The 72,089-nt window shown below is 36.9% G+C and overlaps 1 protein-coding gene across 2 annotated transcripts; it reads left to right on the top strand.

Annotated features, from left to right (window-relative positions):
- Positions 1-28,675: 28,675 nt before the first annotated feature.
- Positions 28,676-70,673, top strand: nedd9 (neural precursor cell expressed, developmentally down-regulated 9). Of its 2 annotated transcripts, none has more exons than XM_088929011.1 (7): positions 28,676-28,780; positions 52,287-52,730; positions 63,542-63,640; positions 64,281-64,385; positions 65,705-66,853; positions 67,765-67,854; positions 68,589-70,673. In XM_088929011.1, exons 1-7 carry the CDS (start codon positions 28,721-28,723, stop codon positions 69,096-69,098), a joined length of 2,457 nt encoding a protein of 818 aa, XP_088785137.1. In that variant the 5' UTR covers positions 28,676-28,720; the 3' UTR covers positions 69,099-70,673. The 2 variants fall into 2 exon arrangements, with proteins under 2 accessions (XP_088785137.1, XP_088785138.1); XM_088929012.1 differs by lacking the exon at positions 28,676-28,780 and adding an exon at positions 32,958-33,130.
- Positions 70,674-72,089: the final 1,416 nt, after the last annotated feature.

The raw sequence follows: 72,089 nt of genomic DNA, 5'->3' as shown, positions 1-72,089 counted from the left end.
TAGATCCTTAGCTTTTTTTGGGCAATGAAATCTCAGTGTCTCTTTGTCATTGTTTTGGCTATTTATTTTAAGTTCTGGTCAAGGAAGGGAGAAAAAATCTGAGTATTACATTTGCAGCTGGTACTTTAGGGTGTTCTCCTGCTAGTTTGAGGTGATGTAATCTGGTAATTTTGCATTTGTAGACAATGAGTGACATGACAAAGACACAGGAGGAAATTAGGACTACAAGATGGAATCTAAATCTTTTAAATACTGTACCACCCAGTAATTCCTTTGACAATGTTAACCTTAGCTGATTCACAGTATTTCCACTAGGGCTACATAAAAAATAAAAACATCTTGGGTGTTTATAGTTACTGATCAGAAAAGCTCATCTTTCTTAGAAAGACATTAAAGCACATTTCAGTAGAACATTACTGACATTCTTTTGTTCACTGTTAATATACTGTACTTAAAATCGAACATTTTAAACCATCATCACTTTTTGGATGGTGCGGTCGAGACAGAAGAGAAAAACAGAATTTAAAATACAGTCTTGTTTTGTTCTGAACTTGAAGTTAGAGCAATTCTGAACATTTGCAATAAATAAACTAAAAATATACTGTATTAATACTGCCAAAATATCAGTTTACAACTGATACTGCTAATAGAAGAGTGTGATTTTCACCTACTAGCTATTTCATGTTTTCACCTTTAAATTAACAAAATAAGACCAAAAAAGAAATTGAATTTATATATAAAGGCACATCTTCTATATAAATGTACCAATTGTATATACAGTACAGTATGTGTTCATACAAATACAGTACTGTATGTTGCTTTACTATCTGTAAGAACATGTGATCTACAGTATGTATAAATTATGGTGTTATCATGATTCTGACTAGCATCTAAATTTATTATAGATTTTGAAGATCTTATGATTTTGAGGTTATGATATCTTTGGAAGCATTTCCATTTTAAACCTTAGTTCAATTTTGGGTTTCCTCATTAGTGGCAGGGAATCATTTAGTTCACCCTGGGTGTCAAACTAAAACACACATTCTGCCTCCTAAGTTAAATTAATTGTTTATTCAGAGTAGCTCCTTGCTAGGGGTACTGTAATTACTTCTGCTTAAATAAAGCAAACATTTGCCCTGCAATTCAATGTGGAAGGTTTGTTGTTGACTTAGAGGTGTGAAAGTGTGTGAACATGTTAAGGCTCATGTTCATGTTTGGTTCATCAGCTCAATGTGGTCTCAGCATATCACACAAGGTGATGAAGAAGAACCTCTAAGAACAATTCTAACACATACAGTACAGAATAGCAAATACTGAAGTGATCTGAGGGAAAATTAATATTTTATATAGAACACTGTATAAGCAGGAATTGTGAGAATCTGTCTGTGATTTCCAGAAGTATTATTAAGTTCAGTTCAGATTGTTCGTCATATGCAATGAAATACTTATTTGCATGTGTGCTCCAATACAAAAACATTAAAATAATCACCAAAAAACATAAACACAGAACAGCAGCAACAACAACTTAAATAACATACAAAAAAAAACATCAGTGTGAGTCAGTGGTAGAGGTAGAGTTCAGTAATCAGCTTGTGGGAAGAAACTGTCTCTGAATCTGGAAGATTGTGCCTTTATGCTCCTATAATGCTTACCAGAGGGAGTATGTATCATCTATCATCTAGAAACTATCATCAGTAACAACAGTATCAACAGTAACTATCATCTATTAGTCTCACAGCTATACAATATCGAACTACTGTATAACAAAGAAAGCAGGCAATCTGCTCAATGAGTTTACAAAATACTATACAATTTCTCAAAAAAATGTGGCACCTCTTATCGTAGCTTTTTCAGCTCTTGTAGACCTATTTGTGTGTTTATCAATTACAGAAATCATTGTAAAGAGTTTCCAAGAATTCAAATAGATACCAAGAAACCACATTTTGCTGACATTTTACTGCAAACTTTGATCAAAATTTTAATTTTCCATTAAGAATAGATTTATATCTAGATTTGCATAACAAACGTATGTTGGCTATAAAAATTTAGCCTTGGTGCTGGACCACTAGTCTCGGTGTTGCATGGTACTGTATATAATGAGTAAAGTCTTGAAAACATTAAGTGCAAATTTAAGCAAATTATTAATTCCAAAACCCCAAGACATAAGTTTATCTCCACTAATTAACTGGTCAGAGGGACAATTCAAAAGTCAGCTCATCAACTTATGACAGGAGGATATTCAGTGTCATACAATTTTCAGTATTCTTACTTAAGGAGCATATCATGTTTCTTGAAAATGTCTCCTACTTTTTGGGGAAAGGTAAAATTTGTGATTGTGTCTTTTTGTCCATTTATTGTCTAACTGCTTTATCCAGTACAGCATTGTGGGATGGTCTATCCTGGCAAGAAATGGGTACAAGATGGGGTACACCAGAACATCCAGAGGAAACCTATGCGAGCACAGGGAGCATACAAACTACATGCAAATAGCACAACAGGTCCAGAATTGAACCTAGGCCCCCAGTGCTGTAAGACTACAATATGCTACTGTGCCTCCCCATTGTGTCTTTAAAATATACAGATATTCTGAATCTAAACAGTCATTGTTATCTTAAATAAAGGACACCATTTCCATTGTTCTTGTTGAAACTTTACAAACACGTTAAATTAGTTTGTATGTTGTAAGAGACAAGAGAAGATAATTATCTTTGTTTTCAAAAGTCTAAGAACACCAGGACACTGTTTATTTCTCAGCCTGAAGCTAAATTTTTAAACATTGTGAAATTTATACATGCAATTAAGCCCACCAAGAATTTCTGAGATGTTGAAATGGCTAAACTCTTCAGCTGATTAAACACTTCCCATTTAAAACCTAAAATCCTTTGACACCCGTGATTAGAAATACACAAAACAGCATTGAAAGTGACCCTACAAATCATCAAGGACATCTTGTCACATGGATTGACATTGATCCCGAGAAAAAAACACAAACAGTGGATTTTAATTATAGCTAGCATTTAAATTCAAATGGAGGTGAGGCAGTAAGCACAGTTTCATGACGTTCCTTAAATTATTAAATCTTTTTAGTGAACTTTGCCTTCTTTTGTCTTCTGCTGGATTGACTGCTGCCAATGATGAACTAGTGATACCCTAGTGTTGGTTTTATTTGTATTACACCATAGTTCATTGGTATATTCACAGACTCTCTTACACACCTTCCTGTGTGTTACTGAGAGGATTCAGACACAGTAGGTAGTCTGAGAAATCACTTTAAGTAAAATAGTCTCTTCTAGTCAGGCATGCAGGCAGACCCTGAAGGACGTGTTATCTCCTACTGTGCTACAATTTGTTACTCATGGCCAATATCCTCTTTAAACAATCTCCCCAGAAGCTGAGTGAATAAAGTACCTAGGTGGGCTCTTCTGACTGTTTTGATGGATTAACTGTGAGCTCAGACAACTTCTGTTTCTTGTTATATGGGCTTCCTTTCCTTACTGTTACTGCCGTGGGTCACTATAGAGGTATGTGTATTTTGTACAGTTCTTGCACTGACAATAAATTAGATACTGCAGTCACTTTTAATTTGTAGAAGTGATTTGCGATATTGCCCTAAAATAACATTTTTTACACAAGTGCCAAATGCACCTTAATAAGAGCATGTTACTGTACTTCTCAAATTGCTTTTTGTTTAAGAATAGAAGGACCATTGATATAAAAAAAACAGGAAGCAAAAACAAAAAAATGAGCTTAAACATGCTGACTCAGTGATCTATGAAGAAACGATTCTCATTAGTTCAAGAAAAGCAAAAGAGGCAACTCTGACCTGTTTAAGTAATTTATATCTGGTATTTTTTACCAGTGTGATAGAAGTAGGTCTGGCGTTTAAAGATCTGGGGTATAGAATGTTTTACAACAGAATTCGGCGGACTATTCAAGAGTAACAAGGGAACTATCTCTGTGAGGGACAGGTCATGTCTTAGAAGGCCAAGAGCCAACATATCAGTCCAGAAGTACACATACATCTGAAGCATCTGTGTAATCATTTGTGTAATCATTTCCAGTCAGCAGTGGCAACAGAAAGCCCAGGAAGAAATAACTAGTGCATCAGCAGAATAGCTCCAGCATGCTTCATAGAAATCATCTCCGTATTCTGAGGACTCTCTCTCTCTCATGTGACAGCTGAGAAAAAAATATCTCCATCTTCTGTTGGCCAGAGAACTTGTGGCAGCAGAGATAAAGGTGTATTTTTTTTTCACAAATGAAGGTCATTGTGCCATGACAGACATGATGGAAGACAACGAGTGTAGAGACATCATGGTGAGAGCTTTATTGACAGGTTCATAGTTTAAGCTAACCTTTGGGGGGTGGGATGAAAGTGTACTGTAATGTTGTGTGTAGAAATATCATTAAGTCACTTTAAAAATGTTTTGGGTGCTTTTGGTACAGATTAAAAGAAATCTTACTGATTAGTAGTAAGTCCTAAGCAAACAACTTTTTCTGTCAAGCCATTCCAGAAATGTTGATTTTCCAGCATGACAATGCAAGACCACATAGTGGTAGGATTACAGTGGCATGACTCTGTTTTACCATAGCCAGCTTTTTTCTCCTGACGTGATTCCAATAGAAAATCTGTGGGACTACTGTAGCTCCCTAATGCTGTCTATATGACACAAGAGTGACCAGACAAGATTCACCAGCTGGAGCTCAGAGAGATGATACCCCATTATAGCTTTGTAATGTTTTCATAGTATGCCATGTTTCATACTGAAAACCTAACTTATAATTTTTTGTTTTGCATTTGTGTATTTGTATGTGTGTATTTTGTATTATCTGCAGTACCTCTGCTGAAAATGTTTGATTGAATCCATTCAATTTGATTGTTATACAGTGTTTTTTGGGGGTATACTGTATCTATTCTGAAGGAAAATATTTTTTGCAAGATGGACTTCACGTTGCAATATATAATACATTCTTTACACACATACGGTAACTTTTAGATAAAAATGTTTTTTCTTTCCTTTCACAGAACATTTCAGAAACATTGTTGGTCACATGAGAGTTATTATAGTGAATTCCACGGGTTTCACTACAGGAGATTAAAATTATGAGTAATGAGTAATTAGTGCTCTTATGAGTAAGTAAAAGTTGTATGTTATACAGTATGGTGAAGGAAAGTGATTGGAAAAGAAATCTAAAGCTTACAAATGGAGACCCCACTCCTTGTAAGGATCTCAGATAAGGGATGCAACTTCTTAAGCTAACTGCTACTATGCAATCACTAACATTTGTATCCAAATGGATGGAATTAGAAATTCCCAGTCTTACTTCATGGCTATCTGAAACTTCCAACTGGACAGAAATCTGGTGGGAAACCTATTGCAGACTCTCACAACCAAACCCTTTCCAAAAGGTTTTTGTTTGAAAGGAACTCTAATTCAGCAACAGGATTTCCTTTTACCCAGCCCTTGTGTTGAACTGTTAGTCTCTGTAAAACACTTGTGAAATCAAGAATGGACCAACAGTGCTTCATAAATCTCTTCAAGGAAAATAAGTCCCAAATATCAATATATCAATTAAAAATAATGTCAGCTACATGCTATGTTAAATGTACTAACATACATACAGTTATAAGCAATATCACCAATGCCTAAATGTTTAAAAGAAACACATCTGAGCATTTGATTTGCTATTACCATATTGTTACTATCAAATTATATAAAGACGTCATGTGATATTAATACGCTATGTCTGCATACCGACATTTTTGTATGCATTTGTCATTTCCTGTCAATGTGAATTAAAAAGGAGCATGTTCCCAATTAAGTATTGTGGCAGCTGGTGCCAGTGTCACAACTCTTGGGTCCTATATTAAATTCTGGACTGGAGATTAGAAACATTCTCACTGAGTCTGCATGGGTTTTCTCCAGACCCATCAGTTCTCTCCCACTTCCCAAAGACATGATTTTGGGGTTAATTGGTATTTCTAAATTGTGTGTGTCAGCCACTGTGGTGACTTTGTCAATGCCTCTCTAGTTTTATAATACGTGAATCAGATCACCTCATAGTCTTCTCTGTTCAGGGATTAAAAGGTTCATCGGTGTAGGACATTCCCACATCAGAATGTACAGAATCTCTTCTCTAGATTGATTCCAGAGCAGCTACATTCAGCAATGTCCATAGAAGAGAATCATCTTTGAGTACAAAAGACAGTTAGTATTGTAATCCACACTATCAGTGATGAGGTACAGGTATATAAAGAAAGCAAAAAAAAAACTTTTTAACTGAATTAAAAGTTTTTAAATAGTCAAATCAATATCTATAGCAACTAAGTAAAGTTTTTTTTGGCATTTTGGCATTTATGATGTAAAACCTTTTTTAAATCACTGTTGATGATTTTTGTTAGAAAACCTTTAAGTTTACAAATGAGTATTTACAGCTGTGCATTAACATATTTCTAAAAGAGCTGCAAAGAGAGCACTCTCACAATAAAGGAAAACAGGTTACATGATGCAGACATTGAGGACTAAGTGCTGGCAATGGGAACACCACCAAATGAAGCTATACTAAGCAATAAATTACTGGTAAAGTACATGGGAGTGACAGGATGAGTATAACTGGTAAACAGGTCCCAAGGGCTTGAGTGGGAAATTAAGTGGAGCTGAAATAGTTGTTTGCTCAGATTGTTCAAAGGCTGCATTCTACAGTGAGGTGTAAATTTCACAGAACGTTTTCAGTTACATGTCTAAGCTCAGATTTCGAAGGAGTGGGGAGATGTCCAGTTCGAAGCTACACAGACACAATCCTAAGTTGTTGTTTTTTATTGCACAGCTATGCACAAAGATAGTAAAGATAAAATATTAATTTAAAAACAAATGTTACCAGTATTTCCTTCCATTCTTAGACACTCGTGCAGTCACTTTTTTTTAGCTGGTTTAACAAATAAGATTATTTAGCCATTTCATTCCATATTCAAATGCCAAAGTGCATAAAAACAAGGCATTTATTAAAAATGTCATTGATGCTACTTTAAAAAATAGTTTTGTCCATATCTTCATTTATACAGACTGAAATCTAAATCTGGAAATTCATACTCATTAAAGTACACAATCAGAGCATCACTTCCGTATTGTGTTTAGGATCTGAGAATGAAGAGTCATTTCTTGAGGAACTTTGTGGATAGGTTTTGACCTCTTGGGATTTCCGCTGCTGAAAACTAAATGTTTGCCATGCTAGATGGATTCCATTGTTAAAAAGGCCTGAACTGGGATCACAACTTCCAGTTTTACAGGATCTGGTGTAAATCCACAACAAAGAGTTTGGTTTTGTTGCTTAATAATAGTTCCTTTAAGAAAACATCTGCATTAGATTTTATTATTTGGGTTATTCAATACATACATTCGACCATGTTAGAATATACTGTACCTTATGTTTAACTTAGAGATTTGAGTGATTTTAAGTACTTGGACCCTTTAAATAAATTTCAGATTGTAAAAATTATTGAATTTAGTTGCGTATCCCTTTCAGGAAATAAATGCATGAAGTCTATTTCACTCACCAAACTCGTTGTGCAACCATTTGGGATGTTTTGCTGCAGTCAAGAGTTGCCTACTCTTGGAGTGTTCCAATATTAACTTGTGCATGTAATATGTGCAGTATCACCTTTTGGATTGAAATCTGGCAATTGATGTGACAGTCTAAAGTTTTCCATGTTTTTCCCTGATGAAAACCTTGGTTGGGCAGGATGTACTGTATGTTTTGGGCCATTGTTAAGCTGCATACTGTAAGTGCTGCTTCAGTTTTTTACTTGACAGAAATGTGTTCCATACATTTAGTCATCTTTTAAAGAAGTATTATACTCTTAGTTTGCATGTCTTTATACAGGTGTTGGCATGAAGAATTTTTCTACTAGGATTTTCACATTTAGATATGCTGAGAAAGCCATGTAAAATCAAGATTTAAATGTTAACATAGTTCTGAACATTATTTTTAAATGTTTTAACATTGTGATGGTTTGTAAAGGTTAAAGTCTGGCTAACAATTTGACTAAACTCAATAAATGGTATTTTTCATGCAGTGATACTTTAAACTGTTAATTACAGTGATAGCAAATTGTGCAGGTATTAACAGCTTTCACCTGAGCCTTGAATGAATGGTCTTAACGTTGATGCAGCTGTGATCAATTTCAACTGATAACTCTTTCTTTTACTAGGATACCATGTCTCGCATCTGACTGTTTTTTTTTCATATGCATTAAGAAGAAATTCAGCAACATTTAGACAACTGAACTTTTTATGGCCTTGGGTTGTATGAATGGTAATTAGACCATACATCATTAAACAGTAAAAAAAAAAACATTTTGAGTGAAACAATTTTGTATTAAGAGCTGCTTTTGCAGGGAACAGAAGGCTTTCAAGCATACCTGTCACAAAATGAAAATGATATCTTTCTCTTTTTTCTCTGTCTCTGTTCTCGGCAATGACAGTGGCTTTGAAAGCTGAGGTAGCTTGTATTGTGTGTAAGTAACCATTATGTTTTGATCTGACTCATGAAGTACACTCAACTCTTTTGAAATCTATGTTAGACTGTGTCAGACTTGGTTCACTCTATGGGAAACTGTGTCACTTAAAAGGACACAGGATAGGGGGTGCAGCATTTTTAAAATTTCCTAAAATAACTCCAACTGTGAGTAAAAAAAATCAACTGAAATTCATTTTGAAAAGGTAATTCATTCAAAGCTTTCATTATCCTTATGTATTTAAGAGTACACAGAACCAACTGGGAGAAGAGATCTACCAGACAACCACATAGTTATCATTCTAGCAGAAAGTGTTGAAGTTTTTATAGAATTCTGTAAACATCATAAATGTTAGTTGAGAAGGTGAAAGTCCTACTGTGTGTCTGATGGAGGTTTAATAATGAACGTTTTCAGAACAAAGCCTTTTCTTGTATATTTTTGTTAAATGTAATTGCCAAATGAGCACACCCATGATGAGTAAACACATATTAATACAACACTTATTAAATTCATCAATTATCTGACTCAATTTGAAACCTGAACCTATCCTTTCATCCTGTCATACTGACACCTTGGGAAACTGCAGCTCTTGTCTAATGTGGAACTGTGGGGAAATGACCTCCAGCACATTGAGAAAGTATTGAGAAGAATGTCTCTTTTCAAAGCTGGGAACTGAAGAAAACATTAAAATAAGACTGAGGTATTGTTATCAAACTGTATGAGTTGATGAATGTGACTCAGTACAGTACATGAATCTAGCTACCATCACTTGCTGTTACTGACAACTCAGTTGGGATATACTGTACATGCAGTTTTTACCAGGTTGCCACAAGACCTATCCTATAGTTTCCTGTTCCATCATTAGTTTCCTAATTAGCTCCTTTTTGAAGCTCAGCCTGTAATTGCATGGTATCCTGCATCGTAATCCCACCTATTCATCTGTAGGTTCGCTATAGTGTTTCTCAGGCTGGGTAACACAGCTGTGTAGAGTACAATGAGGAACAAATGCTCCACCACACCACCGCCACAGAAAAGCCTTGAATAAACATACAGAATAATAAGCACCTGGTTAAGTGCACATTGTAAGCTTTGCGAGCCAACAGGAAAGTCCTTGGCTGTCGACAAAAGCACCATTTGTTAACCAGAAAGCCAGGCAAGTCTGAAGTACCCATTGTATTGAACAACACGTAGGTTGGCTTCCTGGTATTTTAACATTCATTGTCTCTAAGAGGCTCTACCCATGGCAAATTACAAGGAGATTCAGAAACCCCAGTCTCTATTCTCTTCCCTCTCAACAAAGTGATGTCTTTAGTTCAAAATCCTAAAAATATTACCCCCACAAAAGAATTCAATTTTCAAAGTTTGCTCTTTAAAGCTTATGCCTAAACAATAAGCACTCACTATTGGGTACAGAAGTGTTAAAAATAAGCATAAAAATTGAATTAACAAGAAGTCAGTTGGCTATTGTCTTCTTAAGCAAACAGAATCACATATATTTTGTCTAAATATGTTTTCTGTCTTGCTGAACATCTTTTCCCTGTTCTTCTGTGCAGTGTACTGTATACAGCCTCTAACCTGTCACAGACAGAAAACCAAACTTAAATTGTAGTGTTAAAGCCATCTAAGTGAATAAAGGAACCAGATGAATATGTCATATGCCAGCATATGTCTAACCCAGTCTTATTTTGTAAACAAATTGATATTCACATCTTTTTTAAATTGGTATCTGCTGGTAATGAACAAATATAACCAAAGTAAAAGCCACTGTATAACCCAGGCTTGTCAAATTGTCCTTGTAACTAATAGAAATAATCCTTACACTTATATAGTGCTTTTCTGGACACTCCACTCAAAGTTCTTTACAGCGAAAGGGAACTCCCCTCCATAACCACCAATGTGCAGCACCCAATGGGATGATGTAACAGCAGCCAAAGTGCATCAGTATGCTCACTGTAATGAAGTAATGAAGCCAATTTAAATATGAGGATTAAGAGGTCATGACTGGTAAATCTGTCCAGGAAACCAGGGTTACACCCCTACTCCTTTTGAGAAATGCCCTGGCTATTTGTGTATGATATATATGTGCATCATGGCAAAATTAATAGTTTGATGCATCATCTCCTAACAGTTTGAAATGATCACATTGATATGTTTGGATATTTTCTGGTTATATTTTTTTAAGTGAGCCCCATATCACATGTCTTCAATTCAATATTGCTAATACTTTTACATGTGAATGCATTAAATGTTTATAGCCTGGCTGTCTTTTCCCTACTTTTTAACCTCATTTCTGTAGGTTTGTTACATAATCAGCATAAATAGGAGACATGTTTTTACAAAAATTAGGAAAAAATATCTACAGCTTTAACAACAAACACCCCTCTTGGCAGAATGTTCAGAAAGTGTCTGTTATCAGATTATTTCCTGTTTTGCGGTCTTTCTGGGTGAGCAGTTTGCTTTCTTTTTGTAGTGACAGTTAAGGAGTAGCAGAAATGGACACAACATTGAACCACTTGTTCCAACTCTTCGCTGGTCTCTGCTAGCTCACAGGTACACAGCAACCAGTCAGAACAGCAAAGGCCACATGAAATGTCTTTAATGGTTAATTGGGATCTGTGGAGAAAAACAATCTTCAAGGTTGTGAGGGTAATTGTTCACGGGATGCTAAAAGAGAAGGAAGTAAGTGCTTGTTAATGAAGATTCATTTGTCAGAAGTACAAAAGAATAAATATAAAGCCAGCCAGTCTGTTCTGTATTGCTGTCACACAGAACCAAACAGGACCGCTCTAGTATCAAATGAACTTGTCAAGGACTCTCAGTAGATCAACAGGGCATTTGATTATGCTATAAACATAAAGAACCATTAGGGATTTGCTATTATTGGGTAAACTGTAAGCAGGTAAAATCACATTTCTTTAACATAGCAGCATTCCCTGTCTGGAGAAACCCACTTGAGAGTCAGTCCAACCATGAAGTCTCTTGTTCACAGGAGTAACACTACAGGGCTGATTCCTTTTACATTGATCTCAAATGAAAGAATGAAAAGTGATAACTATGTCAACTATGTCAGAAATAACATACTAAGTAACAATAAAATAGTAACTACAAACATTTAGATGTTAGAATTCATACTGTAGGAGTGTGCAATGGTTTCATATTTACATTTTCACACTGAGTCTTACAGGCCTATGCTTCCTGACAATTCAGATTTTAAAAAGAGCAAAAAATATTCATGGTATGGCTAAAGCAAGCTTTATCATGATTTAAAAAAAACTTTGTTTAATAATGTTTCCCTATTCTTTCCAGGATAGAAACTTTAAAAACTTCCTACTAAGTATGCAGTTCTTTAAATGTAACCCCAGTTACTGTGATGTGTGTTTCCCTTTTAGACAAAATCATATCTTAAAAAGTTGAGTAGGCATTGCATACAGCAAACTACAAAATATCTTCCTATACATGGACCCCTACACACTGGAACACTCGTTCAGATCACAAACAACTTCATCTCCATGGCCTTGGGGATGCTACATGCTACATTATAAATGCTACATGGAAGGTTTATAGAATATAGGTGAGGATTTTGTGTTTTGGTCTTAAGTTAATTTGCAGACAATTTTGTTATACATGTACTGTATGTCCTCAACAGTTCACTCAGAAAAAATAGGGATTTCTCTTATTTCACAGGAAAAAAACTCTAACCTGAAGACAAACTGGAGATCCAGGAAAAATAAATGAGAGGAATAGGAAGATATAGATCTAACATTGTTCAAAAAAGTGTGATAAACATAATAGTCACAACAACATACCTTTCTGTAGCCTTTTGGTGGATAATGCAAACAATTACTGAAATATTTCTTTCAAATCACAGTAGAATGCCAGCTATTTCCAGCAAAGAGAAAGCCAAGACTCAGCAGACATTCTTGAAAGAAGCTCTGCCAAATGAAACAGATTCACAAAAGTAGCCTTTAAAACTGAATTATTGCATAGTCCATATGTTAAGAGGAAATATACAGAAGCCTTTGACAAGACATGTCTTAACACATTTTTATTCGATTTGTCTGATCACTGAGGGGATTATGAAGAAATACAAAATAAGTACAATAAGAACAGAACTTTAAGACGTAGGAAAGTATCAAATTGATATTAATCCTAAGGAGCCAATGGTGAATCACTGATTGTGACGTTCTGGATGAGCTTCTACAACACTTTATACTGCCTACACGTGTATAAGTTACCATGCGCTGCTATGATTATGTTTCTGGAGAATGAGAGTTCGAAATTGTTAAATGAGAAGTTTTGTTTCTTCTCACCTAAACTGTAAATGGTGTATTACTAACACTCAAAGTTGTTCTAATAGTAGAAAATATTATTGGGTGCGTTGATGAATTTTTGATTGTGTTTACGCACTACCTTTGCACAGTGCTCTATACATTTACATAATAATGTGTTTGCGGCAGTGTATACTGAAAAAATCCATTGCAGAGGTAATAAAGACTGTAGGTGAGAGGTAAAAGGAAAGGAAAAAAATATTTACTGGGCATGGGTATTAGATTTCATTGTCCTTATTCACTGCTGGAAAGAACAGCCAGCAGTCTGAAGGGGGCCTCTGAGGCAATATTGTCTCACTAGATAAAGCTTTCCTCTAGGGGACAGGGATCACTGTGAGAGAAGCTGAAGACACTGCAGGATAAAACAGAAACAAAGAAATGGTTTATTAGTCAGTGGTTAAGCCCAATTAAACAATGTCATCTGACCCTTTTAAAACAAGCAGTGCAAGACTTGATGCACTTTTTAACAGCATTACATGTGCCAAGATAACCAGAAGAGGTTTTCTTTGGGAAGAAAAGAAGGATAAGTTCAATACGATAGGTGCTTTGAAAACGAACCTCAGTTTAATCAAATTGCATTTGTCAACTTTGGCGTATTCTGGCAGGGTTCCATGACTGCCATACGTAGAGGAAATCTAAGTGCTGGACTGTGCTGTGCACCATGACACTTTTCCCACCCAAAAATAAGCTGTGAGGTAGACAGCATTGCTAAAATGAAAATAAATATTTTTCAAACATGCAGAATATTGGGGCAGTTTTAGATACAGTAGGAATGAGTGCTATAAACATAATTACTCAAATACACAAGGCTATCAAAATGTACAATAAGACCTACTATGACAAATCTGGATTTGAACATCTTTTTTGAAAATCCGTCCCTGCTAGGGTGCCTGATAATTGCTTGATCTACTGATCTACTGATAAGCACACAGATAGTAACACAAATAAAGAATGGTGCTTGCAGGAGCAACAGATTTACATAATAGACTATCAAGCAGTCAAGGATTTGCATTTAGTTAAACATGTTGTACATGTGATATAAAATAAAACCTTGCATTTGAACTTTGCATGTGCCAAAATATTGTTTTTCTTTACACTTGGAATTGCCATTTATTATTTTACTTTCTATACTTGTCTCCTCGACGATAAAATCAGTTGGACAGGAGGAGTGATGCAGCTGTGTTTGGTCACTGTTGTACAGCAAACCAAGAAAAACCTATATACTGTACTTGGAGCCTAGCCAGTGAAACTTGGGCCTCTAGAGTGCCTTGTGTGCTTTCCACCCTTCTTCCCATTTGATTATTATTTTATATTTTGTCTATATTTTCTATCCAGACACCATCCTATGGTGTCCCTTTTCCTGAAATTGCAAAATGGTCCATACATAGGTTTTTAATTAGGATTTAGTATGAATCATATGATTCAAAACTTTAACGCTCCATCTATACTTCTAAGTATAAGATAAATTACATTGAGTGTCAGCAAGAGCTAAAGAGAAAAAAATAAATATGTTGATTACATAAATATTCAGACCCATGAACTCAATATTTGGCAGCAAAAAAATTACAGCCGTCTTTTTTTGCTGATTTTCTACCTTGGTGCAAATTTTGCCCATTTGCTTCGGCACATTTTTCAAGCTGTCTCACACTGTTTGGGGATTGCTTATGGACAGAAGTTTTCAAGTCTTTCTGCAAATTCAATAGAATTCAAGTCAGGGCATTGACTGGGTCACTCAAAGACATTCATTTTCTTATTGTTAAGCTGATCCAGTATAACGCCTTGTTATAACGCCTATGCTTTAGGTCATTGTCCTGTCGAAAGTTGAATTTTTCATTGGGGTTCAGGTTAAATCCATTAGGATTTGCAAGTACTATAAGTTCCAATCAGCCTTGACAAGCTTTACGGTCTGTGGTGAGAAGAAACAGAATTACAATTACAGAATTACACAATACCATACAACTGCCACACCAGTACTGGACAGTAGACAAAGGACTCTGACCTCTGACGTATTTTAGCTACTGGCTTTTCTAGACTAGCACAGAACAAAAACAGTACTATTTGAATTACCGAAGTACAATGTGTTAATTTAATGTATCCCATTTTGAGTGAGACGTGTTATTGGTGCTTATCCTTTGTTAAACATGGTTAAAGAGAAGCTGTTAAAGAGACAAAAATGAACTTTTTTTTTACTTATATGAATTTTATTCTGCTCTTTAACTTCAACAAGACTTTAACATTAAGAATAAGGTACAGAAAAAAATCAACACAGCATCAAAAATAGTGATAATTATGCAATAGATGCCACTACAAAGCGTAACTCTGATATCTGAAATCTATTTGATCCACATTTTCAAAGAATTCAGACAAAGGCCATTAAACACTTCATTTGTGGATTTAAGAGCATGATCATGTAACCACAGAATCCACTGCCTGTCTTTGGAAAAGAAACCTTTTCTGGAGGGTCCAGACATAATTCTTTTTACCCTACAGTTATGCTTTAAAAGGATAATAAAGATGGGCGGAGGGAACAGGGAGCCCACGAGGTGAAAGACAAACTGAGCTTTTCGCCCTAGGCGATAATGAAACAGACGAAGAAAAGAAATTAAATCCTGAAGGAGGCTGGGGTTTAAAGAGAGATTTTATCAGATCAAGACAACACTGACATTTAAAGAGGAGTGAATTAATCTTAGCTCAAGTCTTTCATTTCATCTGTACCACTACTTGTTTAATACCCACATAATTGTACAGCACCTATTTATCCTCTTTATCAAGTAGTTGAGATTTCTCAGTGTTTCAGCAAAGGGGAGATGTTTTTATAAGTAGAAGAAGACATAAATGTTTTTCAGTCAGACATCTTCTGCTTGTGAACCATTTAAAAAAAAATGCGAAATGTGAACTGATACATGCAATTATTGTATGAGATTTATCCGAACACTTTGCGTCACCCTAATTTTTATGCCAGAGTGGAAATTTCTCTCCCGCACAGAAGAAATACTGCTACACTTTCCAAATAGCCATGAAAGCACTGTAGACTGTCTTCCCATATTAAAGTGCAGTTTAAAATTGACAACATGAGAGCTTTTTAAGAGTGTTCAAAAGCACACCTGCTGACATACAGTAAATCTTCCACATACCACCAGGGCAGATAGGCATACCCCAGTCCAATGTTAGGTTCTCTAGTGATTTTAAGATCAATTCGGACTTGCCCTTTCAATTCAGACTCTTCAGAGCATGTATCTTCATTTCAGTGCATCTGGTTTTCTTGATGAAATGCAAGCAAATGAAAGAACAAATTGCAGTGATTTTGACTGCAACTAAGAAACAAACAACTGTGTCTGACAGTGTTCAGTATATGCTGTATTTTGCAATATGCTGAGGAATACATTTAAATAAGGTAATACAAAGATAAAAAAGTCTTAATTCAATAATTAATAGGGATTCATTTGGATTAATTCCCAGTAATTTTAGACATGACATAACTATTTTGAAGGACCTTACATATAACTTGAATAAAAATATAGCAATAGCATAAAGTGGGTATGTATGGTTGTGTGTACAAGGGTATAAATATGTCCACATTTACCAATAATGCTTTAATAAGCAAAAAGGAAATTCACAAGAGGACTGAAAAATAAAATACACTATATACAGCACACAAATGTCACCCCTGGTAATTGAAAGGAAGTGCCCTGTTTGACAATATATGTCTTTTCAAAACTTTTATTCTGGACACCAGGATTTTTCTGCAGTCGGACATAAACTCTGGCCTTTATTCTCTTGCTAATGACTTTGTCTGAAGTTGTAACTGTTAAAGGCTTTGTGAATGTGGTAATGTTCTTAACACTCTGTGAGGCAGCCACAGCTGGAAAAGCAACTAGGCTCTCAATTTTATTTTACTTCTGTTGCAAAATTAGAGCATATATATGCATATAGAGCCCATGTAAGGCTGGACTCAAAACGAAAGTGGATTTATAGAGATCCCTTGTTAATTTACAGTTGGACTCAATGTGAAAGTGTATGTACTGTATAAAGTTTGTGAATTTACATATTCTCTAGTACTATGTTTATAGTCTAAATACAGGCTGTGTACTATGAGCTATTTTGCTTTTTCCATCAGCTCTCTGAAGAAAGGTCTGAAACTGTTTTTGCAATGCCTGCATTCCACATTTGCTTTTTGTGTGGTGAAAAACTCTAATGATAAGTTATGATACTTTTCCGTCTTTTTTCATCACCGGATTGTACTAATGCTTTTCACATTTTTCCTTTCAACCATTTTCAGCTTGGACATTACTAATGCTGTACAGCTTGCCGGACTGGTTAAGATGAAAGGAGATACTGTATCTGGTCAAGATAAATACAGCACCTTGACCAGAGCTCCCATTGTCAGCAGGACAGAGGAGTGGAAGAGTTCTCACTGTTTGCATATTAAATGGACATATTACTGAAACAGGCGGATTTTCCTCTTTCACTTTTTGTCAAACTGCTATTGCTGTTTATTTCTTGGGTTCCTAATAGTTGTTTTCTATGGAGGTGCATATAACACTGTTGTGTACTGGAAGCTTAGTACTGAGCCTGATGTCTGAGAGGAAGAAGGGTCTGGAACAAGCTGTCCATGTTGTTGAAACTGGCTTTTTTCAAGAAAAGGCTGGATGGGTTTCTTGGGTCATTTAGTAGATTCTGGCTCCCCCTGTGACCCTAAATTAGAAGAATGTGGTTAGAAAGTGGAAGGGTGGAATAGCAGAACATTAAGAAATGGTATTAAAATCCGTAACTGTTAACTGTTTTTGAAACAGAAGTGTGATGGCTATGGGGATGATTATCCTTCATTTGTGACTGTCTAAACACAGAACAGTGACGGATGTTTGCAAAGACTGAAATGAGACCACAAATGGGAGGTTAATGCAGGAGCTTTGCATTCCTATAAGATACTGGGGCCTCTTCTGGGAAAATTACAGCATGCTGCCAACCAGCATGAAAACAGCATGAGGCATAGTAGACAGTATTGGGTCTAGAGCCTCATTAACATGTCATGCTGGCTTTTTTAACATAAAATTAATAACAACAAGCATCAGATAGTTAGCTTTTGAGAATGATATATGATATTTTCATGGGGTGAAGGCAGGAAGCCTGAGGTGTCTGCTATATTTTTCCTTTGCGTTTCTTGCTTGTGTCTGAATAGTGGGGTGGGGAGCTACGTGACGTCAGTAACTTGTACAAGTGGGTGTATCCTGCAGAATGGAAAACTTGAGGTCACCTGCTTTTTCTAGGACACAATCATGCTAATGAAAGGTTTCTATACTGTATATTAATGCCCATAGAGCATATTTACACAGGCCTCAACAGTCTTTAGCAAATCTCTGAAAGAAAGAAAGCAGTATATTACACAACAGGTGACTTTGTTTTTATTCTTCTATTCCATTCTTTTGTTTAATCCTTTGTTTTTATGGCATGCAAACTTGTAAGCAGATGTGTTTCAATACTTCACTATCTCTTTCTATTTTCTTTCAAAGGAAAATACATTTCCAGGGAATAAAACATTCCCGATTTACTTCACTTAATAAAAAACATTTTTACCCTTTATTATTCTGCCTACAGGGAAAAACATGTTTTCTTTAGTACAACATATTTTAAAAAAAAAGTAAAATACCCTTTAAATGTTAGCAAGACCCCTTTCAATTGGGATTGGAATTGAGACAAAATAAAATATAAAAGATTAACATGAACAATTGTATTTTTATTTTAGCTTATTGTACAACAGACACATTTTATTACAAGCAATTTGTTTGAAAATATAAGAAAGCTTTGAAACTTGACTGCCCAGTTCTTGGGTTTCTTTGTGTCATTATCAGCAATAGGTACAGTACCAATATAGACAGTGAACCCTTACTTCACCATGTCCATTAAATGTCCATTGAATTGTCTTAAAGCCATATTGCACTGTAATACGTCTGTAGTTAGTGAGATAAGGAACAACAAAGCTTTAGCTTTAAGTGGAAAAATTTCTTTGACATCTGTGAAGTACAGGATTTTGTACTTCAGAGCACTGAGAGGTGTTTCAAAGGTCAGATTTAGGAAATGGAAGAGGAAACAGAGAAAGCTGCTAAACAGTCAAACCAGAATGACCAAGCTAAATCAAACAAAACAAGTTACACTAGTGTATGTCTTTGCCCCAAACAGGCATAATTTGAACAATGATGCATAAAAGAGACACATTTGGGCCCGAACACAAACCAATTTGAACAATACCATACTGCATGTACAAATAACTAAAGAAATATAATATTTAAGACATTTCTTTGTGATGTTTCAGCAAGAAAATAAAAATTATACCAGCAGATAAGGATTTGTGTGATAGTTTAGGGTTAAGGCAGCCTTTAGGTGCTAGTTACGAATTATGGTTAAAATGCTTTATATTCTATTTCACTTTGTTGCAACTCTTTTTGATTTGTAATCCTGTGTAAATCATTGCTGCGCTTCTTTTCCTGTACTTCCACCCAATTGCAGCTAAGCCCATTCACTTTTTTAATACCTTAGCCCAGGTGTTTCTAGTCCTGCTCCTGGTGTGCTACAATACCACATGTTTTCTAATTCTGAGATAGTTTTCAAATGCTATTCATGGACCACAGTTGTGTTCATCAGACAAATGACTTGATTACTTGATCAATAACTTGCTTGTTCCCAATCTTTAGAAGTAAGGGGCCTGTAACCCTCTCACTATGCACACAGGCAATAAGGTCACTTACACAAGGCAGGGGTTCCCAGCACCTGCTGGTTTCTCTTCCAGCTCTTGGTTACACATCTGAAATGAATTAATAATAGAATTAATGAGAATTGTCTGACTGTTTTCAACTCTTACGTTTGTTTGACATAACCTTTTAACGATTGAATTTCAAAAGCAAAATCAAATCCCAATTGCCCTATCAGGCTGCTCATTAGTTCAATTAAGGCTTTGATTAGGTGTTTAAAGCTGAACTGGAATGAAAACCAGCAGGTGTGTGGTCCTCTAGGACCAGGATTGGGAACCCCCCTGACTTCAAGAAAGCTGCACCTGGGGGACAGACAGAGGGAAGTTTCTCAATTTCTCAGTCACAGTGGGATATCAGATAGATACACTTGGGAAACATTGAGGACTGTTTTCAGAGATTTCTGAAATCAGTACTAAAAGCATAATAACATAAAAAAGAAGACATAATCTGATGATGTTTTTATTAGCATTCTGGTTTTAAAGAATGAATGTGCACTGTTGTCAGATTTCAAAATTAATTTTTGAATAATCCCAAATTTCATTATGTAAAACATCAAGCCATAATACAGTATTGTTTATTACAAAACTAGGAGCTGTAGGCTGTCCACAACTGGTCATTGAATGATAAATGTGGAATTACAGACATTGACTCCAAAATCTTCTTTTTGTTTTGAGAAATAAGAAGATGATGTGTTTTTAAATCTTAAACAACCGAAGCTTATTCAATTATTCAAATATAAATCAATTTCTGACGTTCCACAGCACATAAAACCTGTTCTGTTAATTTGTTAATGTTATGTTTTATAATATATACAGTTTAATGTATAAATCTGCCTAATGTTCTTTTGTTGTAAGTGTCACCTGCTAAAATCCTTTTATCGGTAACTGGCATGCAGCCTTTTCATATGTGTTTTACAGAGAGGCTCATATGTTCTAAATCCCTTTTATCACTGGAAACACTGTTTCTGAAGTCTTGCACTGGAGGCTGAAACAATAGTATGTTATCAAGCTTGCCTAATTCCTGGCTTTTTATGATTTAGAAGGGTACAGTACATAAAAGAAGGGATCTATGCAAAAGTGTATGTTCTTTAAAATGTTTTAAAGGAATTGAACACAATAGCTAGTTTAACAAAAATATCTTGGTATCTTATTTTCTATGGGAATCATAGTTTCCACACTAGGGTATCCAGTCCTGGACCTGGAGAGCTTGTACTGTATGTCTGTAAGTTTTTGTAGGTCTCCTCAAAGAACCAGCACTTGAAGAGTTGGAAGAAGCTGTTAAATTAGTTCCATTAATAAGCTGATTGAGTCCAAGCAAGGAACTATATGAAGCAGTGCAAATCACATCTGTTAAGCTATCAGCAGTGACATACAGTATATTGTGAAAATAAGAAGACTTTGTGGCTATTAAACATTAAACCTGGAGAAACATATTTGCAGCATTTTGCCATGTTCAGATAAAGTTTACAGCAAATTATAGTGACTAATATCCTGATCCCTGCAAAATGATACTACAGATAAACAGAATGAAAGTAGATCAAAATCTCTTGCGCTTCAAACTTTCGTAAAAAGGTCTATTGCACAATTCTGTGATGATGAAAAAAAGAACAATTGGCCGTACAGTTATTGTGCACAACGAACATACACTCTTTACCTGTGACCAGACTAGCAGGTAACAACCAATAAAATCTCGTAATCTTTGTTCTCATTTTTGGTATAATAATAGTATATATAGTGAAAAAATTAAAGAGGAAAATTCACTTTTGAGCTTAAATTTTACAGCTACTAGTGCTGCTCCATTTACTGTACTTACTTTAGCTTTTCAATAAACAAGAGGCTTTCTGCCTAAGACAGCAAAAGCAATTCACTGGGCTAAATTACGTCTGCATGACAATAAACCCAGTCTAAACACAGCTTTCGCATGCCATGAATAATGAAGCAGTCAAGCATTATATTAGCCACAAATAAGCTGAACCAGGTCTTTTGACAAGGGGTATATACTAAAACCTTGCTCTCCAGTTTCCTTTTTCATTTCACACAATAGGCTGAATTATAGGAGATTAAAGACAGCAAAGATTCCCATTTCTACGCAGATTTTAACTGCATACAGCCTGAGCTGTAGGTCATGTTTGTCCAGATTTCTATACTTTAGCCCCACTTTGAAAATGAAACTGGCTGAACATTGGCAAAGGTCTGTCCAACTGGCAGAGGCCTAAGTTGGTAGAAACCTCTAATGGGGCAGGAAAAATCTGTTTTTTTTACAAGCTGGAAAAAAAGTACAAATGAGTATGTGCTTTCAAATCCCCAGATTTCCTAAGCATTTTCTGCTCTGGTTACATCCTGTACTGTATGTTTCTCTTTTTCTTTCCTCTGTCTCCTGCTCGCCAGATACCAGAGCTTCTGTTGTACAGTAGCTGATCAGCATAGGATCCAGCTTCATGAGAGTCCAGAAGGTCTCTGCATGCAAACCAGCACTGAGCCACACAGAGTACGGAAAAAAAACCTTGTCTGCTGTACAGAAATATCTTCTAGTATGATATCATTTTGCAGGACAAATTTCTGACTTCCTCATGAAGAAGCGAGTACACTTCTTACATGGCACTGTATACAAGTATATCTGTTACAGTACATTTATCAGTTTCCTTTTCACTTCTGAGAGTCCATATTTTTGCCTCAAAATTGCTAAATAGATAATTCTGCCTTATAAAGTGCTTTGAACAATTCTATTGCACAAAGCTGATCTTATTTTGGGATTTTGCCAAAATGTGATTTACAAAAGGTTTACTTTGCACCAGCACAAAGTTGACTAGACAAGATGTGCCACTGTTTGAGAAAGATCTGTTGAAGAATGGGTGTTGTAGTGATTAATCTCAATAGTGCAAAACATATAGGTGCTCACACAAAGATAAAAAGTTCTAATACAAAATCTGGATTACATCTATGGGATTAAATGTTGATGTACTGGGAATAACTAAATTTTGACATGTATGAGAATATTTACTTTAAAAGCTTTAAGGAGGCAGTTGTATTCGGGTAAAACAGAAAGCTACTTATTCCTGGTGTCATAGAAACCTGGAGCTCACTGGGACATCATAGGGCACAAGTTGAGACCACATTCTGCATGGAATGACAGGGCACTCAACCCACACATTTGAAAAAATGCACAAAAGGCAGCCCAGTCTGGAACCCAGGACCAAAGAGCTGCGTTGACTAGCCATGCCTCCGTGCCACTCACAACTGACAGTAGCACAAACTGAATGTTTTCCCAAAAGAGGAGTAGGAGGTGGTCATATACTGTAAATGGCTACTGTATTACACTAAAATGATCAATTTAAAAAGGAACTCACACAGCTAACCTAACATTTTTGTTTGTTTTTTGCTTAGAACACAAAAGGAATTTGGGTTTCGACACACCCCAACCCTGTATTTGATTCTACTCTTCTATCTATAGTGGAAACAACATGAAAAAAGGAAGGGGTGGGTCTCGTTACCACCAGTTTCTTCAGATGGGAAAGGAAACCGCGAACTCACTACATTTGAATTTCTGACGTTTTTTCTGTATTCTTGAGAAATACCTTCTGTGTTGTTTTATTTATCTATACAGTACCACTTGGGTACCACTTGAATCTCAGAAAGCATGGGATGGAGAAAATAATCCAGACTTCTTACAATTAGAAATACAAAACTTTTATGGCATCACAAAATTAATTCAGCTAATAACCACAAACAGTTCTGTTGTAATTTATGCATATACAGTAAATGCTCTTAAGTACTCTAGCCATAATAAGCAAAATTATAATTTTATGGTGGTTATCCACTTTATCAATCAGTTATAACATGGTACATCCCATTGGTCGGTGCTGTGAGATAGATTAGGAAAAGTTCACTTTAGGGATTCAGATTTTCTATATCTCTCACTAGAAAGTGACCATGATTACATTCTGAAACCACCGCTAATATTTTGCATGCAACATTTTCCTTCCTTAAACAAACATGGAATCACCAGCTACAGTATTTACAGTACACACAGTTTAGACCTGCCATTTGTTCTTCAGTAGGACTCACCACAGCACTCCTGGTCCCACACTAAGAGAGTGAGGACAGTGTGCACGCCTCTCAAACACATTCTCCTCTGAGAGCTCCACCGTGGCTTGAAGGGGAGTGAGCTCTGATTGAGGGAGCACTGGCAGCAACGCACATGTGCAGGTTTCTGGGCATGACGCTTTCCCTGTAAGTCAAACCAGCCAATGTCAGACTCCCACTTCATCAGGTGTGGGCTAAAACATAGGCAATGCACAGAACTGACTGAAAATGTTCACTCTGCACTCTCCAGTATAGACATAGTCTTGCTCTGTCAGTATAGCCAGGTCATTATGAATTTATTCCATGTTTGGTGAAATGACAGATTGTCTTCGGAGTGCCAATAGGGACACAGTTTGCTTGAAAAAAGACAGGGAAGGAAGATCATGAAAGACAGGCATTCCTGGGTTGCAAGAATGAGGAGCCTGTCCCGGATACATGGATACAGGATGCAATTACGGTACACACATTAAACTAGCATGCATGTGTTTGGAAAGCAGTAGAAAACTGTAGAACCTGAAGAAGACCCATGCAAACAATATGTGAACTCCGCACAGAAGACACATAAGCATGCAATCAAACTCAAGTCACAAGCAACATTGTGAGGCAGCAGCATTAAGCCCCACTGTGCTGTATAATACAGAGAAGTTACAAATGAGGCACAAACGCAGTATTTCCCTAGCTATTACTAATTAATTGAAGTAATGGTTACCTTCATTATTTTTAATATGAATCTAACATTTGGCTGATGTTTTTTTGTTCAGAGTAGTTTACAGAGAAATCCTGAAACACTGCTCCACACTGCTCAGCCTGAAAAATGAATCATTGTTTTCTTTCTACTTGCATATTCTTTACAGTATGTGCTTTCACATCCTGCTTTGTCTGCTTTACCTGCATTATCATGATTCAGCACTTTTCTTTCTGCAGTTTAGAAGTTTGTAAATGTCTCTAAGGACCAGAGTGAGGAGACTAATTGCATCCCTGAAGCAAATTCAATGCAAAGCACTGGGGCTCAGTTTGTGTCTTGATCAGATTGTTTCCCAAGTTGTTCTAAGTTTAGTATTTGTTTTACTGGCATTGTACAGACAAGGACGTTGTAACCTACTCCTCTCACTTTTCTGACCTGACCACAAATGAAAATTAACAAGGGTATTTAACTACTTCTGGTTGCAATGAGCACATGTTGGTTGCTTGTTGGATCTGTAGAAAATGGCTTTGAAAGACGTAAGAGCAGAAACAACACATGATGAAACCAAAAAGTGCTCTTTGGGTTCCAGGTCAGTTTAGTGCAGTTAAATAATTTTGCTAAAGCTTGTTTGCTAGTATTACTAACAGCAACAATGTCTTTTTGAGTTGAATGAGTGGGAAAGAAAAAACATTGCAAGGGTTGGCAAAATGAAAGTGCAGAAGGGCAAATGTGGTGATCATAGAGCGAGACCAGGAGATCCTAATCTAATACAATCTACTCAGTCCTTACATTCAACTCTACAAGAGATCATACTCATACGCACTTCATATACAGTACATACATGTGATTAGCATCTGTACATTCATTATTAGTTAAAATATTTTGGAGGGCAACCACCTTGGCATATGACTAAGCATGAGATCGTTATAACTTACTAAATATCTGGACTTAAATTACCCAACAGTTTTGATGAAAAGGATTTGTATGCCATGAATATTGCTTTGATGTCTCTGTCAATGTCATGATAAAGGTAAGAGCACTCATGGTTTCCATTGGAATAAACTCAAGTAATGCAGTTGCTGTTTGCTGTAGGCTATGTTAAATGTCACACAGCAGGCCATGTGACAAAATGATCCATTTCCTGCAAGTGGTGTGTGAGCACAGAAGGGTGGTTTGCATTTCTGAAACCCCATGTTTCTGTTCATCAGTGGAAAATATCTGCCCATGCACACATATGTACAGAGTGAAAGAGATATTCAGTAGACAAGAAACTGTGTCTTTACACACAGAACAAGCAAAAGTTAATTCACTGTCTGCTTGTGGAGACGATGATAGCTCTTACACCTGAGTAATGACTGACAGTCTATCAGATGAAGCATGCGTTTCTACTTTGTCTCAGTACTTAAAGAGATTATACTTACAATATTCGGGCTGAGGCTAAAACAAGTACTTAAGTCTCTACCCATCAATTTTCTTGAACTCTTCCTACAGCCTCTTTTGATAAATACAGTATAAATATATATATATCCATCCATTCTCAATTACAACTCAGTTCAATACAGGGTCATAGTGCACCAGAGCCTGACCCATTGGAAAGTAGGCACAAGCTGGGATACAGTCTGTATAGGATGGCAGTATATCACATGGTACACATTGTACTCATCTGGAGGACATTTTAGAGATGCAATTTAGACAGCATGTCTATGGACTTTGGAAAGAAACCAGATAACACAGAACATCCATGGCACTACAACAATAGCATGCAAACTCTACACAGAAGTCTCTCAAGCCAGAATCAAACCCAGAAGCAGAAATAATGTGGGGCAGGAGCTATGATCGCCACACTACCCCAACATATACAGTACATAAATTAAACCATACACTTTTGTATATATTTATACTACATAACATTTATATTAAAAAATAGTGCAGTACTTTTGATGATTTAATTTGATAGGGTTATGAGAACTCTTTCAAAACTGGGTATGTTCAATTGGAAAAACTGAGCTGTAACAAGCCTTTTGTGAAAACAAGTCACTAAAAAAACAGGCCTACAGTATAAAGCAATATTCCACAACAGGACATTGTTAAAATATTGCCTGCCTGCAACAACAAATATATCTCTGGTTAAAAGGGGTAGCATCCCTGTGAAGTGTATTTGGATGGGCAGCACGTAATTTTCTCTAAAATAAGAAACTACATTTTCAATATGTGTTAGATTTCTTACTAACAATTAATTAAATACAACAAAACATGTCAAGAAATGTTGAAAGGAGGCCAAATAACATAAATGAAATTTTGAAATATTTATTACTCATAACAAAAAGTCACAAATTAATGTGATTCTGTACCTACAACATGAAAGGAGTGTCATGAATACAAAATAGAACTTACACGGAACATCAGCAGAGTATAAATAGCATTTGTTGGTTAGCATATACTGTATGTGGGTATATATTCTCAGTACAGGAAGCCTGTCTTATAAGCCTTCATTTCTCAAAGTAAGACGATGAGTCTGACTTTGGACTGGATATTTCATCTAACATCTTTGTTCAAGTTAAGGGTAAGTTACCACTTTACTTTAAATTAATAAGTTATTTTAAAAACACTAGTGGGTTAAACATTTTAATCATACCAGAGGACTTTTTCTCATGTTTCTGCATAATTTATTTTGAGGCAGTATTTATGTCAAGCAGATAAATATCCTTGATTTGCCTCTTTGTTGAGCCGAAAAAGCCTAGTTAAGCAAGTTTTTTTTCCATTTTTTATTTGTTCTTGCCCCTCCAAACTCAAGTATGCTTGAATTACCATAATATGTGTTTTTCAGCTGAAGGAAATGGACAACACTAAATTAAAGATTTAAAGATATACCATTTTGAATATAAAGTCTATAAATTTTTTTCTAGTTCTTTCTTTACAAAAGAAGAAAAATGGGCACATTCAGTTGAGAAAAGCACATATTGCCTTCATTTTATCTTATGGAGATTAAGTGCTTTCTAGAATGATATTACTGTACATTTAAAAATTCTAATTAATTTAGCAACTATAATTTTTCAATGTATTTTTCCATAAAACTTTAATAGTAAAAAAAATGTTTTTTAAATCATTTTTTATAACAGTTATAAGTTATAACAAATATTGTTAGAAACATTTGCTTTCTTCTTTGATGCAAATTTCAAAAGTAATCATTTAATCTAATAATCAAACCAAAATTGAAAGATGTCAAGGAATTGCAAAGCCTTTGAAAATTCAATTGAAATTGAGGTAGCTTTGCCTTATTTTTTGTGATGAATGTAGTCATGTTTTTCTTAATAAAACATGTATTCTCACTGGATGACAACAGTCCCTGCTGTTAAATAGTGTAACGCTACAGGGTTCACATGGGCACCCTCGCCGCTTCCACCTCAGGTCAGCCCCCCACCATCGGGGACTCGAACGCGGGCCTCCGGCATCACTCAACAGGGACCCAGCCTCTTGAGCCAAAGGGAAATCCCTCAGCCCGCCGGCTGCGGTCCCTGCTATTCACAGGGAAGGGCGGTGACGTCACCGCGCTGGTAAGCCGGCTCTCGCAACCAATGGAGGCCGTATGCGTTACAGTAGCATTCCCTAAAAGGGCTAATGATCTTGTGTCTAGAAAAAGGACGTGGGTGATGTTTTTTTTGATCATTTGAAGTCATTCCCTAAATGACATTTGAAGTCCACATTCTAAATATGGCAGTGACTTCATCTTTCTCTGCCTGGGATAACAAAGAATGAGCAATGGATTTGTAAATTAATGTTTGCTGTATTACCCACCTTCTTAACTGCCAACTAGTACAGTATAAAAGACTGCTGGTCAATAAGTAACATTTAACATTACAGCACATTTTATCCTGACATTAGACAGTCATACTGTCTCCCCCTTATGGTGCTATTCAAAGGTGGGGGCTTATGACAGCAGAAAACAGCCCATCCAGCACATTCTTGCTTTATGATGCCTTCTTACTAAATTTGCACTAATCTCTTAAAGGCACTTTCTCATTTACAATTTACAATTTACTACCAATCCTCAGGCACAATATCTTTGAATGGTGGGTTAAGTTGCAGCTAAACACTTCAATTATGAGGCTGGGTGGAGACAGAGATTCCCCCTGAAACACCAGTTATATTCATTTACCTAAATATGTGTACAAAAAACACAAATCTAGGTTTGCTAGTGGAAGAACTGTAAAAGCTTTGAAAGATGTTTTCCTTTAGTTGACAGCCCTTTTTGTGTGAGCTTCTACTCTTATGTCTGTTGCTTTTGTAAAAAAATAAAGCTACAAAAACATCTTTTCTAGGTGTGAACAAAATCTGACACGATAGGAAGAAGTGGAAAGGAATGAATGGCAGAAATTGTGGATCATCTATCTGTTCCAAACATCCAATGTTCAAATCAGGACCAGGTAATGGCTGAATAGATTCAGACTACTTTTTGTGGAATGGTGCAGAGAATGGGCAATTTCAGATTTGGCTTTAACTTGCTTAGTGGAGGGAACAATACTGGTACAGTAGCTTAGCCATGTTATTCAGACTGACAGACTTCCTAAAAACAAAATTCTTCACCCAAGGTCAATGAGGAAGGTCTGGGCAAGGGTTTGTCCCTTAATTTGTGCCTTGTAGCTCAAAAGGTTATGAACTACTGCCAGTATGTTAATATACTGCCAAATAGCTGGAGGCTTTTGACAATGCTGAAGAGATGGTTGATCAATTTCTGTCCCTATTATGTCCCTATATTCATTTACTTCTAAAGACAGTTTACACAAGGTTAGCATGCCAAAAGAATAGAGAACATTGCAGCTTGGTTTGTATGGGGTTTGTCTTATCATTGTTTTCATTATCTACTCTTGCATGCAAACAGTGATCAATACAGTTGTTATTAGGTACTTTTTAATTGTAAAAGACAGATAGTTCTTCAATTGACACCTTTCAGGGCCTCCTTAGTCATTTACTTTCTTGAGGGGTTCTCTGAGTATTTTCTCAGGGGGTCCAAATGATGAAAAATGTTCTCTGGTATTAATATTTTACTAACATTTCAAACACCACTGGGTTGGATTTTTTCAAACTTCTTCTTGTAAAGTGCTGTAAAGAGAGATATTGTTTTGTTTATTGGCACTTCCTGTTGCTGTTGGAGATTAATAAGGTTTTTTTTAATCCCACTTTATCAATTTTCATCAAATAAACAGCAAGATAACTCTATCAAGTTTTTATTTGATTGAGTACTATTAAATTCCTTCTTTTTTAAAACATAGTGAAAACTGGCAGGGGATTTTCACAAGTATGACTTTCAAGTTTAACAGCATGAAAGTATAGTTTGAAGAGTTGCTTGGAAATTTCCTGTACATTGCAATTCTTTTAAAAATCCTAATAATTTACTCAAAGTAAATAGGCTATCAAAGATTAATGTTGCCTGCACAGGGAACATCAAATTTCTTTTTTTGCAATTTGAAGCTGGGTTTTTCAAAGTAATTTTGCAAACTTATAGGAATAATTCATAAAATAGCTTCAATTTGGAATATTGTCTTCTACTTTAAAAAGACAAAAACAAACAAGTTGCATCAGTTACGAAAAAAGATAATAGCAGAAATGGGATGCAATAGTGTTGCTGCTAAATGTATTACAACATCTTTCATCACCTTTGCACAAGTCTGTCCTCTGGTTTTGAATGATGAAGCTCATTTTGACCCTGGCAAGAAGTGTCTCAATTTGAAATGTAACTTTATCACACTCTTAATATGTTACTTTTCTGGACCTGTAGGTGGCACTGCTCTGTATTAAAAACGAATTTCCAAACCAGTGCCCAGTAATACAATACACTATGATGGTGCCATCTTTTAGATGAGACTTAAAACCAAAGTATTGACTACTTAGTCATTAAAGTTCCCATGGCACTATTCTTAAGAACAGGGAGTTACCTCTGATGACGTAGATAAACCCCACTCTGGGCTTGAACAATCTGGCCTTCCTAAATCTCCCCATTCATTAACATTGCAAAGTAATTTCTCACTTCTGCATTTGATCTGCTGTGTGGATAGTGTCCAGGGAGGGTTTACTTTAACAATGGACTGTTTCAGATCAACATTTCTGCTCTCTCTTTTTGAGAAATTAAAATTCAAGAAAGGGTTTTATTGTTGCCAAATATGATATACGACTCTTCAGTCAGCTGATCCTTTTTTCTTGCTCAGCTGTTCTTTTGCATGGAAAATGCTCTTTCTTAATTATTTGTTTTTACAACATTTTACAAATAAATATATTAGAGACACCATAGAGGCTGAGGACATTGTTGCCCAATACAAACACTGGAAAAAAAGTAGAATTTAACTACAGCTGAGGTATATATAACTTTAACCAATACTGTCAGAGAAACATTTTACACCCACGCTTTGCAATTCCTGTTTTTTTGTGCAATTAAATCTCAATTCTTGCTTATTTTCAATTTATCTAAGCTCTCAGTTACATTATCACACCCTTAAATAAAATAATTAGTTGATTAATTAAATGTCTCTCAGTTTCTAATATTGTGACATCCAAAATTGGGAACAATTCCGTACTTCTTATTATTCAAACAATACGTTCAAAAAGGGATTTGAATAAATTAAATAAAAACATTAAATAAATTACAAGATTAAATAAAAAAGATCATCTGCATTACCAAGGCCAGGATTGGACTGCACTGTTTTACTGGAAGTATTAAGTTTGTCTTCTGTACATTAAAGGTTTAAGGTCTTTCCACAAACAAAAACTTTAAGCACAATTCAACATTTAGACAACTTGTTGTGATAAGTCTGATTTAGTTTGAGTACTGTAGGTAGCCATGTCAGCATGCAAAGGAACAGGCAAAGGTTTATTCAATGCTGATAGGAAAAGAAAAGAGACATAACGTTTTCTCTGGAGCCTTCGTCAGGTATGAGGGAGAGAGGGAAACCAGCAGATAAATAACGCATGGGAGAACAAAGACAGGGTAGTTAAGAAGGGGCAGGGAGCAGGGAAAAGAGTATCGACACTTAGTCTGATTTAGCCAAACATACTGTACAGTCCATTGTAGTCACTGCAGTGTTGTTCCAGCCTTTCTTCAAACTTGGCTGGAGTCACTGCTGTGACTGTAGATTGTTGGTTACCTTTGATAACCCAAAGTTATCCAATTTGTTAAACATATGCTCTGGTCTTTGCTGGAAGCCCTGTAGTTTCCATATTTGCATGATACATTTTTGAGCCTGATCCTATGAACAGTCACAGTGGTGTATAGACATTAAAAACTGCCTCCAGGACTCATAGTGAAATAGTTATGGAAGGGAAAGTTTAAACAGCAAGAGAATGACTCATTTATTCTATTGATCATTTTTTTGTTTCTGGGTAGAGACAATATTTCTGAATTTTGCCTAAGCCATTTTTAAGATACCGCTTGTGGAAGAAGTCTTTGAGTCAAGAAGAGACTTTTTTAAAACAACGCTTAAACCCAAGACCTTTACACCCCCAAACAGGTGATTTTCCTCTCTGTATCATCATTGTTCTGCTATGTTTAATTTCTGACACAGCAACACACTGTGAGAAGTGAGAAGATTTCCAGAGGTAGCAATTCATGGTCAAGCCATAACATGCCTCCTCCAGGCTTCAGGATTTGCTCAGGAGTACAAATATGGAGTACAAAGATAGGCCAGGAGAGTTTTGGAACAAGGTTTTGTAGACAGATACACCTTTACCAAAGTGATAGAGAGGTTAAGGTGTGGAGAAAGAATTTGCAGATGAATTGCAGGTGCTCCAAAGACCACCATGTCACCTACTGTATTAAGCGTGGTGGAGGTAATGTTAGGCAGGCTGCCTCTGGAACTGGCTCTCTTGTCTTTATTGATGACGTGCTGTAAGGAAATGAATTATGACAGGAGCAGAAAGAATATCTGATATAAAAAAAAAACATTTTGTCTGCTTATGTAGAAGAATGTGTTTCCATTATTATTGATTGGCATGTCTCAATGTGGCATAACAAAGTACTCAAAAAATATGGCCAGTACAAAGGAGTTCATCAGGAGCAAATCTTCGACTGGGCAAGTTAATCTTCCAGATTTAAATTGAATTTAGGATGGATTTTGCATACTGAAAAAAGTGTCGGAACATCCCAAGAATAGGTTAGAACACAATCTGGCTGCAGCAGAGCATCTCAAATGATCACGAAAAGTTGGGTGATCTCAACAGGCAGATGACCTGGAGTTTTTGCCTCGAAGCACACGCAACCAAAATCTTTTTCGCGTTTTGCAGTTGTAAAATGTACGGAAAGTGAATGTGTTCCAATACTTAGGATCGCTTGAAATTGCTAGGCTGTGCACAAAGTATGTTTGTTCTAATTTAATTAAAAGAATGTGTGCAATTATTTGAAAATAAAACGTGTTTTATACTGTACTTTTCTTTCATACAATCTCATTATCATAAATAAAATGCGCTATCGCAAACACAACACTTGTCGAGTGCACAGTTCGAAGGACTTCCTCTAACAGGGCGGAACAGCTGCCGCCGGCCAATAGCGGATGGATTATGTAAACGAGCTCAGCAATCATGCTGGACAAATGAATTCTCTTGGATCATATATACTAGAGAGAACCTGGTGGGAGTTTTGGGAATAAGGCTTTTTCCTGCGTTTTTAGAGAAAGCAAATTTAGATGGTTATTTAAAGTGAAAAGAACTCAGTTTCAGATGCTTTCGCTGTGATCACTAGAGCGGATATAAAACTGATCAAAGACAAGCCGTTCAGTATGAAGTACAAAGTAAGTATATGGGGTTGTATTTTTTAAATTATTATTTAATATAGATGTTAGATTTTGAATTCGGAATATTTGCGGAGACTGGTCGAAAGAAATGCGTGTTTCCATATGTACCCAATACTAATAATATCTGTGAAACAATCCTGTTTAAAGAAGCGAGGCTCTTACAGCAGCCTAGTTCTAAAGTAGTAGACATCTGTTTTTCTAACATAGTTAAACATTTGCTTAACTTTACATCCTTATTTTAGTAGAGGCTCTGGATTTGATTCTTTATTGAATCATTTTCATTTTGCCTTTGTGTATTTCAATACTACCCTCAAAAGATGACGCTCTCAGTTTCCTTTTAAAGCTGTTTGAATACAGAGCATCGTGTATAAAATGGATGTTTGTATCTTGAATTGTCAGATCACTGTAAGTAACCTTCTACTGACTAAAATGATTTAATGGAAACACGCACCGATTGAGTCTTCTTACTATTAGGAGCATTCTTCGTTAGGTGTCTTTTATATATAAATCATAAAATGAGTCGATTATTTTAAAAAAGAAAAACAGTAGAAATGAATCAATGTATTAATTCTGAGCAGTTCATAGATTAAGTTTGTTATATGCAGTTCTGTGAAAGAAAAATAAGGCTGATGTCAAATACAGTACGTTCACTGATGGTTTTACAGGTATATAGACAGTTTTTATACGTTAGGAAGCAAATCTGTCTTTGGTTGGTAAAGTCGTCTGGAATGACAAAGTCCTCGGAACTATCCAAACATCCGGATGTAACTTCTTACGCTAGCGGTAGCTAAGCATTTTGATCAAACCAAATTATTCATTCAAGCAAGCTTGCACTTTGTTTCAGCTTGAAAACATTTTATCAAAGCTATTAAGTCTGAGTCCCCGTGACGTACAGGGTAACTTATTGTACTGTACACTCACCAGAACGATTAGGTTTGTTGTGCTTTAGTGTTCAAGCTTCTTGAACGTAACTGTTACACAGTAACTTTTTTTACTTGATGATAGTGATGATAGTCCTTATTTTAAATATCGTCTTTTCAGGTAATCATTGCTCTTGTGTAGCTGTCATCTTGCCATGTAAAACGACTAATTTATGAGAGCCGATTTTTCCCCAAATGAATTTCACTATAAAAATATTTTGTAAACTACTGTGTTGATGTAGCAGTGGCTTTGGTTATACATTTATGTTTCTTTATTATGTTTATGTTTCAGTTGTTTTTATAATAAAATAAATTACGCCAGGTTCCATACTGTACACTTTATATTTTTGTCAGCATTGATTTTGTGGTTTAATGAGTCTTTATTCTTGCGTGACCTTGTGGCCTATTGGTCAGACAAAAGTATCTAGCAACATCCAGTTGCATCTATTATGGAAAACATCACAAGCAAGTTTGAAAAAAAATATTATTGCTGTTATTTGGCTTTGAAACATTGTTGTTTTGAAGACTTATTCTAGTCTGTCCCTTTCTGTGTTTAATAGGTAATTTTTTCGTTGAACTGTGAAAGTTGGTGGAAAATATGAAGTGCTGTTCTTCACTTGTCTTCTGTATACTGTATATTTTACATAACCATTGGCATTGACTTTATTAACGTCTGGTATACTGTAAACGTACTGTATAGTCTAACGTGAACAGAACAACCTCTTTTGTTGGTTTTGCTTGCTAAGAACTAGCAAGGGTAATAATCTTATGGACTTGTCTTTTCGCTGTCTCCTCAACCCAGTCAGATGAGCATAATAATTAACACTGGGGGAAAAGCGCGGTTATCCACTACTGTTCGTGAGATTTAACTTTTTTGTTTATATTTCCGAATCTTGTCCAGATCTCGCATTGTTAAAATACCATAAAAGGAATGCAAAGCCTCCACATTCTAGCCCATGGCGTTATATTTATCGGGTGATTTCACCCCGCCACACTCTTACGTCAGGAGTCAGCGCTCATGTTATGAGTCTGGTCCAGAGGTCTGAGTTTTAAGCTCTTTCCCCTACGCACAGTCTGGGCTCAGGTTTCTTCAAAGGGTGAAACCCGCGACATTAAAATATTTACATACTATATGCTGCCGAAGTTAAATCGAGACTCGAAGTTAAATCGCAGCCTCATACCACCGCAGTGTACTACCGTGCAGAGATTTATTCAGTGCAAAAATTCGGAAGGCAATTAGACACGCCGAATGCACAATGTAAGAGGACAACTAAAATACTTCTGGAATATGAACTCCCTTGGCTTCCTTTGTCCGAATAACAAATACTCATGCAAAAGCCCATGTGTCTTTTAGAATACCGTATCTTTTTTTACATAAGCTCAACCTTTTACTAGTACACTCTGTGCAGTACATAGCATAGCATGTAGTGTCCTTCTGGCCTATTGGCCAACTTTTATCTGGGTTTTGCAGACTACCACTGAGGGATTCTTCTTAAGAAACAACTATATTCTATTTTTTTTGTATGATATCATTCATCTGTACAATTCTAACTATCCAGGTTGTGGCTAACAAATACAGTACCTCTTGTGCTCTTGGCTGGAGACTGAACCAAAAAATAGCTGTTCAAAAAATTGTGTTCAAAGTCTGTGATATCACCTCCTCACTGATGTGATGCTGATAAGGCTTATTAATCTTAGCAGGTTGCTGTAGGTCAGGACAGAGAATATGTACAGTTCCAGAGGCAATGCTTTTAGCCAGAAACTGCTGTGCATTTCAGGACAAATTCAAGGAAAAAAATAAGGCTACATATTAAGGATATCTGTACAAAGATATACTTATGTCATGGTGACCATTGTTTTATACTTATTTGTAGCACAGCATTTTCAAAGGGTTTGTCATTCTTGCCGTGGGACATGAGTATCATGCCTGAAATGCTTTTAGTTTTTCTCCCCTAATGTAACTGTGGCTAAAACATCCTTTACAGAGTTTACATTCTGCTTCTAGGCAGGGTTCCAAAGAGAATAGCAAAAGAAAAGCAGCCAGGCTTTCTAAGTCTGGGAAACGTAAGGGAAGTGGAATCAAGTGGGGAAGAGATAGGGATGATCCCAAAGGAGTTGTGCTGCCAGTATGGAAAAAGAATGTGTCAAAGCCGTGTCTCTTAGCAGTCCTGAGTTAAATCTGCTCACAGGGTGGCATGGATGAGGACACTTTGGATGGGCGGGGGGCAATGTGAGAACAGTAGAGATTCAGAGATGCGTGAAATTCCCAGCTGGCCTGAAATCAAGCATTTTATGGTGCAAATCGTGGAAAGACTCAAGGACTACATTCAGGATGCATATTTCTCTGGGTGCTGTTCAGACTTGCTTACCCTCTTTGTACAGTATCACACATGTTTTACTGGCTGTTTTACAAAAAAAAATTCTACCTCTTAATATGCTTTAATAGTTGCTTAGAAGTAGGGTATTCAGCACTTTTCCTTTAAAATTTCTGTCAGTATTAAGGAGCTTTTTGAAATTTCTTCCTTCTGGTACAAGGATAACACAAAAAAAACCCATGATCAGTCAGGATGTTTTCTTTTTTGCTTTCTTGTGTCTGTAGAAGACTGAAAAATCTACAGTTTCATTTCTTAAAGAAAAGAGAGTGAACAGTGTGTTATTCACTGAGCTCAAAATCAGGTTTTTAAAGCAAAAATAAAGAAAGGCTCACAAGTTGTAAGCATATTTATTGGCTAATGATGTGTGTGGCTGTTGAAAAAGTTGATGGAATGAAGATGGATTAAAAGCCACTGTCCTTAGAATTATCTGTCCTTTAAACAGGTGCTAAACAGAAGATATGGGCAATTTCTTATATTAGTACAATAAATATGCCTCAAGCATCATTGTGCCTTTTCAGCAAGAATTTCATCAATAAGAAAATTTAAGACAATAAAGAAGGGTTACAAGACAAAAGAGGCCATTCAGCCCATCTGAAGTTTTTTACTAGGAGCTTAATGTTTTAACTTTTCTATCTGTTCATTTCTTAAGGGTTTCCATTCAACCAGCTCCAACCACAAGATGTGGGAGATGGCTTCAGACTACCACATTCCTCTGTATTTCTCCTGATTTGTGTCTTGAATAGCCCTAAATTTAATTTCCATTTGTGTGCCTGGTTCACTGCATTGCTGCTTGATGTGAAGAAGTCCTCAGATTTGCCATATCCACCGTGTAAGACTAGAATATTCCATTCCTGCACTTGGCACTGCTGTGTGAGTACTCTGGTCTTGAGCTCACATGGCATGACAAATGGATCCGGTTGGCTGGCTTCACTGTGGCTCAAGAGATATTTGCTTTACTGGGAACCTTTTCTGTAGGGGAAGGGACGGGTTTTTCTTGCATTCTGTTTCTACTCTGTACTGTACTGTCCTTCCTGAATGCATTACCTTAAACTTATCCATGTTAAATTTTGAGGCGACCTTAAATTTTGACAGGAGTAAGTTTATTAGGTTTACCAGAGTTTAACCCTGATCCCGGAAGGCCCCAAATGCAGTTATTCCTATAGGTCAGCCTAAATGACCCATTATTTAAAGATTAGGACAACATGTCTAAGCAAGTGATCAATTAAGGAAGTAATGTTTCAATAAAGGGAACAATGGTTCTTGAGGGCTGAAGGATATTTTCATTTTTGTTCCAAAAAAGCTTTAATTTGCTTAATTTAATACAATTCCTGTTTAATTGTTTGCAGTTAAATTGTTCCAGGCCTTTAGAAATCAATGTTTCAAAGATGACCTACAGTAAGTAAAATTTGCTGGAAAAGGGCTTGCCAGGCCTAGGGTTCAAGACTAATATACTGGGTCTCACCTAAAAGTAAAATGTCCCTGATGATTCGAGTCTTGGGTGGTTAGTTGGTGGTTTTTGAGATATAGTTTACGGTCAGGAGAAGTGTGTATTAAATCAGAAACCCTGTTATAATTAATCAAAAGCAATTATTTATTGCTGTCTTGTTACGTGTTGAGGAAGGCTATGCTTTTCAGAATGTGGAAAAATAACCATCCCCTGGCACACAAGGGAGGGAGATGAACATAAATCCTTCAGTGATTCTGTTTGCCCAGTACTGACGGGCTTGAACTTTTGTCACCTCCAGGAAGAGAAATAAAAGTTGCCCTTGGGGCTCCGTAAAACCGGGCTATGGTTTGCTCTCCTGGATTACAGAGATGGAAAAAAATCTCCTGACAGTTAGATATCATGAACAGAACTCGCTTTAAAAATGCATGGTTTCATTTTCTGGATGAGTGATATTTACTCTTGGTCCTGCGGGTTCATAGTTCACCAGTTTTTATAGTTAACTTATGATCCTCAGGTAGTGACGACTTGCAGATAGTGGTAAAATAGAGTAATTAAGCCACCGGCTGATGCAAATCCCATCACTAAGAGGCTAAGGAGGAATGAAAACTAAAAGACCCAGTTCCCTATAGGACCAGGATTGAATAGCGGTGTCCAAGATTGTGCATGATGTTGTACTGGAAAATCTTTAGTCACCTTTGCAAGTGATTGTCTTATTTTTAATACCCTAATCATTAATAATTTTAACATAGTAATCAAGTTTCAATACTTCATCAATAATACTGTATTACTGTGTTATTTATACCTTCATTCTTCAAAGGCAAAGTTGAAAACATGCGAAACATGCTTTAGTCTGTGAAGATTATTAGTCATCCTTCAGACTTACTGTATGTGCAGCTTGTACTGTATATCCATAACTGACTGGAACACTTGTCAAAAAAGGGAACTTGTGGCAGCTGGGCATAAGAAACCCTTTGCAAATTTGTGTGGTGCTACATAATCAAGATTTTGTGTGTGAAGGACGTACTGACAGAACATACTCTGCTTTAAAGGGTCACATGTTCTGTTGTCCTGCTGTGGTCTCACTGTTTTGAAAGGCATTTTTAGTTTGAAAATAAAGTTACAGTAAATGTACCTTTAAAAATGCCATATTGGACACCTGAGATAATGTGCAAAGTCAAATAAAAGATTAATTCAGAGGATATTTGCTGTGTAATTGAATTACAAGTATAGCTTGAAAGCAAGGGTATGGACTCATTCTGTGACAAAGCTGCTATTTCCTTTGTAAAACCTTACTTTTCATTTATTTATTAAATATTATGAAATTTCTGTGGGATTCTGTATTCCTTTGGGACCGATGTTCTTCATTTACGTTATTGTTGTGCAGTTACATTGCTCAAATCACCGATGTACTGAAATCTAGGTCGGCACTTTTTTCCCTCAACCCTTTTGGTTTAATGGTTAGAACGGTTGGACTGGGGAAGGGGATATAATATGTGACTGGAAACATTTTTATAGAAAATGTAATTCCTTTTTTCCCAGACTTTTTAAGTTAATTCCCTCTTTGTAAACAAGAAACGATGCCATATCTTTCAGTCTAAGAAAAAAAGACACAATTCACTTTTCCTCTGGTGAATGTAATCAAATCAATTTGTATAACACCAGCAGCTGGTTTAGGCCTCTGATTTTGATTTGTTTTCTTCAGTCAGGCAATCACTAAGGTGTGTCTCCGCCTAGTAGCAGATAGTATCCTGTAAATAAGTAAACCCAAAAGGGTTCATTTCTTGTGCTCTCTTGGAACTCTTGCAGGTCACCTCCCCCAGAGTCTTTCAGAAGGCTTTTTGTGGAGAAGCTAATAACTCAGTGACGAATGCAGGAAATGGGTGGAGGAGACGAACATTAGGGTGGATGAGGTCACACACAAACACACACATCACAGAGGCCTGTGTGACATTCACACGCAAGGGACTGACACTGCATGCTGTCCTATCCTCCAGGGGCTGGAGCCAGACCTGACTCTGCTTTTTAACAAGTGATATCTTTCAAGATGACCAGGACTTGAAGGTTAGCCTGGACAGGAAGCAATGAAAGCTCATGGTGAGCTGAATGTGAATGGGAGGCCTGTTGTGTGAGGCTCTCTATTCTTGCTCATTCACACCAAGGGGGTGGGATTAAGTAGGCGGCCAGCCTCTGATTCATTACATCACAATGAGGCCTTGTCAGTACCTCTGTCTCCTGAGAATAGTCAAGTCGTCACGGAAATAAAGGACAAAATGAACTCCAGGCAAACAAGGGAGTTTATGGTGGGTGGGAGGTATGTTAAAAGATTTAGATTTAGTGTTTTATATGATAATACACCCAAGCTTTATTTTTATTTCTGGAGTTTGATGATAATCTGCTTGTAAATCTTTAAACGTCCAATATCCACACTACAAGGAAGGATAGTTTGTTTTCCACAGCTGATGTTCAGACACCACTTACACCCTTGAGGAGTTTGCATTCTAATTTAAGGAATGAACATGCAAACATTTAGTCAAATTATTAAAGGTAACTTCACAAATTCCATTAAATAAAACATTAAGCAACATTACAGTTATTGGTATTATTTGCAGGACAATTAACTCAACAAAAAGCACATCTTCTTCATAAATTGAAGAAAAAAACAAGACAAAGTTTTACCTATGAAATACAGTACTGGAGCACCTGCTGTACTGTGGGTGATAATCCAACAACTGGAAGGTTTAGGGTTCAAATCTAAGGTGAAATCGTGCTGTCGTGCCTTTGGGGAAGGTACTTGGGTTAGGTTGATCCCGTGAATTACTCTATACATACCTGTAAGGTATATGTGACATTGGATAAAGCAGGAATTAATAACATTATCCTCACTGCAATTTCTGTAGTGTTTACAGATATGGGGTGTTGAAAGCAGTCTAAGGTCATGGAGGACCAAAATAGCCATGAATCTACTATCCAAGATCATGCTGCCTATTTTGGAGCTTTGCAACATGCTGGGCTCCCTGGGAATCAGCCAAATGATTAGCCTAATTGTGAATGTGCTGCTCATTCTATGAATTGTGCAGAAATGTTACTGATCTAAATTTACCAGGAGTATCTGGATCACGTAATTTGTGGTTTTCTGTCTACACATCTGGTTGCACTTTGGAGATTTTGTGAAGGAAAGTCAGATCCTTCAGGGCTAGTGATGATTCATCACTGGTGGCCTTGTAAGATCTTTTCAGTTCCCTTGGCGGATATGTTTTATAAAATGACGAGCATCATGAAGAAAACATTGCACTGCTGGGGGCATGGCCATCTAGCTTTACACATTACAGTATAGTAAGTAACAAAGGAACAAGTAATAGGTTTATTCCATGCTTTCTTTTGGAGGGATTCCATATTCCATATAGGTTGACAGTATTTTGGTACAAGCATCACAAAGATGGGTGGGGTTTGCTGTTTATAGCAGTTTTGTATTGGTCATATACACAGTAGGAATCAGTAAAATGTATCTTAGCTACAGAAATTTCATAAGATTTTAGGTTTTTAGCGGTGAATACAAACTCTTTATTGATCTATAAATATTAAGTTACCATAGGTAGGTTATGAATTATTGGAAGACAGGAATGTTTTGACATTACAGTACTTGTTGGCGTATGACATGAACTTAAAACAGTCATAACAGAAGGTATGCTCACTATATTTACATATGCAAATATACAGGAATGTGACCCCAGATTTTGACAGGACAAGAGGACACATTAAGTTCCGTTAAAATTTCAGTAAGTGAGATATCTGTAGAAGCAGGGAAACACATTATATGTAAAAAATCCACAGAACGTACAGCAGGATCTGTTCAGTTTCAGACATCACATTCACTGACCTCAGCACAATACAATTGTTAAAGTAGGATCAGCCACTGGTGCAAAGAAAACCTCTGCTTTCAATGTACTTGTTCACCTGATAAAAAATGTTATCATTCTGAAACTATGGCTTGATGAGTCAAAATGATAGCTTCCAGAGTGACTATGGATCAAAAATAGGGATATAAATGACAAGGAAAATATTTTTTTGGTACGTTGTACCTGCTCTCAGATATTGTATTAGCTCTGTTCTGGTCTGGACCTGCTTCAGGTCCTTCGGGACAAGAAAACTTAGCATGATTGAAGGAAACTACTTCTGACTGAAATTATATATAGTGGTTGCAGACTTGTTGGACAGAGCTTCACATTACAGTTTGGCAAAGAACCAGAGGACTGAGCCAAGCCAAAAATAAAACAGAATTTCATCAGAGTAAAAGGCCCATAATTCTCGGCTGGACTTCACTTTCACTGACCTCAGCACAATACAAGTGTTATAGAAGGACCTGCCATTAGGGCCAAGAAAACCTCTGCTTTCAATGAAACTTGTTCCTGCTTACTGTGCAGTATGAGGACATTTCAAAATTTTGTCTACCTGGTCACCAGAACATACTGAGTAGCCTCAAGGTCTAGGTATGTGTACTCTCTTATACCACGGTATAGTTTTAACTATGTAATTAACCCCATTGGTTCCTGGAAATTAAATTTCATATGACAGTGACATAAAAATTAAGGTTTGAGCTAATGGCTAAAAGCCCATTAGTAAATCCTAATGACAGATTGCACCTAAGTTTCATATTTCACCCAGTGCTGTAATGTAAAACACAATCAAATTATGAGCAGTCTAAAATATTCCAATGTTGTTGAGTTAGAATCAACATCAAGCATTTCTTAAAGTCTTACACTAAAGCTGTTAATCTTATGAGTAATCAGTATACTGGAATATCATGGTCTGCTCATAACCTCAGTTGTTGTAACATAGCTGTGCCTGAATTATTGAAATGTATTTTTGGATGTTATTTTGAAACTTGAATGATTCTGAGCTTATTTTTACCAAACATGATTTTGTAGAATGTACTGTATAATACTTACGCATCACTGTAGTTTCCTCTTCAGGAGTTACAGTAGTTACTGTGTTCAAGGAATTTGAGTTTATTTTTGAAATGGTGAAAGCAGGAAAGCACCAGGTGTTTCCCGGGTTTCCGGGGGCAATTTCATGTTGGCTTGTTAGTTTCCATGGCGGGTCATTTTCCCAGCCCTCTGGCTATGTGTTTGTTGTGAGCTGTCCTTAACCACATCGTTTACAAGAATCTAGCACACAGTTTCTCGCCTGGGGCCACGTTCTCTGGCTGCTTTCCAGTAAGTTCTCCATTACGGCTTCACCTCTTGTCTCAGGTGAAGAGTATTGCAGCACAGTGCTGGCATTACAGTGTGAGAAATTTTAGAGCACAAGTGAGATCACAGCTTTGTTAATTAAACAGATGTGTAGATTGAAGACAATGAGTTGCTGTTGTACTGTTAGGTAAATGGACATCTTTGGGTTGTGTGTTTTATCTTGAAAGGTACAGTATTTGTAATATTGTAGTTATTATATTTATTGTGATGTGTGGCTAACAATCTTAGTCACACAATACATGAAGAAACCAAATAGGCATATTTTTATTCATTTTTTGAAACTCTGCATTATTAAAGGGTACATGTTTGTATCGAAGAGCATATAAGTTTTTTACAGCAGCAATTTTTACAGTTATGCTTCAATGTTTAACAGAGAAGGGACAACAGAGCACATTTATTTTAAAAAGGAACAAGTAATAGGTTTATTCCATGCTGAAAAGAGAAGAAAGAAAACACAACGTTTTGGCCGTGGAGCCTTCTTCAGGTGCTATTTATTTTAAAAAAGCACGTACTGTATAGGATAATACATCCTTGGACCCACCTTAAAATTCATAGTAACATGTATAGTAAAAACATGAATGAAAATACCAATATATTGACTCATCATCATGAAGAGAGTAATGCTTCAATGGTCTTCACAAACAGAAAATATTCAATTTTGTTTCTTTTATGTGTTGCATAATAAAACAGGGCTTCAGTACTGCAGTAGAAAGTTCTGCTGAACTGAACTGAAGCTGAACTTCTGAATTAGTATATAACCTAAATATTTCCTTTGACATCTAAAGAACTGTTTAATACCCGTGGTGTGCGGTCAAGCCTTATCAGATTGAAAATTAGGGTCTGGATATTTGTATTTATTTACAAATCTACCTTGATTGGTTAAAAAGGTAGATTTTGTTGTAGTTAATGCTGATGTTATTTAACAGAAGTTAGGGAGGAGGTCAAATTCTAATCTTGCACTTCCTCTCAATGGCTGCACACAACTCTGCATGCATCTCTCCACTCCAACTGCACCTTTGCAGCTGCCTCCCTGGTTCATTCCTCAGAAGTGAGGTGGGCTGTGACAGTGCTGGTCTTCAGCTAGATCTTAGGTCTTTCATTTCCTGAGTAAGATGAGATAATGCCAAAGTATTAAGTGCACTGTCCCTAAATATTTGTCAGCTTGTTTCAATGTTATTAGAATTTAATACCGAAATTCAGTTGCAGACTGTTACAAAGATTTGGTCCATCTGTCTTTGTTTTAATGGTGAGTTATTTTCACAAGTTTAACAGTGGTATTGTGTTGTGTGGAGATAAAATGAACTACAGAAATTGTGTGAAACAGAGACATGTCAGACATGACAACACTAGAGCACAGAGCTGGTTTATTGATTGCCCCTTACTGCAGATGAAATAATGTCTGAACGTTGTTTCCCTATTTGCAGAGATATAATTTGAAAAGCATTTAACTAGAATAAAGTAAACAGTTTTCTACTTTGTGCCACCAGTAGATGAAAATATTGGAGCATACACAGTAGAAGGGTCAGCTGATGTAAGAAATGTTTTTGTTTCTTTATTTGAGCTTTAGCACAGTTTAGCATTAAATTCAGTTTTTTTTTTCATTTTAATTTTATGTATTTAGACTCTACACAGGTACTAGATGAAAATTTGAAATAAGTGGCTACAGTCCGGATAAATTATTCCAACTGTGGAGCCCTAGTGAACCAGTGGAATTTTTGCTGCAAATTGAATTGTTCCATGGTTGTGTTTGACATAGGGCTGAGTGGAAAAGGAAATAATATTTAAGTTTTTGTTAAACACTCCACTAGGTATGCAGAATCGCTGGAATTCCAGTTGGTTTAGTATTTAGCGACTCAGGAACATAAACAGAAACTGATGAGGTTGGCCTAGTCACAGATATTAAGAGATGTAAGTGTTAGGCATTACAGATCGAAGGAAGTCAGATATGCTTTGTAGGGAAATGGATGTTAGGATTTTGATATTTGCTTATGGTTAGACACACCTAATGCAATGAAAGAAGAAAACAGCAAAATCATTCCATTGTTGGAAAATAATGTTTTATAATCAGTATAAAATATGAATGACAGTGCTCATAGGTTAAGCTTCAATCATACATTTTATTCTTAAAAATGAGACTGCTAATATGATCACAGAGTAGTAATATGTTTGGTACTGTATATACATAGCTAACATTTTTTTTGCTGAGAAGAAAACCTACCTCAATGCCCTAAGACTCTTTCTGAATATTATATTAGAAGCCCTAACAGGCATTTTGAAAGAGTGGGTTTTTTTTTCTTTTCCAGGAAAGAGGCACCTATCAGCCTTGTGACGATACCTTAGGGACACAGCCTGACATATTTTCAGGTGTTTCTTTGGCATTTTGCTTTAGTGTGGGTGGTTGTTGCATGTGCAGTTTTTCTTGTTAAGTACTTTATTTTCTTGTAAAGTAATTTTTTCCAGTTCTTCTGGCATTTTTCTACTGCTAAAAAAGCAAAAAAACATGCATTCACAAGTTTATATTGGAGGTTTAAAACATTAAAAAACAGTCCTGAGTGACGAAGGCCTCCTCTGATATTTGTATGTCTGTCAGAAACATTGTATGTGTCATGGGGTGAGTTGAGTAAGTCAATTTATAAATAGTGTTTCTATGATTCAGTGGCTCTTTCAGCTGTTTGTACACACCATGCAGTTGCAAACAAAGATCTCCACTCCTCACAACTGGCAGTGTTGCGAGTTAGAGTCTTAGGCCTCCTGCAGACAGAATTCCCTTCACTGGAAAATGTTCAGACTTTGTTCCGAAACTATTATTTTGGTGAACATGAGTGTGCAAATAGACAAGCAGAGAGTGAATGTGTTCAAATGCCAGGAAAGACCATGAGTTAAGGGTGTTATATGACGCGAATAAGAATGGAAATGACTCTTTCCACAGCCCTTAGACAACATTTTACAACACTTTATAATGGGAGACTCCTGTAAAGCATATGTATTGAGTTATACAGTATATACATAATATACAGTACTAGTAATTAGCATATGTTGGGCAACCATGTGCAAAGACTTGCTAAATACTTTTCAGACATTGTAAAAAAACTACTACATACCCTTCTCATATCACCAATTAGGCATGTACAGTACTACTAAAAATAGTTCCCTGTTTGTATTAGCTTAAGTTCTGTACTGCCAAGCATCATAAGAGAACTGCTAGAAAAAAGCTGAACTGCTGTGGTTAATGACCACATTAACGCCTCTGTGCACTATGTTTCAGCAGTATTTTCTCTCTCCTCTCCATATTGAAGTTAATGCAAGACAGGAAAAGCAATACACAGAGGTGCAGGATAGCTATAGGATAGGATACAACTTCCTGTGTCTTTGATTTTACCCATTATTTCTCTGAAGAAAGCAGGGGGGCAGAGGGATGAGTATTTATCACTAATTGTATTTTCCAAAACTTTCTGCACTATTAGAAACATTAGATTATAGTGAGCACTGTGCGTGGTAGCAGAGCTTTGTTTTAACCATTTTTTAAAATGATAATTGATTTTAGCTCACATCATAAATAAATAAATAAAAACACTGACACACTGTTTACCTTTATACAAGCAGAACACAGAGCTGTCAAAAGTCAAAGATCTGTATGTTATCAAATCATTTTTATTGATTTTGAGGATCACACTTGCAGACGCCTGGCTCACTTCATAACAGAAACTACTGTATGAGTGACTGAGACCTGTCTAAACCATAAGGTGGTTGGATGCAACCTTGCAGAACTAAGAACTGTCACTGCTGGGGCGGTGGAAATGTGAGGAGGCCAAGATAGGAAGCACAGCTTGCTAATAGCACTGAGAGTATCAGACAGCACTGCTAGAAGCCTATCGAAGAAGGAAACGGAACCACTGAGAAAAGCCACTTGTTACTTTTATTTTTTAAAACGCCCGCTAATTCTATCTGTATTCCACCTGAGGTTGTTGTATGATACTGTATCATGTGCACGCCTTGAAGCAAGTAATACTTAATGGTTTAGGTAAATTCAGAAAAAAGTATTAGATTTGCAATACCTATACTAGTCAAGTGCCCAGACAGGGCGTCCTGAGGGTTTTTCAACTTGTTTAACCTTTTTTGAACGGCTGCAGAGGTGATTTAAATGGAGCTTTTCCTGTTTTCGTAGTCAGATTTACTGCACTTACAAAGAAGCTCTGTGAAAGTCCGACCCTTATGCCTGTGTTGTGGTGTACATTGAAGTTTGGGTTGGATAGGTCTGTGTGCGTTTTATTTTAGTGGTGATTGATAGAACTTTACGTATCCACTAAGGCAATGACACAAAGACTGGAGTTCAAGAAAGGTTCTGTGAGCTTGTCTTAAGACCATGAATCTTCACTTTTTGCATTCTGAGCTAGTAGCTTGGTGAGGACAGGCTTGGCAGCTGAGCATTTAATAATGAAATCTAATTTGAGACATTGCAATAGTGGAATCATGGCTGGCACGGTCTGGTGTGGTTTGGGGTTTTTAAGATTATAGAATGCTGCTGCGCTCAGTAATTTGTATTTACAAAATAAAAATGACTTGTCAGCTACTATTCAACCAGAGCATATGCTACCTCCTTAAAAAGTAAAAACAACTAAGAACAACTTTAATAAAGTTTTTCTGTTGAGTGTCAGTTGAGGAAGATCTCATTAGAGCCTTTGATTAATATGATTCGGCTGTCTGGAAGAAAACCCTGATATGGCTAAGGTTAGTGTAGCACAGGATAAACAACACATTAAATATCATCATCGTGCCTTAGGATGTACATGTACAGTATGAATAGTAGTGTTCGTTGATCTAGTTTATTATTAGGTGTTAAAAGCAGTACTTTGATGAGACCAAAGGTGAGAAAAAATGGAAGATTTTTCAGATTGTGGGTTAAGAGAATCTACAACTAAGTCCCTGGTTGGGAGTCTTATTTCTGGTTAAAGATAAACTGTATTGTAAAGTGTTTTACTTTGGTGCAGCCAGAATTAACAGCTGATGTAATCGTCTAGGCTAGCAGGTTTGTTACAGTAGCGACAAGCTTAATAAAATTCTGCTGGACAGGCCAGATCTGTTTCTGCATTTTTTAGAAATTGTGTGGTGCAAATTAAACAGGCCATATGCACATCTATTTTCTTTACTCTGCCTCTTACAGTATATAATCAGTGTTTCCTTTCTGGTAATAGTAATGAATTACGGAACCGTAGGCATTGCAGTGTTTGAATTATCTAGGATTCCATTTTCTGCTTTGCCAACATACTGTATGGGCATGCAGATCTCATAAATGAAGTCTGAAAATCAGTATTCCATGTTTTTTTTATGTTATTATGTCTCTTTTTTTAATTTCTGCCTTTTTCCCATTTCACTATTCTCTGTCAGGCTGTTTGGTTGCCTGTTTTTGGTGCTTAAAATGCTGTGAATATTGAAAAGCAGTCAAACGGTGTGTGAGGACGTGCTGCCAGGCACAAGTAAGATGTTGTACAGTTGTAAGAAAATAAACAAAGAAACAAAACTTTAAATTTCTTCTCAAAGTAAGATTAAAGTAATAAGAAGTGTAACATTTATTTATAGGCATTTACTGTACTTTTCTTCTAAGTACAGCTTTTTTATGTGGCTATACAGTACATCGTTAAACATACTGTAGGTGTGTCAGACTGGACTGGAGTTTAAATCATTGTTGGTTTTTAAGTATTAAATTCTTTAAACTACACAGGTTCCACCAGTAACAAGATTTAAGACACATTTCAAAAGCTAAAGAAAAAAATGATGAAACAAATTAAATTTTAAATTTTATGCATCATTATCGTTTTCTTAGTTGAAAAAGAGACACTAAAAAAGGGATTTTTTTCTTTTGGGTTTGTTTCTCTGAGTAACTGGGAGGGTGCATAATGAAAAGATTGTATAGACAGTGTGTTGTTCTCTCTTCGTAATGGCAAAACAGAACCCTAGTGTTCCCTATATTATCTTTATGCCTGCAAATTCCTTTTTGAATGAAGGCCACTTTTGACATGACTTTGGTTTGTACCAAGGAAGGCATCCTGAAAATTGCTGAAAGAATTTTGTGTAGGCCAGCTTGTATTGCTACATTTAGAACAAAAGTTTTGTTGCAAGTGTTTTAGGAAGTGTCCTGTGATCATTTGCACAATAACACTTAAGTACATTTCCCCTTAAGTGTTTGCTTAAGAGTTGAAGGGTGTTTCGCAGAGCAGCTGAGCACATGTATTCAATATCCTTGTTAAGGGAAAGTGTACCTTTGCTCGGTACTAAAGGTATTTAAAGGGTTTTATAAAACTGGCGCCTGTTTTTTTGATGATGTGGGTTTTGTTGTGTTGGCCTTTTATTTTCCCTGAATTAATTCCACATGGCTCCAAATGCACAGCTTGATGCTACATTGGGCATCAGTGACAAGGCTGGGGTCCTGCCGTGAGCTCGTTGTGTATAGGGAAAATCACACTAGAAGGCTGCAGTAATGCAGATGCCCCAGATGTCAGGGAGGTCACTGGATGAGAGATAACAGCAAGGTTTTAAAAATTCACATGGGAACCTTTAATCAGCCTAGAGAGAAACAGAGGGTAATGCTTTGACATTTCATAGGAAAGTGCAACAGAGCTTTCTTGCAGCTCACGTAGAAGGTGAGAGTCAAATGGAAAGAGAATGCATTGGCATCTGGAATCAGATGAAAAGCTAAACTCCTTAACTCATGATGTGCTGAAGGATGTGTGTTCTGTTTCTGCATGACCACCATAAGCTCAGTTCAGTTTATTTGTCATATGCACAAGAGCAATGAAATGCTCAAACAAGAAACAAACGAGCGTGTTCGCATGATGTTTCATATTCTGTCATGTTTTGCAAACTATAAAATCCTTCATATGACAAAGAGACGTAAAAATCCCTAAAAGGGAAGCTTTCAAATATAATATACAATAATACAATAGATTTCTGATACATAGAGTAAAAAGCAGTGTGCCATCCCAGTCCAAAAGGTGAGGTATGGAGATATTCCAGACCCAATTTCTAAATCCCCCCTTAAGCTAAAAAAATAATTGTATGTTGCAACATTCACTTACAGAAAATACCTCCATAAATCACAGGATTGCACATCACAAAACAGGAAATAGTCTTCAGCCCAATCACAGTATTCCTCAGGCACCCATGCTGAGCTTTTGTGATGTGCAATTCTGTGACTTGAGTCTATATCCAAAAATAGTGTGACTTTTCTCTTCATTTCAGTTTTAACACATTGGTGAGAGTGTGGTGGTATGGAGACTCTCTTAAAGTAAAACCTCAAAGGCTTAATTTAATTTTATGACTAATTGGGGTGATGAAATTCCTATATCTGGAGGTCATGTTGGTTTATTTACAAGAAATTAGTATGTTGCAATTTCTTAATTTGAGGATCATTGTGTGCATGTTGATAGACATAGAATAATCAGTAACTATAATACAGACATTATATTGCATAAAGAATTTTTGATTCATTTTTGTTATGTCACAGTTAATTGGTACTAGAAAAGAAATATTTGTGTTTTTTTTCTAAATGATATCCTAAGATCTAGGGGATTTTTTGGCATTTACACAATCATATGAAGTCAAGTACAAAAATATCTTGCTTTGTAAAAATAAACAGAAATTAGGTCTTGTTCTTATAACATAAGTAAAGGTAATTCAATCATTACTTTTTTTGAAGTTTTATTTTTTGTGTTAATACATTACTGCTTTTTCCATTTTTATTTCAGAGTAAGATCAGTGTAATATTTGTAGAATCATGTTTTAAATTCTGGAACAGAACTTTATTTTAAGAATTATTTGTGAACTTGGGGTCTGTTTTTCCAACGCGAGCAAAAAGTTCACTAATCAGTAATAGTATACCTAAATACTGAATTCATTGATTATGAAACTATTTACTAAGATCAGGAAAATCAGAAATTACTGAAAAACACTGATTATGCTTAAATGTACTGTAGAAATTCTCATACAATTTAAAAACATTAAGTGTGAAATCTGATAAAACGTCCAATAAATGCTTCAACCTCTGGTTGACTGTGTTACCAAGTTTGAAAGATCTGGCCCACTCCTAACTGGAGCCACACTATAGCATAAATACAAGTACATTAGGAATATGGTTAATTGTCGGCTATTATAACAAATCAGATTACTTCACTAGCACCTTCTGTCATCTATACTCTGTTCCAGATCATTTGCTTGTCATCAAATTGAAAAGGTCTATTCTTTTTTATTTCATGAGGCATTTCTGATCTGTCATGTAGGTTAATCTCAATCCCTGCTGAAGAATTCGTACGTGTTTTGAGAACGCATGTCTGCACATTCTTTAGGCTAATGTACTGCTACTCTTGAGTTTCAAGAGTAATTTTTAAAATGATTTTTCAATCTTAAAATACTCTCTAGTTGACAAAATAATTCAAATTTCCTTGAAGTACAAAAAGATTAGTTTACCAGGTGCCAAATGAAATATGAGATCTCTAGCTCAAGATCAGATTTTACACTTGAAAGCACCTGTTTTTTTTTTCTCAGAGATGTTTATAAGATGGCAAACTGCAATAACTACACAAATTTTATTTTATATATTAGTTGCTTAGTGGTTAGCCATAGTTGTAGCTTTTTTTTTCAGGATTTACATTACTGTCTAGCAGATGTCTGTGAGGTTTCTTAAATCCCCTTTTTGTAGCTTATGACTGAATTTATACAGTATGTTATCATACACTGCACTCCAATTATATAAAAATCATGTCTTTGGGCTTACTTGTGAGATATTTTTTAAAGTTTTCTAAAGTGGCCAAGGGCCTAATTTTCAAACCTTATTTTCTGTTCAAGAACAATAAAAGGAAACACCTGCAACAGAATAAGTTGCAGAGCAATAATGCTGAAACTAGAAGAGCAAGTGTTATGCGAACATTGGTGAAACTTCAAACGAATGAAACATTTTTTATAACCATTCAAGGCTTTGATGCATACAGTAAATATCAGTTCTGTTACTAGATTGTAAGACATTCTTCATAAATAACTCTTCAGATGAATAGAAACTTGCCTTCAGTGTCTAAGATAATTCATTCTATATTGTTTGTCTTAACCTGGGTGAGAATAAAAAAAATCAGTAATAGGCCTTTCGCTAACACTGTCTGCTTTTCTTTCTGACAGAACCTGATGGCGAAAGCCTTGTATGACAACATACCGGAGTCCCCAGAGGAGCTGGAATTCCGCAAGGGGGACGTCCTGACAGTCATCGAGCAGAACACTGGAGGGCTGGAGGGATGGTGGCTGTGCTCACTCTATGGACGACAAGGCATCGCGCCAGGCAACCGCTTGAAGCTTCTCATCGGACCCCTGTTTGATGGCCAGTCCCCCAGCCAGCAGCCCCAGATCCAGACCCCCATGTCCCAGGCATACCAGCAGCCTGGCTACTCGACGACACCCAGTCAGAGTCCTGCCTTAATGGATTCTCTGTACCAAGTGCCCCCCTCTCATCAGAACCAACAGGGCATCTACCAGGTGCCCCCCAGCTATGCTGCCCAGCCTCAAGATGTGTACCAAGTGCCTCCCTCTGTACAAAGAGGCCTGAGGGCTGCAGAGGGGCCCTGCAAGGTCAGTGGGTCTTAGTTTAATTTCCATGTTTGCAGCTGAGTGAGAGTCAAGTCACCAGGCCAAGCAGTGAACTCCTGCAGTGGCTTGTGAGGGTGTGTTGATGCAAAGCTTTTGATTACTTGTAAATGAAAGGCCACTGCTGGCCTTTCATATTCCCACATTTGTCAGTCAGGCCTTGCTCTGTAACACAGCCTTTACCTTTTTAGCTACTTAATGATGACAAAGTGTAGCTCTATAACACAAAAAGGAAGCTGGAATCGAAATACAGTATGCACCATTTTTCTTCCGCCCTTTAAAATGTAAACTGAATGGTTTATTACACTGGCTTTCTCAGTAAACTGTTAGTGATGAACTGCTGGAGAATCAAGAAGTGAAACACAATTTTGAAATGTATTGGAGCCATGAAGTCTGTTGGGATCTTTTTATTTTAACTTTGGGGTTGCACGAAATTGCAATTAGGAAGATCTTAATTATGCTTTGAGTAAAAAAAAATTTTTGGAGTAAAACATTATGCTTTGAGTAAAATGGGAATTGATAATAAAACAATGGAACTTGAAACAATTGATAATGGTACTAACTTGAAGGAATTCGTTAGATGCCACCACATTTTACAGGTATGACAAGGAAACTAGCAATTAATGAGCATACTGAACATTGCTTGCATGAATTTTCCTGAATGAGAGGAGCTAATTATTGTTTTTGGAGATATCTCTCTGAGACTTAGAAGTGCTTTCAACGGGAAGTAAACTTTGCAAAAAAAAATCACTTAATTATCTGTGCACGTTTTTATGGTAAATAAGAATTAGTCCTACAGTGCACCAGAGCTTTTGGATTAGTGTGATTACACCATGCACAGCATCATGAAAAAGCTTTATTAAAAGTAAAACATACAAATGCGTTGAATCAGAATGACATTTTGGCTTATGCTTTATATTTGACTGAAGAAATACAGTGGATTGACCTGTTGCATAGGGCATATGATCTGATTCCCGTCACATGACCATTTCAGAGCCATGTCTGGTTGTAGTGTCTTATATTAAACAGTCATAAGCTTACTTCTGATTGTATTGCACAGATCACGTTCTCGAAGGGCCAGCTGTTTTACTTCATATGATGTCTGTAGGACTTAATTGAACTAATAATTAAAAATACAGGGTGTTGCTAACATCTGAAATTGGTCCCTTGTAAACATACTGTAGCAGTGTACTGTAGCTGTCTCTCCATCACCCTCTGACATTTTATATAAAATATTCCTACTGTTTCATTGTGTTTCAAACCACAAAATCCCCTTTTATGTGCAGAAAAGTGCATTTTAAAGTGTCAGATGTAGTTCTGAATCAATAATTTGTTAAATACCAATTCACCTAAAAAAGCTATGAAGAGTGAAAGAAAAACTGTATTTTGTGTAATCCAAAAAAACTTTATTGATACTGTATATTTTCAGAGCCCTGATACTAAGTCTTAATTGTTTCAGCCAAGAAGTGCAGTGGTCTTGGAGAAGACAGAATTCACAATTTTTGGGGTAGTTATTAAAAAACAATCCCAATTTCATTTTTCACAAACCTGTACTTTTTACAACTAAAATCATTCCTGGGACAGACATCTGCAAAACTACATTGGTTTGGTTTGTCTGCATAGCCGTGAATGCTACACAGTGTGGAAAAAATAAATGCTCCAGATCTGCTCCACAGTTTTCTCTTTACATGTATCTTATCCCCACTAGTTTACTGGAGGTTATTTTCTACTGGGGAAGTTTATCTTTTCCCCAGTTAATCATCTATATTACCTGTAACCAAAAACACATAAGCAAGTATAAACTAAAATATTATCATGATTAAGCATGCCTTACTTTTCCTTGGAAGTCATTAGCAATTGCTGAGTAAACGTTTTGTGACTCACAGTTAATCACTATAATCTAGCAATGGCACACCTTAATCATTTTATTAAAAAACTATTCCGTCGGAGAATAGCTAGGCTGTGTTTTGTGTACAGAGTAACTCAGTGTTTTAGGACAGCTGACTTCAGAAAGCTGCAGGTAAAACAGTATCTCCTTCTGAAGCAAATGCTTATGAATTGGGTTTTTCAGACTGTCTCCTCCATGCAAGAGAATGTTAAATGCTCTGAATAATATAAAAACACATTTGTGCTACACTGTCTACATGCCCAGTTAGCTTTCTGTTGGGATTTATAAGCTTCCAGGGACCAGGAATAGGACAGAACAGGAAATGCTTGGCTGAAAGGTACAGCAACTGAAATTTTCCATTCAATTTTTGTTGGCAAAAAGGTCAGACGGTTTCTGTTTCAGAAACTCCACCTTTTTCCCTTTTACGGTAAGGTTTTATGATCTGAGGATTTCTTTGCGTTTGATAACAATAAAACAAGAACCTAAGAAAAAAGTTTGAGTTGCATAAGGTCCTGAAAAGGGAGTAGAAGGAGAAAAAAACTCAGCAATATGCCAGTGAGCTTTGCTCCAGAAATCCACTGGTTGTCTAGCTTGCTCTGTGACTGTAAATCAAAGATCCAAGGTTTCACTAAAATCCTGGCACGTATTCTCTACCTTTCAGACAGGGGTGGATTGTGATGGACTGTCTACTGAAATGCTTCATGAAAGTTTATGTTAGTAGAGGAGTGTGGTAAATACAAGGCCATTTTTTAGATCTACAGAAGTGTCTGCAGATTTTGTTTTGTCTATTCTGCAATAGACAGAACTTCTGTTTTCTCTTCATTACATAAATTTCATTCATTTGTTTCATCAAACTAATTCAAATCAAGCCTTAATGCAAAATTATAAATACTTTTACCGAAATGATTTAGTCTAATATTAGAATATTTAAGTAGTAGGATTTAAAACCCCATGTTAATCACAGAAACATCTAAAAGTGCTTGATTGACTTTCCTTTATTAACTTAGATACAAGTAAAGGTTTGGTCTTGATGTTTTATAGGTTCTGGCAGTCTGTCCCTTCCTGAATTACTGGAAGGTCCACCTTACAGTCCCTCATTATGAAGTCTCTCATTTGAAAATAAAAGTAAAAACATATGTAAACCATGAAAGCCATGAATCTTAAAAAAACAAAACAATAACCCTTATCTTATTTCATTTCATCATTGTACTAGGCATGGGATGGCTACAGTACAGTATATTTGCCACAAAAGGGATTTGAGATTACCAGAACGTGTTCCTTTATCTTCTGATGGCCGGCAGGTTTTAAACAGTTTGGCATCCTGGTTTACAAATACACAAGGCAAATGACTGGAAGCAGCTGTCAACCAGTGCAGGCCAGATGCTGAAATACTTTATTAGTTTCGAATGGGAGTTGCGTTGTTAAAGATAATCAGAGTGCTTATCTAGTAGGAAGTGACTTCACTGTGTCAGCCTTCAGTAGTACTGCTGTGTGAATGCTGCCAGACCATGGAAGGGACATGAGTAAAGGTTCTAGAGAGGTGAGGCATATGAGGCATGGGATATACAGTAGACTAGGCTGAGTGATACTATTTCCTAGAATCACTCGGCCTAATTACTAGAACCTATTCCTGTTCTAGTAATTAGATGCTTAAGGCCTGGGGAGATCAATCAATTTGGTCAATGTATTCAAATAGTGAGTGTGACTACTCAATAATCAGCTCCAGTGCAATAAAATCATAGAGAACCAGTATATGCAGATTTATTATTATTATAAAGTTAATGTGTCTTTTCTGGTTTTGTTTCTTTGCTAATGTGCCCCATTACTAGTGAGGAAAAATACCTGGATATTAAAGGGGACATTTATAGATTTGTGCAAACAGAAAATAAGATGTTCATGCTCGTCAGAGATGAGGAGCACTTACAACAACGAGCCAGTAGAGTAAACTGCCTGGAAGAACGGCTAATTTTTAGGTGTGAGACTCCAGTCAATACCCTAAAAACACCCGACATGAGTAAGCATGTGAGGAAACGAACAAATGAATATCCAAGTCAATATTACAGTTTTGAATCAGCATCCAAATATAAACAAAAATGTGTTATTTGCAACACCGCTAATGGAAATACTGTAGCTGTCATGTCTTTTTTCCTTGCCCTGGGAACATGCACTGTTAAAAGTCTGACTAATAAAGAGGATGAAGGCACAAAAATAATTAACACTTAATCTTTTAAGTTTAATCTTAAATCTGTTGTAATGCTGATTTAAGATTAGTTTCGACTGCAGGTAAACTAGGCAAGCCCGGAGCCATACGTTTAGTTGGGGACCGCAAACCCTATCGCTGTTGAGACTTGTAGCGTGTCTGTTTTTCAGACAGAGGGCACTTTTATTATCCTGCATTAAGGCGGGTAAATAAATGATCTCACCTCCCCACCCACAGCCAAACTGAGTTTGTGGAGCAACCGCTGTTTTATAGGTGAAAAGTTTAATTCCACTACTGTGGCAGCAATCCAAACACAGAGATCCTATGCTTTCAGTCCCTGGCAGGCAATAAGTCAAGGGCCTGTGAAGAAGGGGAATTTTGAAAGGACTTTTTTAAGGGGGCTTTACAGTAAATGCATCAGGGTGAAATGAAAAACTGTGACTTTCAATGTAGAACGTACTTTTCTATTTGAGTATGTATATATAAAACATAAAACTTGTGGCCTACTTCACTATGAAACACTTTTTTCAAATTCAGCTGTGCCATAAATGTGTTACTGCGCTCAGTGCAGGACTTATGTTAAAGAATATCAGATGTTTGTGGAGCTGTGTTATCTTATGCACATTCAATACATTATTTATTACATATATATATATTTTATAAGATGTTGTCTTTGTGAAGTTTTTCGTTTATTCCACAGTTCCTTGATCCATGGTTTTGTTTTTTGCTTTCAAAAAGATACTAAGGTCCAGGCTGGATAAATTATTCAGGGTTGAAAGTTCATACTCCAAATGATCTTTCTGCTCCTCAACACTTTAAGAGTTCAAATCTTCTTCTTACTTATGACAGGGTAAAATGCCCTGCAGTAACAAAAAGATGAATTCGATCGCAGTGTATTTTTAACTTTTATTTGGCGAATTTCCAAACAGGTGCAGTCTCAGTTTTCACTTTTGCATTGCAGTGTTTTGAGGCTTGTTTGTTCAAGATAAGAGATTGTCTGCTATAATAGGGCTTCCCTTTTTATAAATCCCATTGAAGCAGCTTACGTTTACATTGGCAAGTAACAATTAAAAAACAAATAGCTCACGTTTTATCACTTTGAAATTGATTACAAGGTATGGTGATTGGAAATGGTCCTTGGTATTCACTAAGCCTCTGAGAAATAAGATTCTCTGCTCTGCTGACCTCACATTTATCTCTGCTGAGTGTCCCCTGAATTAAAAAGAACTCTATGATACTATGGACAATTACATAAACAGTATTTGTTGTTCATTTTAAATCACTTTAGATGAAAGGACAGGACACCACAGCAATAGTCTCATAAAGCCAAACCTAGGGTAGATAATTATTTTGTATCAAGAACTTTATTATTTGATGGTGCTCTAGGTCAATCTCTAGAGCTCAACACCCTATGATTATCCTTAGGCACAATTATACACTATAGTCCAGTAAACAATAATACATCTTTATATACTTTAAACTTCAGTGAAAAATCTGATTTTATTTTTTGTCTTTTTTCCCTCTGGGAAAACTACTCCATAATAAATAAATTGGGAGGTTATATCTAAACTTCAAAACTGCTGTTTTTTAAGTGTTAGCTAAAACCAGAAGGACATTGACAGCACCCTCATATGTTGGTGATTGATGTGTGAGTGTGTCCATATTTATCACAGAGTGGACACACAGGTAATCAGGTGTTTTGTAAAGCTCTGGGTGGCAGGAAAAGGTTGGAGGAGTGCTGCAGTGATTGGCAGGGGGCTACCAACAGCAAGGGCAGTCCTCCCTTTGAAGAAGGGGACAGACACCTGCTCCTGTCCGTACGCTGCTGTGTGAGGCTGGGAAGAGAGCAAGAGGTCATGACCTCTGTGGGAAGAAGCACCTCCTGCATGGCCCCCTGTCTACTTGCCTCTTCGATGTTCATAGCAAGAGGCAAAAGGCAGAAAAAAACAATTGGTCATGCTAAACACCTTGTGTTTGCATCATCCTGCTCTCGGTTTCTTTTCTCGTAAGCCATCTGAGTAACTGGCCTCAAGTCAAGAGTTATCTATAAACTGCAGCATTGAACCAATTTCTGTGCTTAAGAAACTGACACCAAAATATCATACTCCAGTTTGATATTACTATATTTATTAATAAATATAAACCATCTCAGTCAAGCAAAAGTTATAGACTCTCAGGTCTCTCCCCTGTTTAATACTGGACATGATTCACACTCTGGATTTCTACAGTTCTTCTAGCAACAGGATAAAATAAATCAGACTTCTGCTTCGTGTTGTGAAACCTGACACTCTCTCAAACTCTTAACTTTCTGCAAGAAGCTAACAAGCAGCTGTGCACTACAGAAATCCTGTCCCAACAAGCATTTCCCCCAACATGTCTCTTTGAAAGTAATTATAATAACAACGATGATGTTGCTAATGATTAATTTTTTTGTAGATGTAAGCACCACCTGCAAGTTGAGCACAGTTAGGAATCTGTTAGGCAACAACGAATTTAAAAGTTTTAGGGCATTTCTCTAGTGTTGAGCATTGAAAATACTGACCTTTGTTAACTAAGAAATAGAAGCAGATTTATTACCTTTTCATGCATATACAGTGTATTGAAAAAAAATGTAATATTTTCTTTCTTTAAGTCCCCTCTCTCTTATTGGAAAACTGAAAGAGGCGAATGCCTACAATTTCTACAAGGTCGGAAGTACATTTGGGACGGGGATGGGAGCACGTGTATAGAGCACAGGAATGTCACGGTACATATTTCCAGGAATGCCAGCCATGTCTGTGAGGACATAAACAAATTGGGCCTTGGAGTTTGGAATGCAGAGTTTGGCTTTTAAAAACCAGATGGTTCACGGATGGTCCTTCAGACTATGAATGGCTGTTAGTTCAATGGCATTCCTCAGGAAATGTATTTCCAAACACTGCCCTGATAAAGCAAAGCTGCGTTCATTTACCATTCAGTCCCAGTCAAGAGGTCATTAGCTCTAAGCTGTCCTATGTTCTTCCCTTTTAAAAAGTTCTGGCCACACTCATTCAAACCACATTACGTTTGGGTGTCATATGGCAAGGGCAAAGTGACCCAGGAATGTTCTTCCCTTTTCTTTTGTACTTAGATGAGCTGTCTCAATTTAGGTAAGCTATTTCATATTTAGATAGAAAGCAAAAAAAAAATAAACATCACACATGGCAATCCATTAAAATCCAATTCTCTTTCAGTTAAAAAATTCCCTGTGCGGAGCTTGTAGTTCTTATACTTAAAGTGTATTCAGGGGTCACTGAATAAAAAGGGCTGTCTGAGACTTGAGTTCTGAAATTGCTTCCTCCCATCAGCAGACATCTGTTAGAGGGGATATGCGGATGCTTCTTTGTCACGTTTAACAGGAAACCGTATGGTTCTTATTTTGCAGCCCTGTTACTGAACCCTGCTAAGTGTTTCCTATTACTGTGAACTCTTATGGGGACTTGGCCTGGTTCCATGGCTTCTTGACTGTGAATTCCATGCATACTTGTGTCTGTCGGAGTGGCGCGGTCAACAATCTTGAGGCAGAAGAGGCTTGACAGCAGCCCATGCGCACCCTGCTTGCGTTTTTCATTGGTTCGCCTTAACAAAGTGAAGAGGGGCTTGTTGGAAACTGAGTTAACCCCTCGCTTGCTGGGGCTGGGGGCAGCTCCCGTTTTTCTGTCTTCAACTTAGGGGACAGAGCCAGACCACAGACATCACGACTCGTTTAGCTGAGCACTGAATCGGATACGGGATTTTCAAAGAGGGCAAAAACAAAAAAATCTGATTTTATTTTTTGTCTTTTTTCCCTCTGGGAAAACTACTTCATAATAAATAAATTGGGAGGTTACATCTAAAGTTCAAAACTGCTGTTTTGAAGTGTGTTAAGTGTTAGCTAAAACCAGAAGGACATTGACAGCACCCTCATATTTTGGTGATTGATGTGTGAGTGTGTCCATATTTATCACAGAGTGGACACACAGGTAATCAGGTGTTTTGTAAAGCTCATATTGTCGAAGCGACAATATGGTTTTTACTTAACCGTTAACTGACATAACCGTGCACAGCATTCATATATTGCTCTATATATCAGATGTATTTACTCTGGTCACCTGGTGATTTCAGTTGGAACACAAAATGGATAAAGGTCACAGCATTCAGCAGGTTTGACATGATCCGATGAACTGCGTGCCAATTACTGTAATTAGTTTCATGTTGTTGGTTCCAATTTCTGAACTATTTTTCTTTATCTAATTATCATTATTATAAATATATATAATAAAACAAGCTTGAGATCTAGCCTTGCCAGACTATTCTGCACCAAACCAAGTATGTTTAAAGTACTGCAACCCATCTTGTCCAAAATGAATTATGTTTTTAACCTTTATGCTATTTATTCGGAGTAGTGCGGGCAACAGTCCTGAGGCAGAAGAGGCTTGACGCCAGCCCATGCGAACCCTGCTTGTGTTTTTCGTTTGTTAACCTAACAACAAAGAGGGCCTTGTTGGAAACTGAGTTAATCCCTCACCTGTTAGGGGGCAGCTCCTGTTTTTTTAGTTTCGACTTAGGGGACAGAGCCGGACCACAGACATCACGACTCTTTTAGCTGAACACTGAATCAGACGCAGGATTTTCAAAGAGGCAAAAGCTCAGCAGTTCAGAATTAATTATGGTTTTAACCTTTATTCAATTTAATTAGAATTGAAAGGATTTTCACATTTCTCTCTTAAAGTAAATCACTGTGCATAATAGCAGAAATGAGGGAGGTACAGTAAGTAATAAATGTAATTAATTTGAAGCATAATCATTTTCAGTGGTGCAGCTTCAGAAGCTATTGATCCTTGCAAGTATTCTTGAGAATGAATAAGTGTAAACTGAAATACGTTTGTAATGTTCCTATATACGGTACACATTAGAAGAAGAACAGCACTGAACTGCATCCCCATACTCTCTTTATTACTCAGGTATGATCATGACACCCCTGTAGAATCTGAAAACCTATTTTCCTCTGAGGTTTCCCCAGTCTTGGAGTGTTTTTTTTAATAATAAAAACTGCTCAATGTAAGAAGCTGATTAACCAGACATTTGTACAAAAAAGGCATGGACAAACATTATCACGCTCATCAGAAGTTCCTAATAGCTTGCCTACGTGACAGATTTACAGCAGAAAAGTTGTTTTTCATGCAAAATAATAGCAAAAAAGATAGTTGTTAACACCAAGTGGAAAGGGTTCAATGGGAAATCCTGTTATCCGAAAAGTTTCCGTGTTTTTGAAACGCCGTGAAGTTTTCTGCATGTCTGCTTGTGGCTGGAAGTGTTAACTCACGTGAGAGCTTTTCTTACCAAATACAGAATGTTCATTTACAGCACGTATGTCAGCTTCAAAGGCATATCCAATAACTAACCTTATTACACAGATGCCATAGCTTCACTTGCTGTGTGTACTCATTGTTCTGTTTGGTGGAATGGGCACAATCACCTAGTTTGTGCTTGATTAGTACAAAAGGATTGTTGTTTTTAAGAAAAATCTACTTCCAAAAAAAGAGGAAAAAGACATAGCGTTTTTCTTTTGTTTTACCCATCACCCTCAAACACCCCCCCCTCCCCTCCATTCCCTTCCCTTCCCCTCCCAGCTCCCACACATAAAACATTTGGCGGAAGAGAAAGAGAATAGCGTCTTGAACTGTTTAATTAGAAGGTATGGCAGTGTGGGTAAGCCAGAAAAACAATTAAACGGGCCATTAAATAGAAGGCAGTTGTTTTTTTTTGTTGTTTGACCAACATGCGTCAGCAAGTGTGGAGGCCTGCCTGGCCTTGAAGTTGCTGGAGGAATGGTTTCTGGACGTTCACCAGATCTACTGAATCTCTGAGGCGCAAAAGGAAGGAGATTACATGTCTTTGTTGCCAGAATCTCTTGGATCCATGAAACTCACTACGCTGATTTCTCTCTTTTACTGGTAAAATCATGACGGTGAATTAGGCAACAAACGCATAATAAATTGTTTCTGTACTGCATTAAAGTAGTAGGAAAACAGAAACATAGTGTCACAGCAGTCAAAGACACAATGTGCAAGGCACTGCCACCATGCTTTCAGTACCTGAACTAACTTCAGCTTTCCTTAATGTCATAGTCGTACGCATAGAGCTCAATGATGTTTTTATCTCTGCCAGTTTTATTAAAGCATTAAACCATTGTCATCATTTAAATGAACATTTCTGAGACAGGGTTTTTGAGGAGGCATTCAGGAATAATTGCGTGAAAGGAAATTAAAATGTGTGCAGCGGATCTATCAGTGACGTTTGTACTTGATTCATTCCCAGTTATACAGGAGAGAGAATGGTAGAAGGTTTTTGAAGGACCTTTGATTAATCCCCAATTCTATTCTACCCTTTTCCTGTGTGATAACATTTATGTTGGCATGTAAAAGTCATTACTTACAGTATGTACCAACCAACAGAGCTGTGTATCGAGGAAACAGTACACCACAAGTCCTATCCCAAAGCTTTTAAATAAATTTTAACTACCACAAATAATTTAAATGTTAAAAGTGCATGTGTATCTTGCTTTCCAAAACCAACATCCATTTTTAAGACCAGTAATGAAATGTTTTGTGTGTCATGTAGATAATTCTGTGTGTTTTAGTATATAAGAGACGATTACATACTGCCAATTTTGTGCTTCATTAAAACACAAATTTTCTGTATTAACAGGTAGTGACTCCAACTCGTGTGGGGAATACTTATGCCTACGAGACTCCCTCACAGTACCAGAAGGACGTCTATGATGTTCCCCCAATACGACCACAAGGGGTAGGCTTTTTCAAGGAACCATCAATAAATGGTCCACCTCTTAAAAGTATTTTACTGTAAATTGTACCATCCTGATAGTAGAGAATTATACACAAAGCTGTAGGTGCATATGTGTTTAATTATAGAAAATAAATCCAAATGGTGATTACAGATGCTTCATTCTTTGTTAAATTCCTCTCATTCCTTTCTCATTCTGTAAAGAACAAAATACCTCGGGATGTTAAATCTTAATATAGTCATGCATGGGGTATGAAACAACAGTATAAAAGTACTTAGTTCATTGTGAGGACTAGTAGGATTTGATCAATAGACTTCATCTTGCAGTCTTAGAGGAGACAGAATGAGAGTTTCTTAATGATAAATTTAAGGCCCATGGTTATATCTCAACTGAAGTAATAATTACAAATTCCAGACAAACACTAGCACTTTTTTTGATGGAGACTTTTCACTGGGCAGACAGAAGAAGAAGCCTTTAACAGACCCATAGTTGCAATCAGGTGTTTTTTTCTTGATTTTGCTAAAGACAAGAGTGTTAAACGTTTGAGTGAGGGTATCCAGCCCTACGGTAAATGTGTACTTAGAAATGTGCAGCATTTTCCAGACCGTGTTCTCATTAGTCCTTGCTGTTTCAATTGTACAGGTGTATGACATCCCCCCAGGAAAGCAGATGGGACCCATGTTTCCAGGACGCATGGGCGAACCTCGGACTCAAGGCGTGTACGATATCCCACCAGCCGTTCAAGGGGTACGCATTTAAAAAAATCTCATAACTTTGAACAACCACCTTTTAGTGCTAGAGTTTTCATTTAGCACTCTAGCCAGTTTCCATTCAGGATCAAAATTATTTTTGCGAACAAGTCTTTAAAAAAAAAAAGAGTAAATCTATTTTCTCCTTCCTCCTTTATCCCCCAAATCCTCCCCCAACAAGGGATAACCCCCCCTCCTTTTCTTCCTCCAAACCCTATTGCCTGATTAGGTGGCAACAACGCTCCTCTCACCACCTCAGCTGACCGCAACAATCTTCAATGTATTGCAGACAATACTGATTGATAAAAGACATTTTTTTCCAGGCAGAGCAGGATGGTTATTGATGTTGCCTTCTGGGGTTTTCAGAGGTATTGTAGCAGATGAAATTTGAGCTTTAAAGGCCACCCTGTGTTAAATACAATATACAGTATACATTCTTTACACATGTATTCACTTTATTCCACCTGGACCTTATTCATGGCAAATACAGTTCTGTAACAATGTAATGGAAAAATAAAAGGTCTACAGAACACTTAGATCTGAAGTCTCTCAAGGTGGAATAAATTGTATTTTTCATTTGTTTTAAAAGTATTTTCTACTGTCTGTTTTCTGAATTTCTACATTTCTTTGAAATGGTATATCCTGTCTTAACGTGCCTATAAAAAAATCTAAAAGCATCGGGATGTTCTGCATGGCATTTTATACCGAGTGGTAATCTCAGAATTTTCACCCACCCATGAGAGGATCTTTCACTTCTTATGAACTCTGTTGTTGACAAAGCGAAAGACAAGATAATTATTAACTTTTGAAGCAGACTAACTTTTCTCTTTCCAAACTACAGATCCAAGTACAGTTTACATCACTGCCGTCATTTTATTTGTAATAATGTGAAATACGAGTGAACCTGTTATTTGCAGCACCCCTAATTATGGTCTTGGAAAGTCTGTCTTACAGTTGGGAGCAGCTTCAACCTCAGAATCCATAGCTGACTGAAATTACTTGCAGCTGAAGCTTTTTTTGTGTGTATGTGTGCAGTGCATATTATATATTATGCCTAAAAAATATGTTGAATTTTTAAGGAGTTGCATAGTGTTCCCACATACAGACAAACAAGGTATTTCAGTAAAACTACTAGACTTAAGAGCAGAGTGGTTAAGTGCCACAAAAATGAGCTTAACAGATGACCTCAGAATAAAAATAGACGCTTGTTAGTCACTCTTTCCAGTAGCTCCAATGCTTGGAATCCAGTTTTTACCCTGAGCAGTAGTGAGTGTATTCATAGAGAATGCACCTCTCATGAATGTTTTTTTTTTGCAGGTGTACTCTATTCCCCCATCAGCTCTGAAAGAAAAAGAGGGAAACTACGATTTTCCCCCACCAATGAAGCTGAAAGCTGAAGGAGTCTATGATATTCCTCCTCCTGCCCTTAGTAAATCTTCTGGACAGTCCAATTATGATTTCCCTCCCAATTCCGACCTGCTGTCTCACAGCAGTAATGGGATTTATGATATTCCGCCTGGTCAGCTGTTGGGGAGTCAGCTGGGCTCCCAGAGAGATGTATATGATATTCCACGTGGGATGCAGCCCCCTGGAAAACAAAGGGGCACTATGGACAGGATGGCTGGAGATAGGGGCAAAGGTATATATGACATCCCCCCTCAGGTCTCCCAAGAATCCAAAACTTTGCACGACATGACTGATGGAATCAATCGGTTATCCATCTCCAGCACTGGCAGCACAAGGAGCAACATGTCCACTTCCTCCACCACCTCCAAGGAGTCCTCAATCTCCAACTCCCCAGTGCCAGAGAATAAGCTTCTCTTGGACTTGGACACGGCCATTCAAAGGAATGCCTGGCTCCAGCGGTGTGTCGAGGTCTCCATCTTGGGTCTCATGGGCTACACTTCCCCAAACTGGAGATCATATGACTACATGGAGAAGCACATGAATGAGATCCGTGCTGCCGTTGACAAGGTGAAGCAGAGCCTCGCTGACTTTCTGAACTTTAGCAAAGGAACGGTGGCAAACGCTTCAGGACTTTCGGATCTCACTTTACACAACAAGCTGAAAAAACAACTCCAGAGACTGGAGGACTCCAGCCAGATCCTGTCACAGACCAGCCGAGCCTTAGACGCCTGCAGCTGGTCTTTAAACATGCTTGTCACCAACAAGCCCCAAAGCAAGAGCGACGATCTAGACCGTTTCCTCATGGTATCAAGGACAGTCCCAGATGATGTCAAACAACTGGCATCTTCTATAAGCACGAATGCTGAGCACCTGTTTAAGAGAGCTCCCAGTGGATCTTTTTCTAATGCTAGCAGAGAGGAAAGCAGCCCAACAGACTATATATACAATAGCCCACAACCACAGAAGGGCCTGCCAAACATTGATGAGACACCTAACAGCAATGGAAGTGAGCAGTGTGTCAAGAGCTGGATGGAGGATTACGACTATGTTCATTTGCAGGTAGGTGAAAGCCATGCTTGTCCACTTGCTGGTCTTGGAGTGAGGCAGAGAGGAGAACACCAGCATGTTCTAAGGAGAATCAATCCAATATTTCTTGTAGAGTAGATTGCAACATACTGTGTAATAAAATAAGACCTCGAATTAAAACTTAGAATTGCAAGCCACGGTCCCATAAATTTGTTGCAGAACATATCAATAAGTGTTTGTCAAAAAAAAAGGTCCTGTTTCACTTTCTTTTTCTTTATCTTGTGCTTCATACCAACGAAACATCATCATTAATTTAGGATTATCTCAGTTGTATATGTACAGCTCTTAAATATTATTACAGTGAGTTTGTTAATCATGAGAGATTAGCCCACTGCTCCAGTTTCAGCAACCAGACATGTTCACGAAACTCCACTGTTACCATATGGATGTTAAATATATTTTATTCAGCACAGGAAAACAAAACATATTACTTATGCTGTGAAAGTCTGAGAGACCTGAATATCATTCTGAGATTACAGGTCATGGGGATGTCACTATGACAAGCATCTACTGAACATATTTTCTACAGATGACAGCTGTACCAGTAGCTTTGAAGTTCATAACTAGGGCAGTCACAATTTAAATTTTGTCTGTAAACAAAGTTTGCATTTGAAGTGTGTCTTTGTATCTGAGGGTGTCATTCTCACCTGCCTATTTCTCGCTTCTGCGGGTGAGGTTTTACCTTACAGTTTCCTGGGGTAGTTGGAGACTCTGAAAATGATACCCAAAAGCATTTGTATAGTAAATGAATATGGTTACCATGTTTGACTTTACACCATATTATTTCGTGAAAATGTGTTACATAAGACTGAAGTACCTGATTTTAAACATTTTTGTGTACAAGCATGCATTCATCAATGGAGATACATATGTTGTATTTGCAGGGCAAAGAGGAATTTGAAAGGCAGCAGAAAGAGCTTTTAGAAAAAGAAAACATCATAAAGCAGAACAAGATACAGCTGGAACAAGAGCAGGTGAGAAGTGATGACTGCATCCTCAACATGTTGATATTTCACACAATTTTTTAAAAATATATAATCTTGCCATGAGTTTCTTTGTGCCAGATATAAAATCTGCCCATTTTTGTCGGACACATGAGGAAATAAACATTAAAAGCAAATTATTAAGACCTGCTGCACTAGTGTGACAGTCTTTTCAAATGTTGCAATAATTCACTTGTGATCTCAATCAGTTTTTAGTTTGTCTTAACCATTTCCAAAAATCAAGCAAGTATAAATGAAATGTAACAGCAGATTTGCTGCAGCGTATAACAATCCCCATATGTTACAAGTAAAGAAATCTGGATAGACAGATACAGAATGCATTTTCTAGAACATGGTGCTTGAGATTTTTGGACAGCATGATCCTTTCAATCAAGTTATATATTTCCAGGGCAGCAAAAAATCACAGAACACAAATGTGTTTTGTTGTGTGTAATGTATACATTTCTACATCTAGTGTTCAATTTTCAGACAATTTCTGTATTTGACATAATTGGACTTAAAATAAAACAGCAAGCTTCTCTTACTTTCCTATCTCTGTACGAAATCTGGGTGAATTAAAATATTAGAAGCAGGAGACAAATATTTCTGAATCCTTTTTTTTTTGGCTCGTCAAATACTTGAACGTTCATCCCTGACATACTGTATATCTTCTGTGTCCCTGGTTTTGTTTGCTTTTCAAATCTGAGCCTTTTTTCATCTTCCAGCTGAATCAGTTTAAACAACTGGAGAAGGAGGTCATCAAGCCTGTGGAAAATGACATCTCCACATGGAGCGCGCCTCAGAGCCTCCTTTACACGAATGGCGGGCTCTGCACAAAGGACAAGCAGCTGCTTTTCTTCTACTCTGAGCAGTGTGAGACACACTTTGTCACCCTGCTGAACGCCATCGATGCTTTCTTCAGCTGCATCAGTGCCGGGCAGCCCCCTCGGATTTTTGTGGCTCACAGCAAGTTTGTCATTCTGAGCGCCCACAAACTGGTCTTCATTGGGGACACCCTGTCAAGGCAAGCAGCCACCCTGGAAATCAGGAACAAGGTGATGGACTGCAGCAATCTCCTGTGCGAAAACCTCAAGACCGTTGTGGCAGCCACCAAAATGGCCGCCCTTCACTATCCCAGTACTGCGGCCGTACAGGAAATGGTGGACCAGGTTACAGGACTTTCCCATCAGGCTCAGCAGTTTAAAGTACAGCTGGTGCAGATGGCTTCGTTGTAAGAAGGAGTCAGATCAAAGAAGTTGAACATTTTGTTTAGGGAAGCAACAAGAAGGCTGCCCATTTCTTTTGTACATCGGAGCTTGTATTTTTGTGTAGGTTGTTTTTTACATTAACGATTTTCTGATCTAGGAAGCAAAGATGTAATGTAACATTTTCAGTACACTTTCTTTCATTTTAAGCACCTTATTTGTCTTCCATTTTATCTGTAGGTTAATGTGTTTATCTATATGTGCCATTATGTTACTGGAAATATACTCTTTTATGTAAATAACGTTTGTCTCACTCTTTTTATAAGTAAAGAACTGAACATAGAATAATAGGATTTATTTTAAGATTAAGCTTCCTGTGTTTCTGATATATTTAGTAATAGCTGAGATTTTAAGTTCTTCCAGTTACCTTCATAGATTCATTATGGATTCTTATTGGCAGAACATTCTTTGTAAGAATCACTCTTAGTGTCCTTCAGTAACTTGATGTTATGAATGCAGACTTTTCACAGTGTGGTGGAACCTCTTGCACCTCTCTGAAGCTGAAGCCTTGTAACCTACTCCTGTGTAAATAATATATAACATCTTACTGTGAATCTTTGATGGAGGGTGAAGGTACTTTGTGATTTCATATTAACAGAATAGGGTTCGAGTATAGAGCTGGGTTAATATAGTCAGCACAAATGATTTTATGTACAGCTATACTGATGAAATATCTCCCTGGTGGGACAGGCTAAAACAATGTGTGGTCAAATGAAAGCATCCTTCCACATAGTCTGTACCATGCAAGCCTTCAAAATTCAGATTCATTCATTTGCTATGCCATGGACAAAAAATAAAATCTCAATTAATCTTAGTCTTAACTTTGAGGTAACTCTGGGGTTTGGAGAATAGAAGAACTAACTAGAAAAAGGAAGAGTTAACAGCTGAACACTGAGTCAAACAAGTGTCACTGGATTTTCAGAAAAAAATGTCTCATTTATAATAAGTTTCTTTTAGAAATAGTCTATTTTTTATTATACTTTAGATTATGCTTTTTCTATTACAATGAATCACAGCTGTAAATGACTGCATTTATCATTTTATACTCTGAGAAGGAATATTTATTTGTTTTTTAAAATGCATAAATTAAACTCATTCTACACAATTATGTATATTTTGGAAAATACAAAATATTTTATGAGGTACATTTAAGAAAGACATTTTTCTTCAAAGACATTTAGGACTGTGGGAATCTGGAATAAGTTGATACTAATACCGTTCAAGAAACAGCCGGATGAGAACTTAACTACAGAAAACAAGCCTGAATGGCTTCCTCTCATTTATAACTGTTCTTATGTTCCATATCATATGGTACCTGATGTGTAAAAAACATTTGTCTTCAGATGTTGCAAGACGTCTGAAGACCAAATTATATTTTATAAACATAGTATCGTCAAACTTATCTCCTACATTTTAAACGTGCTTTTTGGAATTAATCTAAAAAACATTCATACATACTGTGTGTATAATGTTTTTCATATGTGTCTCATAACTGTAATTTTTAAGTGCTGTAATAAAACAAGCAGCAATATTGCAAACATAAAATTTGTTATGTGTTAGTACTGACTGAAAACAAAGGCCTGCACAAAATTGGAGAATATTACAGTATAGATATATATTATAGTATTGGAGAATTAAAATAATTAAAATAACTTGATGAAGCTGTTTCATAAATAATGTACAGAAAAATCACATTCTGTACAATGTCTTCCAACAATACAGTAATGTAAATCTTTCCATCGTAAGTTTACATATATATTCTCATTTCCATCCAGAATATAAATGGAGCAGTGTGTATTTTGTAGCCCAATGTCAACAGCAGTAAAATGTACTGAACCCAAGGAAACACTAGCATGCAATAGATGATGATAACCTACAGCATGTCATGTATATTTCTGTAGGGTAAAATAATTGATTAAACTCTCAAAGGTTATTAAATGGTCTATGCACAACATTAATGTATATATGTACATTAATTTATATTAAAATATAAAGTTTTCTGTAGTTTTTGGAAGGTGAGGCAGGGTTTTTTAAATTGATATACTTTCCATCTGTCTATTCAGCTTTTTCTTTTTAACCTCATTTTATGCTAAGAGTGATTTCCTTAGCTCCCACAACATTAACCGATGAACAGACAAAGCTAAGCTAACAACTGGGAAGCAAGCAAGCTTCTATTCCTAGATGTTTGAGGTTTTCTGTCACACAGGAAAGAGCAACAGTTCCAACCTTGGATGCTGAGCCCAGTCAGCAGTGCCAGGAGGGATCTCAGGACAATCCGGACCAATAAGTGGCATTTTGGTGCCAAATTCGTAAGCAGTGTCCAGGCATGGTGGCAGGGAACACTGTGCTATAGCAGGTGCAGCTCTTTCAAAAGAGATAAAAACCAAGCTACTGTTCACAAATGCTGAAGCAAACAGAAACACTGGCTAAACTCTTGTTCATGCTTTTGCAATCTAGCCTGCCAAAATTTCCACTTCTTCTGACTGGAATGTAAAAGGATAGAAAAAGTACTAGGTATTATTATTACTGCATAATCAGCAGAATGACCAGTGTGGGGCTGCGGTACCATTGCTGTCTGTGCTCTCTTGCTGGAGACCACTGTGAAAGTGAAATTTCATTTTTTGTAGTGCAGATAGAAACAAATATGAAAGGCCAGGAAGTGTATTTTCCCATGTTTTCTAATAACCCCAGAAGACTTTTAAAATCACTTCAGTTTTTCTGTTTCCAACATAGTGAAGACTGCTACTGGGCATGATCAGTGAGCATGTCACAGCCATATTAAAGAATATTTTTCAAAAACACACTTTTAACATAGATAACAAGGATGCACGGCATCAGGTTAAAAACAAACAAACACTAATTCAAACATTACAGTAAAACTGAAGTAGCTTTTCTCAGACATAAATCTTAATTTAGAAGAAAGCTTTCATAGCCTAGCACTGAAGTTTCTAGGGAGACAAT

This window comes from Atractosteus spatula, chromosome 12 (assembly GCF_055471065.1).
Source record: "Atractosteus spatula isolate fAtrSpa1 chromosome 12, fAtrSpa1.hap1, whole genome shotgun sequence".
Classification (NCBI taxonomy): domain Eukaryota; kingdom Metazoa; phylum Chordata; class Actinopteri; order Semionotiformes; family Lepisosteidae; genus Atractosteus; species Atractosteus spatula.
The sequence above is the reverse complement of the archived record's forward strand: the minus strand, read 5'-3'. Positions and strand labels throughout refer to the sequence as shown.

Excerpts from the sequence above, each read along its gene's own strand:
- nedd9 (XM_088929011.1), top strand. The coding sequence starts at position 28,721 with ATGGCAGAAATTGTGGATCATCTATCTGTTCCAAACATCCAATGTTCA. Across the intron at positions 63,641-64,280 it reads CCCCAATACGACCACAAGGG|GTGTATGACATCCCCCCAGG; the intron begins GTAGGCTTTTTC and ends TCAATTGTACAG. Across the intron at positions 66,854-67,764 it reads ACGACTATGTTCATTTGCAG|GGCAAAGAGGAATTTGAAAG; the intron begins GTAGGTGAAAGC and ends TTGTATTTGCAG.